Consider the following 72,089-nt stretch of genomic DNA (forward strand, 5'->3'; position numbering starts at 1 on the left):
TTTGATTGACTGTGTTTTCAAGTAAAAATATAGACATTCATGCGACCTCATCCCTGAAAGTTTGTCTTTTTGAGAGAAGTGAGTTATCAAGAATAGGAGTCATTTGACTTAATCCGTCAAACCAAAAAAATCCTTCAAATTTTTCTCAAGAATCAACCGCTTCTTTCATTCATCCTTGCTACAAGGTTATGAAAACAAGACAACGATGGATAGCTCAGAACCCTACACTGGGGAAATGAAAGGCACCATGCATAAACCTCAAGTGAACCTAGGGGCAGATCAGAAATTCTCACCCAATAGGTTCCTTGCTACAAGGTCATGACAAAAGAAACCGATTGATACCTCAAAGCCCTACACTGGGGCAGTGAGGGGTACCGTGCATGAGCCTCAACCAACCTAGGGGCAGATCAAAAGTTCTCACCCGTCGATGTTTTTAAATGAAAAAGAGGGAGACAAACCCTGGGATTTCAATGAATTGATTAAACGGCTCCATTGCCGCCACTCCAAAATTTTCAAGTGACTAAATCAAACAAAACATACGCTCTGAGGGAGTTCCCGAAGAGATTTGCAAAGATAGGATGAGGTTGTAGGAATTATCACCTCTTTCAAAAGGACAGTTAATCTGTGTCTTCCAAAAAATCAAATCAAAATCAAAATCACAAAATAAGGAAAGAATGTCATGAACATTGTACAACTTTCCATTACATTGCATTGTTGCATACGAAGTCTGCATTTACCGCATTTCAAGACAAAAGTTGCATGCATCTGCATCCCTAAATATCATGTTAAGTGCATAGATTTCCTACATCTAATGTCCAATCTTTTGGATTTGGGATGATCAGCCCTCTCGATGAGTTAATCTCTTGCTTTCTCATAAGGGTGGACCCTTGGGTACTAGTACCTATTGCCTTTAAAGGGCTACACGCCCTCGCCTTCAGAGGACTACATGTCCTCGACTTCAGAGGGCTGCACGTCCTCGCCTTTAGAGGACTTCACGTCCTCGCCTTTAAAGGGCATGCACATCCTTGCCTTTAGAGGACAGCACGTCCTCGCCTTTAGAGGGCTTCACGTCCTCGCCTTTGGAGGGCTACAGGTCCTCGCCTTCAGAGGACTACATGTCCTCGACTTCAGAGAGCTGCATGTCCTCGCCTTTAGAGGACTTCACGTCCTCGCCTTTAAAGGGCATGCACATCCTTGCCTTTAGAGGACAGCACGTCCTCGCCTTTAGAGGGCTTCACGTCCTCGCCTTTGGAGGGCTACAGGTCCTCGCCTTTAGAGGGCTGCACGTCCTCGACTTCAGAGGACTGCACATCCTCGCCTTCAGAGGGATACACACCCTCGCCTTCAGAGGGTTGCATGCCCTCAACTTCAGAGGACTACACATCCTCGACATTAGAGGGCTACACGTCCTCGCCTTCAAAGGGCTACACGCCCTCGGCTTCAACGGACTGCACGTCCTTGCCTTCAGAGGATTGCACGTCCTCGCCTTCAGAGGGCTTTACATCCTCACTTTCAGAGGGCTACACGTCCTCACCTTCAGAGGACTACATGTCCTTACCTTGAGAGGGCTCCAGGTCCTCGCCCTCAGAGGGCTACACGTCCTCGCTTTTAGAGGGCTCCACATATGTGCCTTCAGATAACTTAAGGTCCTCTGCCCTTAATGTTTAATCGAGACTTGTGCTCCCGGGTGAGAGGCCGGTAGTTTCCTTTTATCAGTTCCTAGGCCACCCTCCTAATCTCGAAGGAGGGCCAACTGTGCGAGCACAACCAGAGGAGGAGGCAGGTCTCCAGCTTCAATGAGAAGGCTATTGTAGAAGCAAAGCTTCATGATGAATCAAGAATGATTCAAAGATGTTTCGATGATAACAAAGGTGATGACAAAAAGCTTAAAGGTCAATCAAAGAATGAGTTCAAGATGTTCAAGAAAGAATGAATTCAAGATGTTCAAGATAGAATCAAGAACACTTCAAGATTCAAGGATCAAGCTTCCAAGAATCAAGATCAAGATTCAAGACTCAAGATTCAAGAATCAAGAGAAGACTTAATCAAGATAAGTATGAAAAGGTTTTTTCAAAAACTGAGTAGCACATGGATTTTTCTCAAAACATGTTTACCAAAGAGTTTTTACTCTCTGGTAATCGATTACCAGATTATTGTAATCGATTACCAGTAGCAAAATGAATTTGAAAAAATTTTCAAATGAATTTACAACGTTCCAATTGATTTCAAAAAAGCTGTAATTGATTGCAATGTTTTGGTAATCGATTACTAATGCCTTTGAATGTTGAAATTTAAATTCAAATGTGAAGAGTCACATCCTTTCACATAAAAGCTTTGTGTAATCGATTACACTGATTTGGTAATCGATTACCAGTGATTGTTTCTGAATAAATCAAAAGATGTAACTCTTCAAATGGTTTTTGACATTTTCAAATTGGTTTTATGTTTTTCTAAAAGTCATAACTCTTCTAAATGGTCCTCTTGACCAGACATGAAGAGTCTATGAAAGCAAGGCTTTTGTTTTGCATATCAATCAATCAATCTATACATCTATCTTTTCCAATTCATTCTTTACACAAGAAATTTTTCCACATTGATTTCTGAATCTCTTTGAACTTCTTCTTCTTCTTTGTGCCAAAATTTTTCCAAAGTTTTCTGGTTTTCTAAACCTTGAAAACTTGTGCTATTCATTCTTTTTATCTCTTCTCCCTTTGCCAAAAAAAATTCGCCAAGGACTAACCGCCTGAATTCTTTTTGTGTCTCTCTTCTCCCTTTTCCAAAAGAACAAAGGACTAACCGCCTGAATTATTTTGTGTCTCCCTTCTCCCTTGTCAAAGAATTCAAAATGACACAGTCTGATAATTCTTTTGATTCTTTCCTTTCCCTTATACAAAAGTTTTCAAAGGACTAACCGCCTGAGAATTCTTTTGTATCCCCATTCACAAAGTATCAAAGGTTTAACCGCCTGAGATCTTTGTCTTAACACATTGGAGGGTACATCCTTTGTGGTACAAGTAGAGGGTACATCTACCTGGGTTGTTGACTGAGAACAAGAGAGGGTACATCTCTTGTGGATCAGTTCTAGTGGAGGGTACATCCACTAGGTTCAAAGAGAACAAGGGAGGGTACATCCCTTGTGGATCTTTGCTTGTAAAAGGATTTTTACAAGGTTGAAAGAAATCTCAAGGACCGCAGGTCGCTTGGGGACTGGATGTAGGCACGGGTTGTTGCCGAACCAGTATAAAAACTCTTGTGTGTTTGTCTCCTTCTTCCCTACTCTTTTACTTTCCGCTGTGCATTTTAATTTCCGCTTTTACTTTTGGTTAAGTTTCTCTTTTACTCCTTATTCTCTTAACAACATAGTAAAAGTCTTAGAAGAGTAAATTTTTAATTAGTAAAGGTTTAGGAATAATTAATTCAACCCCCCCTTCTTAATTATTCTGAGGCCACTTGATCCAACAGCTATCACACAGCTACTATGCATATCGAGGCAAGATTTCACCCAGACCGCTACAGGGAGACGAGTGCGGATCATGCGCACCACCACAACTTTGATCTCCCTTTGCCGAAGTGTCAGCTGGTTTATGCCATCATGACATAGGTAAGTATGCATGTGGCTCAACTAATTTCTGATGCCATCTACTGTTTGCAGGGATCACGGCCACAAGACACTCAGTGGACCCAGAGAAGCCCAATACGGTCCTGGGGTTTTCAGCTCTGATTATGAGCCTCTGTCAGTTCTACGGAGTGCTCATCACCCCTAGCAAGGTCATCAGGCCCCCTGTTAACAGGACTTTCATCGAGAAGTACTGCGCCCCTAGGCAGGTGCAAGGCGAGGCACCACAGCAGCCTAGGGACGTTCAACAGCAGGCAACAAACGCACCGCCACCACTTCTAGAGTCCACCTTAGCTCATCTACAAAGGCTGAAGCGTCGTTGCCTACGACCCATGGCCGACTAGCGGGCGACCAAGTCCAAAGCCAATGGTAAGCAAAAGTACTAGGCTCGTGACTGACAAGTCATCACGCGTCCAGCTCAAGACGTTAAAGAAGCGCTACTAGGAGGTAGCCTAGTATCTTTTAAATTTCTACTTGTTATTTGATCACCTTTGTTTCTCAAGTCATAGTTGGAAACACCTAGTTGCTCATAATCCTAGGAATTTAAATAAACAAGCACAACCTGGGAAGGTAGCAAAAATACCTCACAAAATATATATATATATATATATATATATATATATGTATATGTTTAGGTAGCAAAAATACCTTAAATATGTATGCATATGTTTAGGTAGCAAAATGCCTCACAAAACTATATATGTGTTTAGGTAGTAGAATACCTCATGGGAAAAAAAAACAAAAACAAAAAAAAATAAAAATAAAAATTGGTTAGCTAAAAGGCCAACGTGCTTTTGAAAGGAAATGAACTGGCCATTCAGGACACAAGGTTTTTGAAAAAAAAATGTGTATGCACCTGAAGGGTGAATGCTGTGAAGAAAGTTCCGGATCAAAGATCGGAAGAAAACAAAAGAAGATATACAGCAAGGACTTTGGACCAGACAATATCTGAACAATACAGAATTATCACAAGAAAATAAGAAAAGAAAGGAAATCATGGCCTATGTGTTTAGGTAGTAGAATACCTCATGGGAAAAAAACAAAAACAAAAAAATAAAATAAAAATAAAATTCGTTAGCTAAAAGGCCAACGTGCTTTTGAAAGGAAATGAACTGGCCATTCAGGACACAAGGTTTTTGAAAAAAAAATGTGTATGCACCTGAAGGGTGAATGCTGTGAAGAAAGTTCCGGATCGAAGATCGGAAGAAAACAAAAGAAGATATACAGCAAGGTCTTTGGACCAGACAATATCTGAACAATACAGAATTATCACAAGAAAATAAGAAAAGAAAGGAAATCACAGCTTGAAGTGGTCCACTCCCTTTGATTACCAACAAAAATCTTGTGCGCCAGCGACTTTTCGCCCCACACTAAACAAAAACAGAAAAGGAAAAGGCCAAAACAGTTAGAGCCAAATTTCCCAACAAAAAAACTATTCCCAAAAAGTCCTATTGATCCATGATCACGCATGTAATCTTTGATTTGATAGGAAATGATTTGCAAAATCAAGTCATGACATATCTATGGTTTAGAATTAAGATAAAACACTTGCCTGTGTGAGATTGATACACTTTTAGTGGTTTTTTTTCTATTTCAGTTGGACCCAGTGTTTCCTCTAAATGGTCATTTAGAAACGAAACGCTAACATTCAAAATCTCATTTGTAGTTATGAGAAAATTTTATCAGCATACTTTCCTTCTCCAATAGACTCATTGTTTTTCTTCAAAAAAAAAATTATATGTTGCCTTGATCGGTTGGAGGTTTGCTTCTTTGCTAAAGCATATTTGCATTTTAGTGAAAGAACACCGAGACTATTTTAGTCTCACAAATTCAAGAACTACGTAGGTCTGAGTTCCTCCTCACAATTTGAGGATACGTATGAGCAAAAGTCTAGCTTTTGTCGACCACCCCCACCTTTTGCTATCTTGACCCGTGAGTCCGGTGGCATGCAGAGACACCTGATGGTTATCCGCGCACATCTTTTGCTATCATGACCTGAGAAATTCGGTAGCATGCGGAGACACCTCACAATTATCCACACCTCATCATTCAGACACCCCAAGTCCAATTGACAAGCAGAGACCATTGTGGTCATTTGCACCTTTTCTGGAGATGTTAGCATCTTCCGATCGAGACTATTTTAGTCTCACAGACAACATCTATTGATCCTGACCCACAGGTTAGGTGGCAGGCAAACATACCCAGCGGTTGTCTGTACAAAGACAACATCTCCTAAGCCATGCGTCAAGTTGCAGGCGAAAATACCCCAAGTGGTTATCCGTACAAAGACAACATCTGCTAATCCTGACCCATGAATCAGGTGGCAGGTGGAAATACCCCAAGTGGTTATCCATACAAAGATAACATCTACTAATCCTGACCCATTCGTCAGGTGGCAGGCAGAAATACCCCAAGTGGTTATCCGTACAAACACAACATTTGTTAATCCTAATCCATACGTCAGGAGGCAAGCAGAAATACCCCAAGTGGTTATTCGTACAAAGACAACATCTGCTAATCCTAACTCATGCGTCAGGTGGAAAGCAGAAATACTCCAAGTGGTTATCCATACAAAGACAACACCTGCTCATCCTGACCCATGCGTCAGGTGGCAGGCGGAAATTCCCAAGTGGTTATCCATACAAAGACAAAATCTGTTAATCCTGACCCATGCGTCAGGTGGCAGGCAGAAATACCTCAAGTGGTTATACGTACAAAGACAACATCTACTAATCATGACCCATGCGTCAGGTGGCAGGTGGAAATACGCCAAGTGGTTATCCGTACAAAGACAACATTTGTTCATCCTGACCCTTGCGTCAGGTGGCAGGCGGAAATACCCCAAGTGGTTATCCGTATAAAGACAACATCTACTGATCCTGACCCATGCGTAAGGTGGCAAGCATAAATACCCCAAGTGGTTATCTGTACAAAGACAACATCTGCTAATCCTGACCCATGCGTCAGGTGGCAGGCGGAAATATCCCAAGTGGTTATCCGTACAAAAACAACATTTATTGATCTCGACCCATGCGTCAGGTGGTAGGTGGACATACCAAGCGGTTGTCCGCACAAAAACAACATCTGTTGATCCCGACCCATGCGTCAGGTGGTAGGCAGACATACCTAGTGGTTGTCCGTACAAACACAACATCTTTTGATCTCGGCTCAGGCGTTAGGTGGCAAGCGAACATACCCAGTGGTTGTTCGTACAAAAACAACATCTGTTGATCTTGACCCATGCGTCAGGTGGCAGGCGAACATACCCAGCAGTTGTCCATATAAACACAACATCTGCTTATCCTGACCCATGAGCCATGTGGCAGGCGGACATACCCAGTAGTTGTCCGTACAAACACACAATTCTGCTACCCCGACCTGTGAGAAGTCAGGTAGCATGCGGAGACACCCATGGGTTATCCGCAACACACATTTCGAAGACAAAAATGTCTTCAGTCAATGCATGCCTTCAAAAGGCGACAATGACCCTCATGCACATTTTGGAGACAAAAATGTCTTTAGTCATTGCATGCCTTCAAAAGGCGACAATGACCCTCATCCACATTTCGAAGACGACAATGTCTTCAGTCATTGCATGCCTTCAAAAAGCGACGATGTCCTCATCTGCATTTTGAGGACGACAATGTCTTCACCTAATATATATATATATATATATATATATATATATATATATATGTATGTATGTATATATAAAAGAAAAAATAAAAAAATATAATAATAATAATAAATAATAATAATGGAAAAGAGAAGAACAAAACGAGAAAAGGAGGAATCTTAGTGTCTTCATGCTTCCACAGGTTTTACTACTTGGACTTTCGCTAGCGTCCGGTCGGATGATTCAGCTTTAACGAAATTAGTGTTTTATCTTTACTTCCCATTTATCTCCAATAAAAGATAAGTAAAGAGGGGCAACTATCATACCCTAATTTTGTCCTAGGACTATTGTTTGTTGGTATGTAGACCACGTTTGACTACTTCAAAAGCTTAACGCCCATCACCATGAAATTCGTAAAGTTCTGTGACATTTCGGAAAGAAACCGGCCAAAAGCATGAAAACATGGGTGTATTTAGCAAAGTGAGGGTGTAAATAGACTATAATTTCATCCGGGGACCATTGTTGATCACTCCAGAATAGTTAAAACTCATCGCCATGGAACCTGTAAAGTTTCAAGAGGTTTCGGAAAGAAATCGGCAGAATAACACAAAACGAGGGGTGTAAATAGATTGTAATTTCGTCTGGGGACCATTGTTGATCACTCCGGAAGACTTAACACACATCAACGTGCAACCTGTAAAGTTTCGAGAGGTTTCGGAAAGAAATCAGCAGAAAAACACAAAGAGGGTGCATTTAGTAAAACTAGGGGGTGTAAATAGAAATTTTCAAATCTGGGCCCTTCCAACACATTTTGAAACTTGGGTTGCTTAAGGTGGAAGCAACCTAGCTCGCTGGGGCGAGCTGCGCGGTAGCTACCTCCCCCGTTTTGTTGAAAAATGGCCTCTGGGCTTCCGTAAAATTTCTGAAAGCCCTGGGTAATTATATTTCACTTAATATTGGTGAAAGGGAAGATAAAATAGTGAAAAATCAAGTCCAAAACGCTTCCATAAGGCTTCCATAACTTTTCCATAAAGTACGAAAAGAGAGGTGAACTTATTAATTTGGGGGGTGCATCAGGAAACTTCCTTAGGAAGCCTGGGCTCGCCCTGGCGAGCTGGGTGGCAACCTCCTCCCTATTTTGGCTATTAATAGGGGAAGGAGGCTGTGTAAATTGATTCCGGACTGTCGCAACCTACCCTTCGGCGGGAGGGCGACGCGAGACTCGCGGGATGCGTGTTCCACGAAAGGAATACGCGCGGAGTCGCCACCAACGTTTATTTGAGGAAAACGTCGGAAAAACCGAAAAAGACGCGATCTACAAACTTTTAAGTGAAAGGTTCGGGAGTTGTATTTACGCACGGGGAAGGTATTAGCACCCCACACGTCTGTCCCAAGGGACGGCAACCTTTAATCGAATGTGCAAACATGACTTTGATTTTTACGTTCCCTTTTATGTCCTTATATCCTTTATACCCTTTTTATATTTTTCCTTTTTTGTGGTCGACAAGGGTGTTTCCCTTTGCTCCTACGTATTCCTCAATTTGCGATGAGGAAATCAAACCTACGTAGTTCTTTCTTATCAAGTGATTCTTTTTTACTTAAGTGGTGATCATTTTAAGGCGTTGGACCTTAAAAATGATCCATTTTACTTAGTGAGAAATTGAAATGACAAACTTCAAAAGCCTATTTTTATGGACGAGCTTGACTAGGCGAGTTGATTTTAGCCTTAGTTTCACTTTAGTTATTAATCAATTCGATTAAGAATGAGAAATCCCAAAGAGAAAACGTCCGATTGATTTTCCGCTTTATTTTGCTAAAATATTTTTTTTGATTATTATATTATTTTTTACCTCCTTTTTTGATTTCCAACGTGGTTACGGCACGACCGAACAGTCGGAATTTATTTTAACCGAAGTTAACGGGTACATAGAATGAATCGAAAAGCTTGGTTCGAGGTACTTACCCGTTGAAGATCGAAGAACGATGAAGAACGAATGAAGAACATCGAAGAACGGTCGAAACCTTCGCAAAATTCTTCACGGAAAACGTTACAAAAACGTTTCGGAAGCACCTCGGCTTAGATTTTCTTCACGGAAACAATTTTTCCAAGCAAATTTGAAAGAGAGAGAACTGCCTAAGGGGTTGAACCCTTTTCTTCTTCACTTCCTCCCCTATTTATAGCAAAATAGGGGAGGTGGTTGCCGCCCAGCTCGCCCAGGCGAGCTCAGCTCGCCCAGGCGAGCCAGGTTGCTTCCTCCAGAAGCAACAGCCTTCTGGAGGAATATTCTGGAGGGCCCAAGTGGGCCTGGGTGCTATTTGCACCCCCATTTTTACTAAGTACACCTCCCTCTGCTTTTTTTGGTGATTCTTTTTTCGTAAAGTTACGGAAACTTACGAATTTCGTAACGATACTTGTTTTCTTTCCGTAATGTTACGGAACCTTGCGGATTACATAATCATCCCCTTTTTGACTTACGGAATGTTACGGAATCTCACTTAATCATGCAACGATGCTTCCATTTGATTTCCGGTGTGTCACGGAAACTTACAGATTGTGCATCAATATTTTTTTGGTTTTCCGGCATGTCCTGGAATTTCACAAATTGCCTAATGATGGGTGCCAAGCACCTCACAAGGACCAAAGAAAGGTCGCATGTCATCAAGCAAAGGTCCCCGGACGAAATTAGGGTATGACACTAATTTCGTTCCTCTCGGTTGACGAGAGTCGCGGGTGACCATAAAATCTCCGCATGTAAATGACTCGTTGTTCCCGGAGGAACAAAAGGTGTAGAAAACTATGTCAATCTCTGCATGTCATCGGGCCCGCCGCCTCTGGATGACAAAAGGGTGCGGATAACCGTAAGGTATCTCCGCGTGTCATCGGGCCCGCCGCCTCTGGATGACACAAGGATGCAGAATGACCAAATTTTGTCTCTGTGTGTCATCGGGCCCGCCGCCTCTGGATGACAAAAGGGTGCGGATAACCGTAAGGTATCTCTGCGTGTCATCGGGCCCGCCGCCTCTGGATGACAAAAGGGTGCGGATAACCGTAAGGTATCTCCGCGTGTCATCGGGCCCGCCGCCTCTGGATGACAAAAGGGTGCGGATAACCGTAAGGTATCTCCGCATGTCATCGGGCCCGCCGCCTCTGGATGACAAAAGGGTGCGGATAACCGTAAGGTATCTCCGCACGTCATCGGGCCCGCCGCCTCTGGATGACACAAGGGTGCAGAATGACCAAATTTTGTCTCTGCGTGTCATCGGGCCCGCCGCCTCTGGATGACAAAAGGGTGCGGATAACCGTAAGGTATCTCCGCGTGTCATCGGGCCCACCGCCTCTGGATGACACAAGGGTGCAGAATGACCAAATTTTGTCTCTGTGTGTCATCGGGCCCGCCGCCTCTGGATGACAAAAGGGTGCGGATAACCGTAAGGTATCTCCGCGTGTCATCGGGCCCGCCGCCTCTGGATGACACAAGGGTGCAGAATGACCAAATTTTTTCTCTGCGTGCCATCGGACACGACTATGTCTGAATGGCAAAGGGGTGCATGTCACATGACCTCAGGGTCAGTATGACAAAGATTATGGGGTGGCCGACAAAAGCAAGGCTCTTGCTCCTACGTATCCTCCAATGAGGAACTCAGACCTACGTAGTTCTAGATAACTTGTGAGACTTGAAAAAGTCTCCACCGGAAGATGTTGACATCCCCGGAAAGGGTGCAAATGACCACACTGGCCTTTGCTCATCAATCACACTTGGGGTCACTGAATGACGAGGTGCGGATAACCGTAAGGTGTCTCCGCGGGCTACCAGCTCTTGGGTCATGGTAACAAAAAGCGGTGCGGTCGACAAAAGCGAGGCTCTTGCTCCTACGTATCCTCCAATGAGGAACTCAGACCTACGTAGTTCTGGATAACTTGTGAGACTTGAGAAAGTCTCGGTGTTTTCTCCACTAAAATGCAAACATGCTTTAGCAAAAAGACAAATATTCCAACTGATTTTAGAGCAGCATATGCCTTTTTTTGAGTGAAAAACAATGCGTCTACCGGGGAAGGAGAGTCTGCTGATGAAATCCCCCATAACCATAAATGAGATTTTGGATGTTAGCATTTCGTTTCTAAATGACCATTTAGAGGAAACACTGGGTTCGACAAAATAGAAGAAAATCACTCAAAGTGTATCAATCTCGCACAGGTAAGTGTTTCATCCTAATTCCGAACCATAGATATGTCATGACTTGATTCTGCAATTTATTTCCTATCAAATCAAAAATTACATGTGTGATCATGGATCAATAGGACTTCTCTTGGGAATGGGTTCTTTTGATGGGTTTTTTGGCTTTTGTGTTTTTGGGTTTTGATTTTTGGTTGGCTTTTTCCTTTTCTGTTTTTGTTTAGTGCGGGGCGAAAAAGTCGCTAGCGCACAGGATTTTGGTTGATAATCAAAGGGAGAAGACCACTTTTAGGTCATGGTTTCCTTTTCTTTCTTTTGTTCATTTGGTGACAATTCTGTATTGTTCAGATATCGTCTGGTCCAAAGACCTCTCCGCACATTTCTTCTGTTTTCTTTCGATCCTTGATCAGGAGCTTTCTTTCCTTCTTCTTCTTCTTTTTTTTTTCTTTTTTCTCCCATTCTTTGATTGGAAATTTTCCTTCTCCTTTTCTTTTTGCTTTCTCTTTGATTGGAAATTTTCCTTCTTTTCTTTTTTGCTTCCGAGGGTAAGGATTGACATTCTCACCCTGGGTCAAGGTTTATGGTGAGTCAAGATTTTGGCTCAAAGCTTGTAGAATGGCTAGAAATAATACATGGCGGGGTTTGGTTTGGTTCAAGGATAAAAGGGATGCTCCACATTATTTCCATGACACAAATGCAAAAATGATGATTTGGAAATTTTATGCAAAACTGGTCATGCATGCACCTATGTGGACACTCAAGTGTCAAATTTTTATGGTCATGTGATGCTAAGGCTCAGGATTCATTTCCTCTATTTTAAATCAACCCAATGTTTCCAAAATATGTTCTTTTATCCATTTGTGCATTCATCCGAGTCCATTTCGGGCGTCCGGGGAAATTTCACAGCATTCACCCTTCAGGTGTAGACACATTTTTCAAAAATTGGTTATGATCAATGAATTTTTTTCAAAGAAAAGTTGGAAATCATCTCTTTTCAAAAGCATGTTGGTTTTTCAGCTAGACAACTTATTTTTCTTTTTTCTCTCTTTTTTTTTTCATTTGTTCATTTCTTTTTCTCGTTTGTTTTTTTGTTTTGTTTTTTTTTTCTTTTTTTTTCATGAGGTATTTTGCTACCTAAACATGTGTATATTTTTTGTGAGGTATTTTTGCTATATACATGCATATCCAAGGTATCTTGCTACCTAAACATACATATATATGTTTTGTAAGGTATTTTTGCTGTATACATGCACATCCAAGGTATCTTGCATATATATATTTTGTGAAGTGTGTTTTTGTTTACATACATGCATATCTAAGGTATCTTTCTACCTAAACATACATATATATATTTTGTGAAGTATTTTTTGTTTACATACATGCATGTCTAAGGTATTTTCACTACCTAAACATACATATATATATTTTGTGAGGTATGACTACCTTCCGAGCTTGCACTTGTTTTATTTAAATTCCCAGGATCATGAGCAACTAGGTGCGTCCTACTATAAAAAGTGATCAAATAACAAGCATAGATTCAAAAGGTACTAGGTTGCCTCCTAGTAGCGCTTCTTTAACGTCTTGAGCTGGACGCCATATGACTTGTCAGTCACTGACCTAGTACTTTGCTTACCTTTGGCTTTGGACTTGGTAGCCTGCTGGTCGGCCAGGTGTCGTAGGCAACGCTCTAACCTTTTTGTGGATGAGCTGAGGTGAACTCTAGAGGTGGTGGCGGTGTGTCTATTGCCCGCTACCGGCCATCCCAATGCTGCTGTGGTGTTTCGCCCTGCGCCTGCCTGGGGGCGCAGTACTTCTTGATGAAAACTCGATTAGTAGGGGGCCTGATGCCCTTGCTGGAGGTGATAGGTACTCCGTAGAACTGACAGAGACCCGTAATTAGAGCTTGACAACTCCAAGACCCTGTTGGACTTCTTCGGGTCCACTAGGTGTCTTGTGGGCACAATCCCTGCAAACAATAGATGACATCAGAAATCAGTTGGGGGAGGTGCATACTTACCTATGCCACGACGACATGAACTTGCTGGGGGGAACGGGCGCCCTGTAGGGCCGACAGAGGCCCGTAACCAGAGCTGGAAACCCTAGGGCCCTATTGGACTTCTTCAGGTCCACTGGGTGTCTTTGTGGGTGCGACCCCTGCAAACAATAGATGGTATCAGAAATCAGTTGAACCATATGCATACTTACCCATGTCGGGACGACACAGACCAACTGATACTTTTGCAGGGGGAGATTGGCATTGCGGTCGCTGGGCAGAATGTTGCTATGTAGCAATGTCATCTATATCTGTGTAAGAGTGGTCATGTTGGTGCGCATGATCTGCACTCGTCTCTTTGCAGCGGCACGGGTGAAATCTTGCCCCGGTATGTATAGTAGCTGTGTGATAGCCTCCCTCTCTGGTTGTGCTCGCACTGTTGGCCCTCCTCCAATATCAGGGGGTGGCCCAGGAACCGTTAAAAGGAAACTACTGGCCCCTTAACCGGGAGTGAAAGTCTCGGTTAAGCATTTAAGGACAGAGGACCTTAAATTCTCTTAAGGTGTGGATGCGGAGCACACTGAAAATGAGGACACGCAGCCCTCTAAAGGTGAGGGCGTGCAGCCCTCTCAAGGTGAGGATGTGTAGTCCTCTCAAGGTGAGGGCGTGCAGCCCTCTGTTGGCGAGGACGTGTAGTCCTCCTCAAGGTGAGGGCGTGCAGCCCTCTATTGGCGAGGACGTGTAGTCCTCTCAAGGTGAGGGTGTGCAGCCCTCTGTTGGCGAGGACGTGTAGTCCTCTCAAGGTGAGGGCGTGTAGTCCTCCTCAAGGTGAGGGCGTGCAGCCCTCTGTTGGCGAGGACGTGTAGTCCTCTCAAGGTGAGGGCGTGCAGCCCTCTGTTGGCGAGGACGTGTAGTCCTCTAAAGGTGAGGGCGTGTAGCCCTACGAAGGTGAGGACATGCAGTCCTCTGAAGGTGAGGACATGCAGTCCTCTGATGGCGAGGGCGTGTAGTCCTCCTCAAGGTGAGGGCGTGCAGTCCTCTGTTGGCGAGGACGTGTAGTCCTCTCAAGGTGAGGGTGTGCAGCCCTCTGTTGGCGAGGACGTGTAGTCCTCTCAAGGTGAGGGCGTGCAGCCCTCTGTTGGCGAGGACGTGTAGTCCTCTAAAGGTGAGGGCGTGTAGCCCTACGAAGGTGAGGACATGCAGTCCTCTGATGGCGAGGGCGTGAAGCCCTCTGAAGGTGAGGGTAACTAGTACCCAAGGCGAGGGCGTGTAGCCCTCTCAAGGCGAGGACGTGTAGTCCTCTGGAGGTGAGGGCGTGCAGCCCTCTGATGGTGAGGACGTGTAGTCCTCTCAAGGCAAGGACGTGCAGTCCTCTGATGGTGAAGGCGTGAAGCCCTCTGAAGGTGAGGGTAACTAGTACCCAAGGGTTCACCCTTATGAGAAAGCAAGAGATCGACTCATCGAGAGGGTCGGTCATCCCAAATCCACACGACTGGATATTAGATGTAGGAAATCTATGCAGTTAACATGATTTTTTCGCAGATGCATGCAACCTTTGTCTTGAAATGCGGTAAATGCAGACTTCATATGAAACAATGCAATGTAATGGAAAATTGTACAACGTTCATGACATTCTTTCCCTATTTTGTGATTTTGATTTTGATTTAATTTTTTGGGAAAACACAGATTGACTGTCTTTTTGAAAGAGGTGATAATTCATGCAACCTCATCCTATCTTTTTGCAAATCTCTCCGGGAACTCCCTCAGAGTGTATGTTCTTTTTGATTTAGTCACTTGACCATTTTGGAGTGACGGCAATGGAGCCATTTGATGTTTAACCAATCCATTGAATTTCCAGGGTTTGTCCCCCCTTTTTTATTATTTTTAAAAACATCGACGGGTGAGAACTTTTGATCTGCCCCTATGTTCACTTGAGGCTCATGCACAATGCCCCTCATTGCCCCAGTGTAAGGCTTTGAGGTACCAATTGTTATCTTTCGTCATGACTTTGTAGCTGGGAACCTACTGGGTGAAAACTTCTAATCTGCCCCTAAGTTCGCTTGAGGTTTTTGCATGGTGCCTTTCGTTGCCCCAGTGTAGGGCTTAGAGGTACCAATTGTCGTCTTGTTTTCACAACCTCGTAGTGAGGAAGAATGAAAGAAGCAGTTGATTCTTGCAAAAAGAATTTTCCAAGGACGAGAAATAGTTGAAGGATTTTTCAGTTGATGGATTTAAGTCAAATGACTCCTATGTAGAAGCAAGATGTTTTGATGTCTTGATGATGCTAAAGGATCAAGTGCTTCTAAGTTTTATTCAAGACAAGAATCCAAGAAAGTCAAGATATATGATCAAGTTTGATCTCTAGAATCTTAGGAAGAAGTTTCCAAATTGAAAAACAAAAGGTTTGACCAAAGAATTCTATCATTTCAAATTGAGATTTGCTCTCTGGTAATCGATTACCAGCAGTTGAAAATGTTTTAATTCAAATTTTTAAAACCTGTAATCGTTTACACAAGTCTTGTAATCGATTACCAGAGGGGATTTTCGGAAAATAATTTCCAAGAGTCACATCTATTCAAATGGTTTATGAATGGGCATCAAAGGTGGCTTGGAAGCACGAATTTAAAGAGAGTTTTCATTGCCCACAAAGTTTATCCTCTCAAAAGATTAAGATTTTTTCTGAACTGAACTGTCTTATCCTCTCAAAAAGATTCCTTGGTCAACCACTTGCATATTCAATAAGGAATTTTGATTGGTCTTCATTGTACAATCTATCCCTTTTAAGAGAGATTTCTTCTTCTCTTCTTCTTACTTCTGAAAAGGGATTAAGAGACTGAGAGTCTCTTATTGTAGAGGATTCTTGAACACAAGGGAAGGGTTGTCCCTGTGTGGTTCAGACTTTGTAAAAGGAGTTTTACAAAGAGAGTGGAAAATCTCAAGTGGGTTTCTTGAGGACTGGACGTAGACGCGGGAAGTGGCCGAACTAGTATAAATCAAGTTTGCATTCCTCTCTTCCTTTAAACTTCTTTTATTGCCATTTATCTTTTGCTTTAAAGAAGTTTACTTTGAATTGTCTTTTGAGTAATTCTTGTTAAGGGTGCATTGTTAATCCAAAAAGAAAGAGTGATAGTTCAATTGGGGAATAGTCTTTGCATCTTAATTCAACCCCCCCTTTCTTAAGATAACTGAGGCCATTTGTCCAACATCCTATTCTTGACAACTCGCTTCTCTAAGAAGACAAACTTTCCAGAATGATATAATGAGGTCACATGAATGTCTTGAAAACACAGTCAATCAAATGCTTTTTTCTTTTTCTTTTGAACCTTTTTTATTTTTATTTTGAAACTTATTTGTTTTGAGCTTTATTTGTTGTTTTACGGCAGCCCCGCCAACGTGCAAGACGAGTAACCTCTGATTGAATGGTCACAGGTCGCTTGAGCAAATAGACCAATGGCTTGCACCCAATTCCGGTGAAAGTTGAAAATCCTGGTGAGTCATTAGAGACATCTAACAACAGCTTTCAAAATTGCCCCATGTGTGGCATCTCTTGTCAATGTCAGGATTTACACGCAATTCTCCTCAAATTTCAGCCAACCCGCATCAACTAGACCTTGCACCTTACACTTCAGAGCCCTACAATGCTCAATGGAACGCCCCGGGGCTTCTCCGTGACAAACACACGTTGCGTTCGAGTCGTATTCTCGGAGAAATGGAGGTTGATGAACCTTGGCTATGGTTATGGCTACCATTGAATTATCAAGTAGATATAGGAGCAAGTCAACATAGGACACTGGAATTGGGGTGAATTCTAAAGGCTTTCTCGCTACAAAATTCATTTCTTGGTTGGTGTTTTTGGTTTGTGCTAAAGGTGGTATTCGTCATTGGAAGTGCGGTAGACAGACTTTGTGGTTGATTTAGGGATGGCCTATGTGGATAAATGGGCGGTAGGTAAGGAGAAGGTTTGTTATTGGCTGAGTAATGACATTGTTGGGTTGGTGGGAAACTTGGCCGTACAGGGATGCCAGTCACAGCATGGGTTTCTCCCTCATCCTCACCCTCTTTATTTGCCCCAGTTTTCTCATTCGTCCAAGCAGGATGATTAAATTTGCCTCTTTTCAGATCCACTTCGATCCTTTCACTGGCGAAGACCAAATCCGCAAAGCTTTGAGGGTGCGTAGCCCACCATCTTTTCATAGTAGAGTATCGATAATGTGTCTACCATCACGATCATCGTCTCCCTTTCCATCATTGGGGGTACCACTTGGGCCGCCAGATCCCTCCACCTTTTGGGCGTGTTCTTTGAAAGATCCGTCCCCCTTTTTGCAAATGTTCTGTAGTTGCATCCTTTCCAGAACCATATCAAAATTGTACTAATACTGCCTAACAAAGGCAACCATTAGGTCCTTCCAAGAATGGACTCGGGAAGATTCCAAGTTAGTGTACCAGGTTACAGCTACCCCAGTAAGACTTTCTTGGAAGGAATGTATCAGCAATTCCTCATCTTTTGCGTATTCCCCCATCTTCTGACAATACATCTTTAGATGGTTCTTGGGACAAGTAGTCCCCTTGTACTTGTCAAAGTCCAGCACCTTGAACTTGGGAAGGGTGATGATATTGGGTACTAAGAACAACTCTTCTAGGTTAGCAAAGGCATAATCTTCACCTCCTTCAATGGCCCTGAGCCTTTCCTCTAGATGATCCAACTTTCTCATTCCTGCCATAGTCATGAGGGTTTTTAACCGCTGTGGAACGTGAGGGTTGTGGTTGTGGATGATACTGAGGGCCCTCCAAAGTGTTTTCTAAGGGTATACCACCAACTGCTTGCCCTTCAGTGGCATATCCGAGCCAAGGCTCGAAGTCAGCTAGATTGTGATGGGGAATTTCATGTGTCTCCCCCATGGTTTGAGAGATATGTGCCTGATCAGATTGAGGTTATTGGTTCTCAATGAGTATCGGAGTGGAGTTATTGAGATTTTCATTGAGAGTGTATGCCACATTGGGTGGTGTATAGTTGGGAGGCAAGCCATATGATGGGAAGGCGTGCTCGTTTTGAATTTGCACATCATGGGGTCGTCCGTACTTCCCAAATCTTTGCCTACCATATTTGAGGTTGGATGATTCATTGAGGCCAGATGGGGGCATCGGGTTCACCTTAGCGACAACGCTAGTAGCGGCAACTATAACCGCATTGGCTTCCATTATCTTCTTCATGCTCATTATGGCCTCCATCATTGTGGCCATTTGCTCTTTCATGGCCTCCATGTCGGCCTTCATCTTCTCTTGTACCTCCTCCGCTTTACCCATTACTCTAGCTCTAGCACGGGTTGGTAAGGGCACCGTAAAACATTTTTTTTTTTATAACAATGATTAAGTTCTTTTTTTTTTCAAGGAAAGAATGCAATGAGCAATGCAACCAATGAACAACATGGATGTATGCGAATGATGCACAATTGAAGTATTGCAAATTTTTACACTAGATATGGGGTTGAATCAATTTAGATTTTCAACATGGTCCATGATATCTCCGTCAAGGTGAAACTGGAAGTAACAGGGACATCGACAACCCTAAATGTGTTTGGCAGTAGACGAAGCAATGATGTAACACGATCCATCTTTTGCCCCAATTTTGCAAGATGGTTACTTCCATACTTCAACTTGACTTGATGAACTTTTTTTTCGAAAAAGCATGAGCTTGGTTCAACCCTATAATCCAGGGAATGGCAATTCTGATCGCCAATACTTCAACAACATCTCATTGGGATGAATGACTCGGGCATACTTTAAGCTTATGCACGGAAAATGTAATTATGAAATTGAGATGCCCGAAGAAACACCATTTCCTAGTTAACCATGCATTAGGTACCATGTTCAATTATTTTGTTTTGTTGTTGTGTGTGTGTGTTTTTTCTTTTTTTTTTTTTTTTTTTTTTTAGAAATGGGTTTGTGATCCCAACATGGTTGGCTCATGGTGCCTAACACATGCAACTAAGAATGTAGTGAGAAGTTTCACGCTTCCCCTTTTTTGTTTTTGTTTTGTAGAGGAAAACGCAAGGATGAGCAAACATGAAAACAAATGGTATGCAATTTTGCAGATCAAAAAGTTTGTTGAATGCATATGCATGATGATACCATGACTCATGCAAAATGTGAGGTTGTAATATGATAACAGATATGTTCATTATGATGTTATGAAGAGATGCTTATGCGATGCATGATATGAATGCATTTTACGGACACGAGAGCCCGGAAAATTATCTCTTCTTACTTGCGCATTTGGGGGCGCAATGCCCCATGTGTACAATTAAGAAGGTGATATGGACCTTCCGGCTTCCCGTGACAAAGGACGAGACCAACATACAATGCATGCTAGAGATAAAATGCGGGAGTGACTTGATTCGCACTGATTTTTGGAGTAAAAACGTGGGATAAACTCATTTTATTCAAAAAGTTATAACTAGTCAAGATCTGAGCGACAATACAAACTTCTTAGCGGTTTCTAACCATATGGTCCCTTAAGTCTATCATATGCTGACAATAGCTGAGAAGTCCGTGGATCTCCTCGGGGGCGGAGTAGGTGTCCACCACTGCTTTAGCCTTGGCTAGCAATCGGGGAAGTTCTTGACTCCTGTTCAAAGTAAGAGCAAATCGGTCCATCCTCATTGTTGCCTCTTGGTGCAATGAATCAATTACCCTTTCCCTTGCCTCCCTTTCTGCTGATATCTTGGCGTACTCATCCTCTAGCCTTTGCTCGTGAGTCGCCGCTAGATTTAGCTTCTCTTTGCACTCATCGATGATGGCCCACATATTCCCTTCAGTCTCACTTTAACTGTTGGGACAAATTTCTTTTCGACCTAAGGCAAGCCTTTAGCTCGTCCTTCCAGATCATGCCTTTGACCCGTGATGATTCCTTTCACCTCTTCGGAGTTTGAGCTCACTATTGCTGCCCTATAAAGCCCCTCAAAACTTGTTTTGGTCGTGTTCTTCCTTTCGGGCCTTTTTGGTTTCTCATTCCAAGGCTTCATCGGTGGCCATATTGACGTCCCTTAGTTCATCATACTCTCTTCAGACTTTGATGGCTATGGACTTGAACTTCTCTTCGACTACCCGGGCTCTTTCAAGCTTTGCCTTTAGGGCTTGTACCTCATCACTTTCTTCCGAAGCTTTAACCTCATTGTCTCTCATAGTCTTTAGATTTGGGAGTCAATCCAATCCTTGTGTCTGGACTCTCAGCCACTTATGATAGCCGCCGATGCTCCCATTACTGCTTCCCCTAAGCTCTCTGTCCTTTCTTCACACCGCATCACATGCCTTGTGAACTCCTTAGAGTACCCTCGCATTGGGGTCACTGAAACCCCGTGCGATGAAAGGCATGATGCTTTCGTCTGATGGCACTCCTCTCATGGGGTAGCCAAGCTGTCTTATGGCGAGGACGGGATTATAATTAATACAACCCCTTGTTCCATCAAGGGAACATTTGTACATCCTTCGCATGAAGATAGAATCCTGATTCTTCCTTCCTTCTAGCGAGGGAACCAATTAACAGACGCCCCTCCATGCTAGCCAAGAGTTGGTCCCAATTCGCCTTTCCTTTTTCGACGCACGAGCGGTGACCTTGTAGCGGATAGACGGGCCTACCTTCTTGGAGAAAAAGGTGTGAAACCAGCCACATATAGAGAGCCAGTGCACAACAAACAATTCTTGCGCTGCTCTTTTCACATCCCCAGTTGAACGTGTTATACATGGCCAAAATGGCGACGACCGGGCTTTCCTTGCCATGATGAAAGGCGAGGAAAGCGTCAATCGCTGCTAGGTCCACTAACCCTTCCATATTCGGAAAGAGGATAACTCCAAAGATCAAAAGCGCCAAGATGTCAATAAAAGAAAGCCCATTCGCCTTGATTTGCCAAGGCCTTTGCCCTTTCCTCCAAACACTTCCTTGGTACTCCGACTACTCCATTTCTGTTTTGCTTTACACGGTCCAACTCTTGTGCTGAGATTTTCACTTTGGCAACTCTTGTCGTGGAGGGATAGAACCCAGAGAAAAGATATGGCTTCCTTCCTCCCAGTGGGCATCCCAGGATTTCTTCAAACTCTTTCACAGTCGGCACTAGCTGGAAGTCCTCAAATGTGAAGCACCTTAGGGGCTGGTCATAATATTGGGAAAGGGATGCAATCGGTTCCATGGAGACTTCTACCCTAGCTAGGTCCCAAATCTTACCATAGGCTTTGCGGAAGGCTTGCCGTTGAAGTTGACCCATTAATTGCCCCAACTCTCGTAAACTAGTGACCTCTAAGCTCTTGATTTTGACTTGATAGAACCTCTTTTTAAGCGAAGGCCCATGTTTTACTAAAGTGAAATAAAATCTAGTGCGAATCAAAATTCCGACATCTATCATGGATGGAATGGATGAATGCATGAAGAAATGCATATGACACAGATGCAATTTACGAATACGGGAGCCCGAGAAATTGTTTCCTTCTTGGATACAACGTTTGGGCAGCGTGGCACCCAACGTATGTTTTTAAGAAGGCGACATGGACCCTCCGTCGGTTTGCTAAAGTGAGGGGATCAAAGATAGAACCCATATGCGATGCATATGCAAAAGACGCAATACGGGAATGTACATAGTATGACAATATTCATTGAACATAAGCAAAAGGGTGTATGATACTTATGCATGGCAGTGTGAAAAATGGCACGCAGCGTGTTCGCTCCGTGCCCCTATTTAAGGGACCTACAAGGGAGAGAACTAACTAGGCATTTAGCAATAACCCCCCCAAGGTAGTCATATCTCTCTTGACGGTTTCTAGAGGTATTATCCTCTTTGAAGAACATATTGCAGCAGTAGGGACTACTAGCAACAATAAGTTTTCAAAGAGAAAAGCTCTAGATGAGGGTTCACTGTAATCAAGCAAGTCGGAGACCTAGCATGATCACAGATTCGCCTCCACTCCTTATGTTCCCATGAACCCGGGTATAGGGCCCCTTTTTCACTCACAGTGTGTGCAAATAGTGTTGGTGTTTGTGTGCATCAAATGAATAAATATTTACTTCATGCATACATTTTAAAACGCACTAAAAGCAACAAAGAGTTTATATACACAAGAACATAATGAATGGAAACTAACAAAGGGGTAAGTCACGGTAAAACATTGCACAAGATTAAATGGCCTAACTCTCTAAAAAAAGTCCCCAGTGGAGTCGCCAACTGTCGCAACCTACCCTTCGGCGGGAGGGCGACGCGAGACTCGCGGGATGCGTGTTCCACGAATGGAATACGCGCGGAGTCGCCACCAACGTTTATTTGAGGAAAACGTCGAAAAAACTGGAAAAGACGCGATCTACGAACTTTTAAGTGAAAGGTTCGGGAGTTGTATTTACGCACGGGGAAGGTATTAGCACCCCACACGTTCGTCCCAAGGGATGGCAGCCTTTAATCGAATGTGCAAACATGACTTTGATTTTTACGTTCCCTTTTATGTCCTTATATCCTTTATACCCTTTTTATATTTTTCCTTTTTTGTGGTCGACAAGGGTGTTTCCCTTTGCTCCTACGTATTCCTCAATTTGCAATGAGGAAATCAGACCTACGTAGTTCTTTCTTATCAAGTGATTCTTTTTTACTTAAGTGGTGATCATTTTAAGGCGTTGGACCTTAAAAATGATCCATTTTACTTAGTGAGAAATTGAAATGACAAACTTCAAAAGCCTATTTTTATGGACGAGCTTGACTAGGCGAGTTGATTTTAGCTTTAGTTTCACTTTAGTTATTAATCAATTCGATTAAGAATGAGAAATCCCAAAGAGAAAACGTCCGATTGATTTTCCGCTTTATTTTGCTAAAAGATTTTTTTTTATTATTATATTGTTTTTTACCTCCTTTTTTTATTTCCAACGTGGTTACGGCACGACCGAACGGTCGGAATTTATTTTAACTGAAGTTAACGGATAATACAATTCAAACGTTCGGTGGAAATTTATTTTATTTTTAAGTTAAGCGAGAAATGACTTAAGTAAAATGGCTTAACCACGTCAAGAGGGGGTATAAAAAGTAAACAAAACGAGAATAAAAATGCACGAAACGCAATGTGGACCACTACGGGTACATAGAATGAATCGAAAAGCTTGGTTCGAGGTACTTACCCGTTGAAGATCGAAGAACGATGAAGAACGAATGAAGAACGTCGAAGAACGGTCGAAACCTTCGCGAAATTCTTCATGGAAAACGTTACGGAAACGTTTCGGAAGCGCCTCGGCTTAGATTTTCTTCACGGAAACAATTTTTCCAAGCAAATTCGAAAGAGAGAGAAGTGCCTAAGGGGCTGAACCCTTTTCTTCTTCACTTCCTCCCCTATTTATAGCAAAATAGGGGAGGTGGTTGCCGCCCAGCTCGCCCAGGCGAGCCAGGTTGCTTCCTCCAGAAGCAACAGCCTTCTAGAGGAATATTCTGGAGGGCCCAAGTGGGCCTGGGTGCTATTTGCACCCCCATTTTTACTAAGTACACCTCCCTCTGCTTTTTTTGGTGATTCTTTTTTCGTAAAGTTACGGAAACTTACGAATTTCGTAACGATACTTGTTTTCTTTCCGTAATGTTACGGAACCTTGCGGATTACATAATCATCCCCTTTTTGACTTACGGAATCTCACTTAATTATGCAACGATGCTTCCATTTGATTTCCGGTGTGTCACGGAAACTTACGGATTGTGCATCAATATTTTTTTGGTTTTCCAGCATGTCCTGGAATTTCACAAATTGCCTAATGATGGGTGTCAAGCACCTCACAAGGACCAAAGAAAGGTCGCATGTCATCAAGCAAAGGTCCCCGGACGAAATTAGGGTATGACACGGACCCCTAGGTGTGGAAGCAATGTCTTCCAAGGTTATTTTGATGATGCCAAAGAATCAAGAGTCAAGCAAATTCCAAAGATTCAAGAATGAAGTTTTCAAGAATCAAGATTCAAGAATAATCAAGATCAAGATTCAAGACTCAAGATTCAAGATTCAAGAATCAAGAGAAGAATCAATCAAGATAAGTATTAAAAAAGTTTTTCAAAGCATTGAGTACCACATGAACTTTTTACAAAATCTTTTACCAAAGAGTTTAACTCTCTGATAATCGATTACCAGAAGGTAGTAATCGATTACCAGTAGCCAGCATTGTTTTTCAAACTGATTTACAAAGCTGTAATTGATTACCATAAACATGTAATCGATTACCAGTGTTTTAAAACGTTAAGATTTTCAAAATTCAAAATGAAGAGTCACATTTGTTGATGTGTAATCGATTACACCTTAATGGTAATTGATTACCAATGACTATTTTTGAAAAATTCATTTCCAAAAGTCACAATTCTTCAAGTGACTTATTTTTGAAGATTCTTTCAAAAGTCTTAACTTTTTAAGTAATTAGTTTTAAAGGAATTGCCAAGAGTTACAAGTTTTGACTTGAGTCATCAAGAAATTATAAATATGTGACCTTGGCATGAAACATATTCATTCATCTCAATCATCTCTTTCAATCAATCTTTCAATATTTTCTTTCATCTCTTTCAATAGATTTTTTCTGATTCATCTTCTCTTCATCTTTCTAAAAGTTTTTGTTCAAAACTTTCTCTTTGAAGAAAATTTCTTTGTTCAAAAACTTGTGCTATTCATCTTTTTCATTCTCTTCTACCTTTGCCAAAAAGAATTCGCCAAGGACTAACCGCCTAAATTCTTTTTGTGTCTCTCTTCTCCCTTTTCCAAAAGAACAAAGGACTAACCGCCTGAATTCTTTTGTGTCTCCCTTCTCCCTTTTCAAAGAATTCAAAACAACACAGTCCGAGAATTCTTTTGATTCTTCCCTTTCCCTTAAACAAAAGATTTCAAAGGACTAACCACCTGAGATATCTTTTGTTTCCCCTTCACAAAGTTTCAAAGGACTAACCGCCTAAGAACTTTGTCTTAACACATTGGAGGGTACATCGTTTGTGGTACAAGTAAAGAGTACATCTGCTTGGGTTGTTATAACTGAGAAAAGAGAGGGTACATCTCTTGTGGATCAATTCAAGTGGAGGGTACATCCACTTGATTGTTCAAAGAGAACAAGGGAGCGTACATCCCTTGTGGATCTTTTCTTGTAAAGGTTTTTACAAGGATGAAAAGAAATCTCAAGGACTGCAGGTCGCTTGGGGACTGGATGTAGGCACGGGTTGTTGTTGAACCAGGATAAAACTCTTGTGTTTGTCTTCTTCTTCCCTACACTTTTAAATTCCGCTGTGCACTTTAATTATCGCTTTTACTTTTGGTTAAGTTTTTATTTTTGTTCTTTACTTTCTTAACATTATAGTAAAAGCCTAATTGATTTTAGTAACATTAAGAAGGATAGATTTTTAATTATTAAAGGTTCATTAATAATTAATTCAACCCCCCCTTCTTAATTATTCCGAGACCACTTGATCCAACACTAGGCTATGCATTTCAGCAGTTTTGGGTGAAAAAATGTGTTTTTATGAAGAAAATCCAAGTCGAGGTGCCTCCGTAACACTTCCGAGACGTTTTTGTGAGCAATTTCATGAATATTTTCCGTCGTTCTTCATCCATTCTTTTCTTCCGGTTTAACGGGCTTTTAACTATTTATTTAAGTCGTTTTCTCACCTAATAAGTGATAAAATGAATTTCAACCGATCATTTGCATTGTAATCTCATTTAATCACTGTTAAAGCAAAATCTAACCGATCGTTCACACTGTAACCTCAGATATTTTTCTTTGAAAGTTTCCTTGAATGAATTGACTAATAACCAAGGTGAAACTAAGGCTAAAATCAACTCACAAATGAAGCCTTTGTCCGCAAAAGTCACTTAAAACCGTTTTAAAGTCCAATGCCTTAAAACAGTCCTCTTTGCTTTTATCGGTTAACATGGACCATTCAAAAGCATAAAATCAACACATAACTTTACTGCTTTTGCAAGAACTACATAGGTCTGAGTTCCTCATCACAAATCAAGGATACCTAGGAGCAAAAACCCCGTTTTTGTCGACCATCCCTTTTCAAAAAAGCAAGAGATCATTAATGGTCGAATGCCTTAACATTTCTCTTCTTTCACAACCAAGAGATCGTTAATGGTCCAATGCTTTAACGTTTCTCTCCTTTCAAAAGAATCAAACGATCGTTTAATGGTCCAACGCCTTAAATGACTTTTGTTCGGTTAAAATTGATTTTGCGGAAAAAGATAAAAACAACTTAACCAACGTTTAGTTCTTACTCAAAGAACTACATAGGTCTGATTTCCTCATCGCACTTGAGGATACGTACGAGCGAAGAAAACACCCTTGTCGACCACAAAAAGACAAAAAATACAAAAGGCCCATAAAAAGCTAAAAACATAAAAAAGGGAAAATACATAAAAACATAAAAAAAAGAAAAACACGTAGTTTTGAAGTCATATTTGCACACTTGATTGAAGGTTGTTGTTTCTTGTGACGGACGCGTGGGGTGCTAATACCTTCCCCATTCATAAAAACAACTCCTGAACCTTTCACGATTAAAGTTCATAGACCACACATTTTTGGTTTTTCTGATGTTTTCCTCGAATAAACGTTGGTGGCAACTCCACGTGCCTTTCTCCCTTGGAAGACACACCCGTGAGCCCCGCGTCGCCCTCCCGCTGAAGGGTAGGTTGCGACATGTTGTAATGGATATTGAAGAGGATTCTTATATTCCTTTTATACTTGGACGCCCATTCATGTCTACCGCAAGCTGCATGGTAGACATGGGAAAGAAGATGCTGCAAATGGGCATAGAAGATCAAAAAATCAGCTTTGATTTATTCCATGAGGATAAAGATCCGCCTGACCAAAATGTTTGTTTGAAGGTTCATCTGATGGATGAAAAGAGACCTGAGAAAAAGGTTCTGGAAGTAGGAACCTTGTTAGACCCTGGATAACAGGAAGATGTGTCAAGCTAATGACATTAAAAGAGTGTTTGCTAGGAGGCAACCCAGTCATTTTTAATTCTATTTTTCTTGCATGTAGCTTAGGATAATTGCTTATCATTGTATATGACTTAAGCTTGTTTAGTATTGAGAAAAAGGGTTTTCAGCTTGTGTTAAGAGATGGACAGAAAAAGAGTTAGAAAATTTTAACAGTTGTCCATCTGCTAAGCGCAACCCCTACGCTAAGCGCAATGTCTTCATGCGCTAAGCCTAATCTTACTCGCACTAAGCGCTTTGACCCTTCATTAGTTGGCTAAATAGTTCAACTAAGCACACATCATTGCGCTAAGCCCCACTTCATCTCTAGAATTGAACTTCAAGCAGTGAGCTTAGCGGAGATGATGCGCTAAGCGCCACTTCTTCACTGGAAACATTTATTATAGTTGCACTAAGCGCATAATCCTAACCTAAGCCCCAGATCCTCTCTGGAAGTGAACTTCATGAGTTGGGCTTAGCGGGTAGGATGCGCTAAGCGCCAATCCCTTACTGTCTTTGAAGTGTTTTTTGAAGTGCGCTTAGCGCGCTTGTTGCGCTAAGCCTGAACTACTCTCTGTAAGTTGAAGCTTGGATTGGCGCTAAACCTAACATCTCAGGCTAAACGAAAATTGTAGGACCAATTAGAGCTGCAGACAGCGCTAAGCGCGTGTCTTCGCACTAAGCCTGGATATGTCTCTGGAATTTGAAACTTGAATTGGGCTTAGCACGAGAGGTGGTGCTAAGCGCATGAGCCTTAAACCCAAACGTCATGTTGTCGCGCTAAGCGCGTGTCGCAACCTACCCTTCGGCGGGAGGGCGCGTGAGGCTCACAGGTGCGTCTTCCATGGGAGGAAAATGCATGGAGTCGCCACCAACGTTTATTCAAGGAAAACGTCGGAAAAACCAGAAAAGGTGTGGTCTATGAACTTTAATCGTGAAAGGTTCGGGAGTTGTTTTTACGCACGGCGAAGGTATTAGCACCTCACGTGTCCGTCACAAAAGACAACAACCTTTAATCAAGTGTGCAAATATGACTTCAAAATTATGTATTTTCCCTTTTTTATGTCTTTTTGTGTTTTTATGCTTTTTATGTTTTTAATTTTGGTGTGGTCGACAAGGGTGTTTCCCTCGCTCCTATGTATCCTTAATTGCGATGAGGAAATCAGACCTACGTAGTTATTTCAGAACTAAACATTGGTTAAGTTGTTTTGATCTTTTTCCACAAGATCGATTTTAATCGAACAAAAGTCGTTTAAGGTGTTGAAACATTAAACGATCTTTTGATTTTTGGAAAGGAGAGAAACGTTAAGGCATTGGACCATTAACAATCTCTTGGGGTGGTCGACAAAAGCAGGGCTTTTGCTCCTACGTATCCTCAATTGCGATGAGGAAATCAGACCTACGTAGTTCTTGCACAAGCGGTAAAGTTATGGGTTGATTTTATGCTTTTGAACTGTCCATGTTAACCGATAAAAGCAAAGAGGATCGTTTAAGGCGTTGGACCTTAAAACGGTTCTAAGTGACTTTTGCGGACAAAACTTGATTTGTGAGTTGATTTTAGCCTTAGTTTCACTTTGGTTATTAGTCAATTCATTCAAGGAAACTTCCAAAGAAAAAACGTTCGATTGATTTTTCTTGATTATTTTATTATTATTATATTTTTACCTTTTTTTGGTTTAACCGTGATTACAGCGTGAACGATCGGTTAAATTTTGTTTTAACATTGATTAAACGAGATTACAACACAAATGATCGGTTGAAATTCATTTTATCATTTATTAGGTGAGAAAACGGCTTAAATAAACAGTAAAAAGCTCGTTAAAGTAGAAGAAAAGAAAACTAAAAGTAAGCGAAATTAAAGTGTAAGTATACAAAACAAGTAGGGACCAGTAAGGGTGCATAGAATGAATTGAAAGATTCGATTTTGGGAACTTACCGGTTGAAGATTGAAGAACGACGAAGAGCGAACGAAGAACGGTGAAGAACGATGAAGAATTTCCACAGAATCGCTTACGCAAGCGTTACAGAAGCATTACGGAAGCACTTCGACTCAATTTTTCTTCACGAAAACGTGTTTTTTGCCCAAAATAGCCGAAATGCATAGCTTAGGGGTCATGAACATTTTCAAAAAGCCCACCCCCTCCCCTATTTATAGGGAAAAAGGGAGGTGCTTACCGCCAAGAGGCTTCTTGAGGAACATTTCTAAGCGCACCCCAATTACTAAGTTCACCCCCCCTTTTCGTACTTTATGGAAAAGTTACGGAAGCCTTACGGAAGTGTTTCAGATTTTATTTTCATCTTTTTTTCTCATCCCTTTCACCAATGTTAAGTGAAATATGTTTACCCAAGCATTTTGGAAATTTTACGGAAGCATTACGGAAGCCATAAAAGCCTCGGAAACCATTTTTCAACAACGTGGAGGAGCTTACCGCCCAGTTGCTTCCTCCTTAAGCAACCCAACTTCCAAAATGTTTTGGAATGGTCTAGATTAAAATTGCTATTTACACCCCTATCTTGATAAGTTTACCCCCCATTTTTGTGTTTTTGGCCGTTTTTTCCGAAATCTCACGAAACTTTACGGATTTCACCGCGATGAGTGTTAAGCCTTCCAAAGATATCAACAATGGTCCTCGGATGAAATTAGAGTGTAACAATTTATTTACACACCTCACTTTGCTAAATACACTCTCGTTTTCATGTTTTTGATCAGTTTCTTCTTGAAACATCTCGGAACTTTACGGATTCCACAACGATGGGTGTTAAACATTTTGAGGTGGTCAAACAAAGGTCGCATGCTGACAAACAATGGTCCCTGGACGAAATTAGGGTATGACAGTTGTCCCTTTTTACTTATTTTTTATTGGAGATAAAAGGGAAGTAAAGATAAGACATTAATTTCGTTTGAGCTGAATCTTTACCCGACCGACCACTAGCGTAAATCCAAACAGTAAAACCCGTGAAGGCTTGAAGATATTGAAATTCCTTCTCTTTTTTTTTATAAAAAAGCAAGGCAATGTGGAATAGAAAATCGAAATAGTGTAGAAAAAAAATGGACATTTACATTACAATTTAAGAATTTTAATTATATTAGTTGTTACAATAAATTTATTTATGCATAATGATTACTATAGTTACTTTTTTAAATTTCTAAAAAGTGACTAAAGTATTGAAAGATATTTTTTTTCATTTGTAAACTTCATTTTTTCTCTTTTTTGTTTGATATTTTTTTAAAAATTAAATGTGCATGAGTAGTAACATAATATTTAATGTTATTATTTAATATCAAAATTAACATTCATTTAAATTTTTGAAATAAAAAACATGTATAAAATATCAAAATTAATTTTAATTGTCAAAATAGAAACTCATTATAACATAAATTGTAGTTTCGATCATACAATAAATTTGTCTATTATTATTATTATTATTTCTTTGATTTTAATTTCATTACATTTACTTTTTAAAATTATTTATCTATAAGAATTATTATATGATTCAGATTTTATATCTTACAATTAAATTACAATAAGGATTATTTGTATATAAAAAATATTAATTATACTTATTGCTAACTTTTAAAATGTTATTACATGCTACTTTTATGTTACTATTTTATCTTATTTCTTTTGTAGTAATTATTTTTTCATTTTTAGTGAATCAGAAATATGATGATATTAATTATAACAACTACACTATTCTTATATGCTTTATAATTATTTTATATTTATGATACTAAATGAGTATTTATTATTCTTTAAGATGTTATATTTATTCTTTAAAATCTTAAAATTATAAAATGTCTTATAATTGAATGTTATGAAAAGACTTACTTTTGTATTATTATTATTGGTATAACATTTAAGAAAATTTAAATATATTTAGTTGAAAACAAATCATTGATAAGAAAAATTAATAGTATTTAAGACTTTTAAAAGTAAAAACTAATAATTTGAAGAAATTAAAATAAATGATAAACATTTATATATGAAAATTGAAATAAAATTAAGGTACATCGTATAAGTTTTTTTCTATCTTATTCGGATATTTGATTCAAAATTAAATATAGATAAGCATGTTGAAGGTTAAGATTAGTGAAGTTGAACATAACTATGTCAATTAAACCATCTTAGCTTCTGTCAACTACTATGCATAAACCTAATTTAAAAATATATATTATTAACTTAATTATAATTATCAAAATTTTATACTAATATAACTAATATGAGGAATTTAATTTTTTATTAAATAAAATAAGGATGAACATATTTTTGACAAATAATATACTTCACTTAATTTCATTTGAACAAAATAACCAAATACTATATAATTGATATTCTTATAAACATTGTTTGGTAATTAATTTTATTAATTTTGATAAGGAAATGTTGATTATAAAATGGAAGAAATATTTAAATATATACTTCACTTAAAAAAATACATTCATAATTTTAAAAGTATACTCACTGGGAGGAAAGTGGTTGAAGCAAAACAAACCAATATATATCTAATGGAAAAGTAGGGTAAAGAAAAAGAAAATTATTAGAAAAAATAAATAGAAAAGAGATTAACTACTAATCTAAGAAAGTGATCTAAAATAATATCACAAAAACTCTATATGAAATTGATAATAAAAGAATACAAATCAATTTATATAGACCTAGGTTTCAAATATTTTGCTTGTATATGCAGTCATCACCTTTTATATCATTTTCCTTTTCTCTTTCATTTAAAAGGTGTATGGTTTATATTCGAAACCCTTATGTCTTTATTGAATGACTTATATTCTGTCAAGACTTGTATGTATAGAGGAATAAAAAGAAAAAAATGCTCATGTTTTCTTAAGGTAAAATGTTTTCACAATTGCGTTAATGAACATTTATTGAAATGAGTTTACATGTAAAGGAAAAGTGCATGTTTATTCATAATAGATTTAGGGTATCACACCTACAAGATTTATGACCTCAATCATTGGGCAACCTGGGGAATTTCATTGGTTCCTTTATGGAATACGATGAGAATAATAACACGGGTTCATGGTGATCATACATGAGAGTTAGGGTTCGAGTGGGTGTTCGTGCTGCCCTTAAGAAGGAGAAAAAGGTGAAGAAGTCAAGTAGTGATTGGATGGTTGTTAAGTTCAAGTATAAGCATCTTGGGGCTTTCTGTTTCTTATGTGGAACCCCTTAGGGCACATTGAGAAATTATGTGATAAAATCTTCACTCTGGTGGATGATGATGGGCAGCAAGAATGAGGGGGCTGATTTGAGGACAAAGAACAGGAGGGGTTGGGGAACTGGTGGTTCACAATGGCTAAGGGACGGTTAGGGTGATTGGGTCTCATATGTCAAGAATTATAGTGGAAATCAAGGGGAGGTTATGACTGGCTTAAATGCCAATAATGGAAGCACACACTATATCCCACAAAATGAAGGGAACATTAATACCCCACAAAAAAGGTGGTGACTAATAATCAAGGAAATCAACAGATACCAAATATCTCTCAACCATTGGAGGGAGCTATAGTGATTAGTGGGACACCATTAGAACCTACAAAGGAGGAGACCATGGAACAAAAAGAGAAGAAAAAAGGAGGGAGAACTTGATAACCAATGATATGGGTTGTTCAAGTGTTGTAGGAATCTCATCAAAAGTTGTTCATTTTTTTATTAGTAGGTCCTAGTTCCCAAGCCTCCTAGGAGCAATGACTGTCCTAAGTTGGAATTATCGAGGCTTAGGTAACCTCCAGGAAATTCCTATTTTGAAGGACCTTGTCCATAGTAGTTGTTCTTATCCAAGACTCTTGTTAACAAGAACAAGATTGAAGAGTTGTGTAGAAGTATGAAGTTTGATCATAATTTTGTTGTTGATAGAAAAGGTAGGGGTGATAATTTGGTGGTTATGTGGAGGAAGAGTACGAGTTGTTAGATTGTCTATTATGCTCAAAACTTCATTGATATTCACATTGCATCGGTGATAAGGGGAAATGGAAGTAGACAGGTTTCTATGGATGTCCGGATAGGAGTCAGAGGAAGGAGTCTTAGGATTGTCTTTGCTATCTTCATACCATGTCGGGTCTTCCATGGTGTGTAATAGGAGATTTTAATGATCTCTTGGTGGATAATGACAAAGCTGGTTGCGTTGAGCATCCATAATGGTTGTTTAATGGTTTTAGAGAGGAGAAGTCAGATTGCCACCTTATTGATATTCCCTTGGAGGGGTATACCTTTACATAGTCCAAAAGTTTAGGTACACTTAATGTGGTGGAAGAGAAACTTTATAGAGCATTTGTCTTAGGAAGCTAGTTGGATTTATTCCTTGAGAGTAAGTTAGTTAATATGGTTTCTTCCATTTCAGATCATAGTCCAATTCACTTCTCTTTGGAATTGTCATTGAGGAGAAGCTATACTAAGAGTACAAAGAGGAGGTTACACTTAGAGAATGTGTGGCTACCAAAGAAGGATGTTGAGGAGGTGGTGAGGGATGGGTGTAATCAAGATGGTATTGGAGAAGTAACCTTAAAAATTAAGATGTGTGTAGAGGGGCTCGAAAGTTAGGGTAAATGCCCTAATAGGAATTTTAAGGAGGAAGTTACAACTACCAAGAAAGACCCAGAATGGTATAGGAAGTTTGATGATAACACTTTAGTGTCTAAAATGAAATCGTTGAAGGAGAAGCTGGCAAAAGTGCTCATGAAGGATGATGTTTATTGGAGGCAGAGAGCGAAAATGCTTTTGCTCCAGAAGGGAGGCTATAACTCGAAGTTCTTCCACTCCATGGCATTAGTGAGGAAAAAGGTTAATGGTATCAAACAACTATTGAATGAGCAGGGAGAAGCAATCTTGAGGTAGGTAGGGCTATGCCAAGTAGCTCAAAACTATGTTTCAAATATTTTCAGTGAATCTATTGGTTCCTATGATGTAGTGGTGGAGGTTTTGGAGCTAGTGGTTACTTCAGAAGTTAATTGTATGTTGAGTGTTCCATTATCTAAAGATGAAGTTCATGATGCATTTTTTCGAATGCACCAAGACTAAGGATGGGTATATGAACCGATTTGGCTCGTTTAAGGCCCGACCCGTGAAACTCGTGTTTTAGACGGTTCGGATAAGTCCAGTTTGCAAAATAAATGAATTTTTTCTCAAGGTCCGTATCCGGCCCACAAAAATCCGTGGATGAACAAATTGGTTCGCAAACCCAAATTAATTTAAAAATTAATAATTTTAAAAAGTGAAAAATGTATATAAAAAAAATTGAGTACATTTTTTAAGCTAAAATATATCACAACAAAATATACTAACATTTTAAAGATCAAATTAACACTAAAAAACTAAATTAAAGATCAAAATCTTTAATACCCAAAGGTGATAACCCAGCCTCTATGAAGGATTACATGCCAATAACTTTGTAATGTTATTTATAAGGTCCTATCCAAATCTTTGGCAAACTGGTTGAAGGGGGTCTTGCCTAATATTATTTCTGAAGAGCAGTTTGTGTTTGTGGCATAATGGATGACTAGAGGGATGATTCTTTGCAAAAGGACTCTCCAAAATCCCAGCAGAGCACTCCCTTGCTCACATTCTTATAATTTCAACTTATTAAGGTATTAGCTCTAGATGAATAATTTTTTTTCAAAACACTCGTTTAAAGAAAATAAAAACGTTACAATTTTTTTCATATTAAATTATGCATAATTAAATTAAAGTATACATAAAAATATTATATATATATATATATATTATTCTGTAAAGAAAAATAACACAAATTATTCTATTTTCTTAAAAAAATCAACATATTTAAACTCATAATAATAATATAAAAAATATTATTATTATTATTATGAAAAAAAAATTAATTGGTTGTAAAAACCTTTTGCCTATTAAACTCTTAAAAAATTGTTGCTTTCTTTTCCTTTTTTTTTTTTTCATTTTAATAGAGTGTTTGCTGATTGAAAATAAAGTTTTTCGATCTCAGCATTGTTCATTTCTGTCTCACTGAGAGAAACTCTCTCTCTCTCTCTCTCTCTCTCTCTAGAAACCCTATTGCACGTTTTGCAATCGAACTCGACAATGGCCAACAGCAACCTCCCTCGAAGAATCATCAAGGTTCGTACTTATTTCCTCGTTGTTATTCCAATTTCAATTTCTCTGATCGATTTCTTTGGTTTCTGAGAAAACGAAAGAAACTCGAAACCCGCTTATGGATTTTCTGCTTCTTCCCGTGCGAATTCCCAAATTGCCCTATGTTTAAATTCAGTTGCCACATGAAGGAAAACTTATAAAAATAAAATAAAAATTGAAGCGTCTTTTGGTGTTACAATTTGGGGATTCAGCTACCCTTTTGCTTTTGATCTTCGTTGGAAATGAACTGCGATTCTGGGTTTTTCAATTGTTTTTTTTTTAATTTTGATCTTTCTGAATGTTTTGAACACTATTTTTTCTCCTACCTCAACAGGAAACGCAGCGTTTGCTCAGTGAGCCAGGTAACTAGTTATTCGAACTTTGCCTTTGTTTATTTATATGAAAAATTTGTTCTCAGTTTATTTCAGTGCGTTATAAGCTTGCTCTAAGTTTAATTGATTGTATTTGTCCATTTTTTTAAGCTTTACATAGTGTCTTGGCTTTGTGTTTTGTTGATATCTTTTCAAATGATCAAAGCGCAGGGTCGATCATAGCATCAAATAAAAATAAAAATAGAATCCTAGTGTCTTCTAGGATATGTTAAATATTTTTACCTTGGTGATTTAATAATCCAAATAATGATGCAAGGGTTGTGACTTTTTATCCTTTTGATTTTATTCTGCTTATTTCTTGATTGTTTCAGTCTCTGATATTATGATGATCTGCTGATGCAGCACCTGGTATTAGTGCCTCCCCCTCTGAAGAGAATATGCGATATTTCAATGTGATGATCCTTGGGCCTACCCAGTCGCCTTATGAAGGTAGTATTGGGTTTGACAGCTTAATTATGCTTCCTTCATCTACTTAAAAGCATGTTGTCTCTGTTTAAACTATACTTACTAGTAATGTAGGGGAAAATTCCTTTTGTTTTGGGTATTTTTAGGAATTAGGAAGTACATGGAGATTTTGTTAGCAATTATGTTCTACAGTCAAATGTATTCTCGGAATGATTTTATGCCACAGAAATTCTGTTCAATTACCTTTTATTTTTTAGTTGTATGCTATTTGTCTTGGTATGTGTTTAGGTGAGCATGTGCAAGGATTACTTTAAATGATTTTGTAAAATTAATTTGGTTTAAATGGATATGAAATGAAGTGACCTGAAAAGTGAGTATAAAATGTAAAGTTAATGTTTTTATCCCTAATAATCCAAATCCCCAATGTAAATGCTAGTAAAGTTTGCTTCTCTCCTAACCCTCATTCATGAACAAACTTGATTCAAATAAAAAGTAGCCAAACAAGATTTGAAACACTATCATGTCCAGCAATGGGTTTTGGTTTGGAAAATTCAAAACCAAACAAACTATTACTCTAGTTGTGGCCTACTTGCCAAACCAAACAAACTATTACTCTATTTGTGGCTACTTACATAGAAGTTTGCTGGTAGTTTTTTGGGTCTATTGTTTGTGAGATGAAGCGAGGTATTATTTTGTATTTATCAGTTCTCATTATTTTTCCTTATCAATGACCCAATAATATTTTTGACTGTTGACATTATTTTTCTTACCATCTAGATGATCAATTTCAATAGTGTGCTCTTCTCATGTGTAAAGGAACTGCTTTATAGTTCATTTTTAGTTTAGGGTCATCTGCATTAGATTAAATAGAAAAGCCAATTTTTCTTTTTTACTAAAGCATGTTTTGATAACCAAACTAGATTCAATGTTGTTCATGCTTACATACAGTGTTTGTGTTATCTATTCAGTTAAACAGTTTTAACTAAAGCAACATTGAAGTAAAGCAGTAAGTTTTTCTTAGATCAGATGTTAGTTCCTTCTTTCTTGATTCTGCATTTGGGAATAATGGATGGTTATCGTCTTGTTTACTTTTAATGTCTGTGATGGCAATGATATTTATAATTCCATTATTTTCTTAAATATGTCTATCCTTCATGTTTTTGCTGATTTATTATTATTTGTATTACTAGGAGGCGTTTTCAAGTTAGAACTATTTTTGCCAGAAGAATATCCAATGGCTGCTCCAAAGGTACATATTTACTATTATTCTTTCTAATGGCACCATGGCATTCTTTTGGTGTTAAGTTTCTACCGAATTCTTATACACCAAAAAGAAATGAAACTAAGTTGTAAAAGTGTTTGCTGGATAATTGCTTAGAGTAAACTACACAAACCTCCCCCGGGGTTTAAGGAAATTAGAGATGTCTCCCCTCAATTTTTAAAAGCTACACAAACCTCCCTTGAGGTTTAAGGAAATTATAGATGTCTCCCCTCGGTTTTTAAAATATATACAAATCCCTCTAAATGTTGTCCAAACATTTGACAGTAGTAAGTGATGTGTATGACATTTAATGAGTATTTTTTCTGAAAATGTCCTTGTCTTCCTCCTTCAAGTATGGGACAATTTTGATGGAAAAAAAAAAGGTTGCAGAAAACTCAATCAAACTATCATACCAGTAAAACCTATAAGCCAAATGAACACCACCGTGAGCAACAAAACCATTGAACCAACCCCATTCCAGGAAACCCATAAGCCAAATGAACAATTATAGTTTTCAGAAAGCAAATAAAATTATGCTAACCAAGCCATCAATTATCCATCTCACAAAATCACCTGAACCAACTTCATACCAGCAATAAGGTTTGTGCAAGTTTTAATAAAGGAGGAGAGGCGTGTGTAATTTACTCAATTGCTTATGGTTTAAGGTATTGTATTTGTGATAAGAATGTTGGGAGAACCACACCACCAAAGATAACCATTGTAGTTGGAGAGCCCAAGGCCTTATAAACCTGACACCAGAATTCTGTACATTTATTGTGGAACTCAAATCCCATACCTTGTAATTAGATCCTAACTCTACCCACCATGCTTCACAGCCCAGTGCGGGTGTGGGATGTGGCTGTGCCCCAGCCCTTTTGATTAGTCCTGGATGAACACTACAATGCCAACATCACCACTTGCACCACTCCTTTGCTATTGGGAGACTTGGTGGAAAGTTTTGATACCATTTGATAAGAATCTTGAGATGACACCACAGAAGCTAGCTATTGTTAGAGTCCGAGGCCTTGTAACCCCCCACTAGAATCACATACTTCCAATTTGGAACTCAAGTCCCTAGCCTTGCCATTGACAGAAGCTAACAAACTCTGTTTTAGTTTTTGCTATTTAAGATCTAATAGGATCTCTTTGCTAGTTAAAGAACAGTATTTTTCTCTATTATGTCTTTTTATTCACACCTTCCCTTATTGACAATGGCACAATAATTACTTTGAACTGATATTAATTAATAATAATGGGTGAGTTTGTTTAAACTTATTTCTTAAAAAAAACACTTATTTAATAAAATAAGTAGCTTTCTATTTTCTTAGTGTGTTTGTCTAAATTGTTTCTGCTTAAAAAAAAAACTGTTTTCTGCTTATTTTGAGAAGCAAATCCTATCTGCTTATCTAAAAACGCTTATTTTAAAATTGCTTTTTTAAAGTTTAAACAAACCAGCTCAATGTCTTTTTTATTTCCTTTAAATTTAAATCTTTCCTCCTTAAGTTGGGGTCTCATAATGTTTTGTTTTCCCATCTGGTTTGATCCTCTGAGCTACTCTTAAAAGTTGCACGGTTCTTAGAATGGGTTTGGGCCTAACTCAACACCAAAAGCTAACTTATAGGGTGAGGGTTGTCCTCCATTAATATACTCTATCTTGGCACTATCTCTAGCCAATGTGAAACTTGGATTTTTTTCAATGCACCCCCTCACATCCAGCACTTTTGGGCTTGATGCATGAATAACATGGTAGGTGGCCCTTTGAATGGATCTAGGATAGACTCTAATATCATCTTAGAATGTGAGGGTTTGGACCTAACTTAATCCCAAAAGCTAGCTCATATGGTGAGGGTTGCTCTCCACTTATAATGAATTAGGGAAGTGGTGTACCTACAGCTCTCCTAGGTATCTGATTGGGACTTGAGTTGTCCATGGTGGCTCTCTCAAGTCTCTTTTCATCCCTTTTCAAGAATCTTTTATTATCTCAAATCCTGTGTGATTGTATGGTTTCCTCTTATTCTGTTGACTTTGATACCTTTTTGATGGTTTTAAATGTGCATTGCTTTTCACAGGTTAGGTTTCTAACAAAAATATATCATCCGAACATTGATAAGGTGCATTTTGCTTTCCCTAACTTCTCATTTCTTTTTTAGTAGTTATTTTTCTCTTACAAGTTCTTGTTTAATTTAGCTTGGCAGGATATGTCTTGATATTCTGAAAGATAAGTGGAGTCCTGCACTTCAGATACGCACTGTTCTATTAAGGTATCTTGTTTTCTTTTAGGCTACTAAATGTTGCTGGTATGGAATGGAAGAATAGTTTTTCTTTATTGTTTGATAAAACTGTTTTTGAGAAACTATAATAATTGTTTGTGCCTTTCAGACTTTGCCTTATTTTTTGTATCTTTGATAAAATGTTTTCTATATTAATTTTATTTTCTGTTTTCAAGTTTGTATAAAAATATAAAAACAATGAAAACATTCAGAAAGTGAAAATAGAAAATGTTTTCTGAAACTAAAGGACCCTTTAGTTTTTTTAATCATCGGGTGCTTGGCTCTTGACATGACCAACTAGAATGTTCACAATGAGGAGAATGTTGTGGGGCAAGTCAATGGAAACTATTTTATTAACCTGCTATCAATCGGAAAGAGTATTATGTACTAATAATATGAGTTTGTTGGCATCTTCTAGCATTCAAGCTCTATTGAGTGCACCAAACCCAGATGATCCACTTTCTGAGAACATTGCCAAGCATTGGAAATCTAATGAGGCCGAGGCTGTCGAAACAGGTATGTTTTTGTGTGATTTGTATATAAACAATGATAATGATGGAAAATATCCCCTTATTAAAATGTGGCATTGAACTATGCAGCGAAGGAATGGACCCAATTATATGCTAGTGGCGCCTGATGATAGGCTTCAAACTTATGGCTCCAAAATAACAATTGTAACCATTTTATATTGGAAATCTACAGGAATTTATGTATGAACTATTCGAATTAATATTCCTAGCAGCTTCCAGTTACCTGTTAATTTCTTCTCTTGGAAGCTGCCTTATGTTGGAACTTGTATGAATATATGTGTTGATCATTTACCTATCTAACAATTTAGAACGTGCTTCAGTCGTTGACTGAAGTAATTTGGTATTCTCAACATCAAAGGCCAAAATTTGTGATTTAGTTTCTGTTCTCTTTATCTCAATGAATCAGTCAAAGATTTGATTGGTTATGGCATGGTTGGATAAATTTCTCCATAAGTACTTATTAGAGAAAAAGTAATTATATTTTTTTACAATGTTCTGAGAGCTTTTTGTTGTGTCCGAAGTGTGAATAATAGTGGTTCCAATCCAGTGGCCAGGTAGTCTGGATTATTTTGAGGGAAAAATGGCTAATTTTGTTCCTGAAATTTGTATTCATTTAAGTCCTTGAAACCAACCCTTTTTTTCTCATTTTGGTTTCATTTAAGTTCCTGAAACTAACCTTTTTTCCTCATTTTGGTCCCTAAACTTTTGTTATTATTATCACCCAAGTCCTAGACTAGGGACTAAAATGAGAAGGAAAAAAAAGGGTTAATTTAGGGACTTGCATGAAACCTTGAAGAATTTTAGGGATTTATTTGAGTTTTCCTTAGTTTTAGGTATTAAAATGACAATGAGATTCTATTTACTTTATTTTGGAGGTAAAGACCCGAATTCTGGAACTCAGTAATCTGGGCAGGTGGGCGAATATTTTCAAATGGTAACACCTCAAGCCACGCTTGCACAAGTGATAGTAGAGGTATACATGCAAAGACACTCCCCGTGTGTGCTCATGTTACCGATGAAAATTAATCAGATCTTTTTATGACAGTTATTTCATATTAATATCATTATAGAAAAAATATATATTTACAAAAACACTTAGTGTGTTTATGATTTCCGATGAAAATTAATCAGATTTTTCTATGACAGTTATTTTATATTACTATCATCGTCAGAAAAAATATATATTTAGAAAGACACTTTGATACATAAGTAGCAAAAGTTTCACTCTTAAGTCTCAATATTGTAATAAAGTATGTACCTGTAATAATGACGTTAGGAGTATATGTGTCAGACTCGGGCTGAAACTATTGTCCATGAGCCCATGACTCTCTCTCTGGGTAGAGTTATCCCTTTGCTGTAGCATCTATCCGTACATCATTATTACTAGTCGTTATCTTCAATTAGTTTCTACATATAGGTTTTGAGATTTCCAAAGATATAATGTAAATTAGGCTTAGGCCCAGTTAATAACACTTAAAAATAAGCAGAGTTATCTTGAAATAACATCTCCGAAACACGGCTTTAAATCGGTAATGGGTGTACTTTTTTTTTTAGGACTTTTTATTCACAAGTGGCTAAGCATGTACACGTACGGTTACCGTTATACGTATCTTTTTCCTCTCTTTAAAGTCTTATCAATGCGAACTTAGAAAGCAACGTACAGGCTTTTGAAGACCATAATTGCTGTGGTCCAAAAGAAGTACATGCAAGAAATGCAGTAAGGTAGATAGTGCATATTAAATTATTAATATTGAATGGATTCTAATTTATTTACAAACCCATGCACATGGGCTTTAAGCAAAATCTGCAACCAATTGTAGAGCAAATTTCACAGTAATGGTGAGATTTTTTTTAAAACATGATATGGGTATGAAGTAGTCCTTATTGGAATGATTAATCTTTTTCGGAATCATGAGCACCAAGATTTGAATCTTAAATCATTTGAAATGTTGTTATTGTTGTTAGTAGCATTGGTGAGACCAGTTCTTATAATGGTGAGATTTGTAAGCCTTGTTGGATTTGCTCTTCCACATATGGGATGAACCTTGAAGGTACCTAACGGTTATGCTAACGGTTACTCGTTTAAAGCTGTTGTTCACCCTGTATTAATAGTTGTACTGGTATCAAATACTTCTCCACTTCCATACTTAATGTGTGGTAAGAGAAAGAGGTAAAAAATGATTGCACAATTTAAAACTGGAGAGAAATGAATTGCATAGTACGAAAATATAACGTTTTTTTATAATAAAAAAGAGAGAGAGAGAGAAGAAAAGATAACGTTAAACAGTACAGGTAAACGATATTGTTTTTTCTTTTTTTCATTTTACAAACAAGTGGTTAGGACTTAGGAGTTTTTTTATGCGGATTTTTTTTTATGCTGAGGAGTTTGAATATTGACTTCTGTGTTTGGGAAAAACTTAGTTGGGAGGGGCCAGATCTATGTCTTTCGATTTTTCAAAAGATATTAATCTTGATGAACAACCGAATAATAAAAAATGTTTAAATATGTTTTTATCTCTATTTTATAGTCATATTTTACTTTTTGTTCCTAAATTTTTTTTGCTTGACTTTTGGTCCTATAGAATTCTTTTTATTTGTCATTGCTATTTTGTTTTCTTCCAATTTTTTATTTTAGTCCTTATAATTTTTATTCATTTTGAATTAATCCTTTTAAAAACATTTGATAGGACTAAACACAAATGATTTACATATTGTAGGGATTAAAATGAAAAAAATATATTAAATGATTAAAATAAAATAATAAAAATTAAAACCCAAAAAGAATTTTGTAAAGACCAAAAGTTAAGAATTCTTTTTTCAGGAATCAAAAGAAAAAAAAAACATATTTAAGAAAAAAAATGAGACATTTTTTTATTAGATTTAGGAGGTAAATGAGAATTGTACTTCCATGTATTTATTTACTAATGGGCCTCTTCGTTATCGTACTCCTTGCCAAGGTTCAGCAAAACGAAGTTCTTTTTTTGTTTTCCTAACTACATGGCATTTTATAGACAAAAGTCCAACCAGCTACGACAAATTAACATCATCAAAAGATTCAAACCATTGCATCAAATTGGACGAGGAGACTCACGTCATGCATGTAATAAGAGAAATAAAGAAGAAACACTCAAGAAAATGACCCTCAATACATCTCGTTCACAAACGACATGGCCCTATCTCTCAAAAGCCTGTAATATCGTATCTAAATTGAGTTTCAGCCTCAACGGCTATATTTTCTTACGGTTTTGTTATACAGTACTTAAAGTATAAAATAATAGAAGACTTTTTTTATTTATTAAAAATCACAATAGAAATACATTTATAATAATTTTAGATTTTTTATAAAAAATATATTTATAATAATAGATATAATTATATTATAAATCAAGGTTTTTTTTTGTATATAAATACATTTTCACAACACTGAAAAACTCATCTTAAAGATGTCTTTTCTTTATATAGATATAGAATAATCAACAAGATCTAACATAGTTGTTAGATAGTTGAGTTTTTTTAAACAATATTACAAATGATTGTGTGCATGAAGAAAAATATATTGGAAGAAACAAAACTCATTTTGATAATTTCTATGCATGGTGGGATTAATCTTATGATATCCGGCTGAGAAAATACATTGTTCTCAACTAAACTAAAAGAAAAATATGGAATATAAACCAGTTTTATCAACGATTAATATCGGTCGAAAAATATGTTTAACAGTTACTTGTAAATAATTTTTCTCTCCCAATTGTTTTTTTCATTTATGAGCCTTAAAGTCAATATCTTATTTAAGATATTTGAGTTCAAATTAACATAATGCTAATTTAAAGAAGTACATTTATATGATTAAGATCAAATTACGCATACTTCCCTAGTATTTAGGATTTATTACACATACTTCCTTAGTATTTAGGACTTATTACACTCACCTCCCCTACCTTAAAATACATTACCTTGACACCCCTGATCCAATACCGTTATCTAACAATGTTAATTTTTAGTGAAAGGTCAAGAAAACCCTTCCATGTAACCCTACTCTACTCTTAAAAATGCCATAGTAGCTTTCTCAACGTTGTGGTGGCACTTGCTCACCACCGAGTGGAGCACGTTCGTCAACAACAAGAAGCTCATCACTGGGGACTCCGTCGTGTTCATGAAGAACTCCACTGGGGTTTGTTCGTCGTGGTTCGCGCTTTGCTCTTGGGGGGTCTCACCTCCACCATTGTTTTCCCATGAAAAAGAGACTATTACTTTTGAAAATATATTGTGTCTGTTGGCTTTACAATTAAAGGCAGTGATTTGGTAGATCAGGGTTGGGATTGGTTGTACATCGTGTTTGTACTATATTTTTATGTTTTTTTGTCAATTTTGGGTACGAATTTGCTATTGGATTGATAGTTTTTTTTTAATGTTTTTTTGCGTTAAATTCCATCATCGACAACAAAGAATTTTGGATGTTGTTTTCATCTTGTGGTTGTTATTAGTTCTGAGTTTTGAGGAATTTATGCTTGCTAATTTCTTGATTGTGTTGTTCCATTTCTGGTGTTTGAGATTTCCTGGTGTTGGTGTTCTATTTCTTGTGTTCCATTAGTGCATAAACATCAAGTGTGAGGAAGAAGATAAAGACAATTTGGTCTAAGTTTTTTTATTAATCGCGCATGTGCATGATACATGACCCCTTGAGGATAACAAAAAAAAAATTAGTAAAAACTAGGAGAAGTTTTTGTAGGGATCCAACAACAAGAGGTGTATAAGGGGTGCAAGTGTAACAAAATTACAAAAATTAGGAGAGATTTCTGTGGGAATTTAACAATAAGGGGGTGTCAATGTAATAAGTCATAAACTTAGGAGAGACAAATATAATTTGTTGAATAATTAAATATAACACTTTATAGTAAAAACTAAAACTTCAGATTTTTTAACCTTTGAGAAAACTGTTATTCTCATGCAAGCTTCACCATGCCAATTCGTGATGATACAGGCTAGAAAGTACATAGTTGGGACTCACCTTTGTGGGCAAATTTCTCAAACTAGGTTACTTTTAGAAACTAATTTCCAAAATGGGGCTGTTTTGAAACTTTTTCCAGGGGGGGTCTGTTTTTGAAGGGGACTCGCCAGTGGGATTGGCGAGTTGGACACGTGGCAGCGCCTGGTGGACTCGCCAGTGGAGTTGGCGAGTTGCTGTCCACGTGGCGGCCACGTGCCAACCGCCAACTGGCGAGTCCCCTTCAAAAACAGACCCCCCTGGAAAAAGTTTCAAAACAGCCCCATTTTGGGAATTAGTTTCTAAAAGTAACCTAGTTTGAGAAATTTGCCCACCTTTGTGTGTGCATTGAGCCTAAGACATTAGCCATAACATAACCAGTCCTTTTCTGTTCCCTTTGTTTCTCTTTCATAATTTTGGCTTTACAACGCACATTGTGGGCCATTAACCATTTCCTAGTGAATGCCGGTGGTTTTGACGGTTAGACGCTCCCACGCGTATTATCTGACTTGAGAGACACAACTAGTGTCCACACATTTCGTATCTCTCCTATCTTAATCACTAGTCACTTACTACCACCCCATTGACCATGCAATGCAATTCCCCACTTCAGGGAATGGGAATTTCTCATATTCTAAGTTTTAATTTTTCATTTTTTATCATATATTTTTTCATTCTCTTTCAGCTAAACCAACAATTGAGCAATGCTGTATATTTTTTTTCCAAACATGAAGTATTTTCTAACAGAAGGTAAAGAGTCTTACTCACTTCAACTGAAATTCATTTTAAAAAAAATATTATTTTGTATTGATGGACTTCACGATCAAATCCTTAGCCATATGCTTAAAATATGATTATCTTTATATGATGTTCTGATAAGAAAAATGAACAAGACACCCAATACTATTGAGCAAGATGTCAATGACATTAAGAATGTTGGACTCACTCAAAAGATTACTACATAGGCATTTTTAATCTTTTTAAACATTTTCTTTATTACTCTCTTCATTTCTTTTTAATTGTCGGATTATTGTTTTCATTTATTTTTGGTTTGCAAAGTTTAATTACTCTTTTATTAATTATATTCTTGTTTTCTAATTTTTAATTATTTTACACATGTATTTATTGTGGAGTAAAAATAAAAGGGAGTAAAATAGAAAATTCTACAATTATTTTATTAGAATTAAATAAAATTTCTAGTATAATATTTATTGAGTTCTATGTAAAAATATTAAAAGAAAGATGAAAAGAAATGAAGTTAATGTTAATTAAAATTCATAAAATCGTGTTTAAAAATGGTCATATAAGAAATGAAACTTAATGTGATTTCAATATTTTTTTTTAAAAAAAAACTTATGTGTTTTCATGAGTATCAGTGAATTTCATTAAATAATAAAGAATACTCTCCTCATTCTTATATATAGATCTAATTATCTAATTCGTTAAGATTAAAAAATTGGTTGGTTTAGTTAATAATAATAAAATTTTCTTAAATTTATATATTTTTTTAAAATTATCTTTGTCATTAATATTTATCTCTCTTCTAATGGTTTGTCAATACATTTTTTTTCTTCTTTTAACGAAGAGTATTTTTAGTTTAAAAATAATTAATGTAAAGAATAATATAGAATGAGTCTTATAAAAATAAACAAATATTATTTTAAACTTAAGGTCTTATAAATAAGAACGAAATGAGTATCTTAAAGTGTTAACATACTAACATTTTTCAATCAAGGTTGAATTCCTATTACCGTTGGTGAACATGACCAAGCCTTCTTTATTTTGATATACTCATGACAAGTCATATGGCTACCTCGACATGCATATTCTAACTTTGAAATTTATGTAAGGTAGGTTAAAAGCACCTACCTTGAACACAAGTTAATTCTATACATTGGTCACTTGGAACTATAATTCTCTTGTTGTCATGATATTTATGAAGGGTAAATAAAAAGACAATCATGGTTATTAGTTAAGGGACGCTTCTACAAGGAATCCAACCATTATGTAACATCAATTTTTGTTTAAAATTGGTTGACTATTCATTTCTTTATAATTGTCGTATAAGAAGAAAAAAATTATCTTAAAATAATAATAATTATTTTAGTTTTTAATATAACATAAATTATTTTTTTTACTTATATTTCTTATGATATTAATAATAGGCACCATGGCTTTTTTTCGTTTCCTATAATTTTCACAATAAATATTTTTTTTCTTTTAGTTCCTTAATCAATGCCCTGAGGATATCGGGTACAAAAACAAAAAAAAATGAATTTATGATAATAAGGTTTATTTTGTAAAATTATTATTCTCTTTCATCTATATATAATTTTTCTTAATCTATGTAAATTAACCTATAAAGACAATTATAATGAAATGGGAGAGTAGTAGTTTTTGTTCTCCTTTTTCATTTTAACTCCAATGATATTGGCATAGTCACTACACAGCCATGCATGATTAAACTTAAAGCATTTTAAAATCACAAATCACTTTAAAAATTATCTTTAAAAAATCACTAAAATTATATAACTTTTTGAAAATTTCATATGACTATTATTTAATCTTAACTATTTATGATAAGATTCAATAATCAATATTTATATTTTTCATTTTCACATAAATATTATTTTTATTTCTTATTTTAAGAAAATTAAACAAATAATATTTTATTTTCTTTTTAAAATTTTATATAAGTATTGTAAATGAAGTAGTACTATTTACAAACGAAAGGTTGAACATTAAATAAAAAACAAACGTGAAATAAGAAATGAGCCTATTAGACCTCTTTTTTATGTTTCACATACATTTTAGTTACTTTTCATATTTATTTTTATTAGCTAAAAATCTCATTTGCATGTTAGGTAAAACAAGTTTTTTTTTATAGCTTCTAACGTTTTTTAAAACGTTATTTCAAGTAGCGTTTTTTAAAACACTAGCTTATAGTTTTTCATATATTCTTCCACTTTTATCCTCGATATATTTATTTATTTTCCTTGTTATTTTTTTAAATAAATCATGATTTTTTTATTTTTTTGTCATTTTACACTTTTCAGCTACTCCAACAATTAATTTTACTAAACATTTCTAATTTAATAAGTTAGTTTTTCAACTTTCAGCTACCTGCTAGTTTTCCAGCTAATTTTGTCGAGCGTATCCTTTATCAAAATGGTAATTTTGCAAAACTATTTATCAATATTCACACATATAAGCATATGACCAGCTTAAGGTTAAAACAACTAAAGTCTATGCTTTAGGCCACCAAACAAAAAAAAAATTGTCATTAGTGTCAATTTTTTTCTTTTGAAGAGTTGACACACAAGGTGATGCCTTGTGTATTGACTATATATTTAAAAAGGAGTATATCAAAGTGCGCCTCTTGCTACTGGACACATGAAAAACACAAGGCGCCACACTCCTAAATCCTAGTTGACGAAAATACTTTTACTGGTAAAAGTTTTCTAGAACACCCATACTAATAAATAATTTTGTGAAATTATCTATTTTGGTAAAAAAAAATTAAAAGTCAACATATGGAATCATTGTTATATTATTTTTATAGACTAATGTTAATTTGTTAGTTTCATTAAAAATGTCACGTGTAGAAATTCAAATATGTGACCTCTCCCTCTCTTCCTATCTTCTCCCTTCACCTTTCCCTGTCCAGTAATTCAACCTTATGTCTCTCAATATCATTGATATATGATAGAATGCAAAGACAAATATTCCAAATGCAGGGTCTTTAGGGATGGATTTGGACTTATCAAAGATCAAATCCATCATATCAACAAAGCACCAATGTGTACAAAAAGTTGATAGCTTTTGCATCTACTTCTTTTGAAAATTTCTCATATTTTGATTTTCAATCGATAAGGGTATCTTCTTTTTGGTTAAATAAAAAAAATGATTATTTTTCATGCAAATCTATATGTGAACAGCAAGTGGTGGTAGAAGATTTAATTTTGTAAAAATGGATTTAACTTGTTAGATTCGGCAAATTAGTTGAAAAACTAACTGAATGCTTAAAAATTAATTGAAAGTCTGAAAACGAGCTAATAGCTAAAAACCTTTAAGTTATCTTGTTAAATTATAAGTGTTTGATAAAACTATTTGTTGAAGATTCTAAAAAAGGTAAAATGACAAAAAATAGATATATTTATATGATATTTTTAATATAACTTCAATTTTATTTTATAGATAAAAATATCTTTTGAGGTGTTATACTTTTATTTTTTTAATTAATTTTAAACTATTTTAATTTTTTATTTATAGATGAATTATTTTCACTACATTTTTAGTTTCAATTTTTTTCATATTATATCCTACTATTAATCTTACTATATATCTTAAAATATTTTTAATTAAATTTAAAATAAAGTATAAAAATACACGCTTAAGTAGATTTTATAATTTTATTATATTAATTTTCATAATAGTTAAAAAATTATCTAATATAAAATTATTCAAAAATAATGTAAAAATAAAATAAATATAATGTTTATCATTGTCAATTATGTGAAATATAACATTGAAATAATAAATTAAATATTATAAATAGTAAAATAGTTAAAAGTGTGATATAAAACTATGTAGAAGGAATGAGTGAAAAAATAAATAATAAAATACTATTTTATTTAAAAAGAGTAGTAATAAATTTAATAAATATTTTAAAAATAAATAAATAATAAAATATAAAAAGTTAAAAAGCTGACATCTTAAAAAATATTCTTTAAGTAGTATTTTTTAAAAAGAGAAAAAAATTATACACCAACATTATAAAACTTTTTACACACTCATTGAATCACAATCCACCATATATAATAATTTGCTAACATTTAAAAATAATTATCTTAAAATAATTTAAAATAATAATTTGTCATTAAATAACAATACAAAACAGTTTTACACCTTAAACTCTTTCAAAAAGATATTAAAAATTACTAAAAAAAATTGTTTATCATTCAACCACTTATCCCTCACTCCTCTACGCTTTCTTTTGTCACAGAAGAGATATCGGAGACTATTTGGCAAGTTACTTGAAAACTTGTTTTAACTTTTTTGCTATGTTTGAAATTTGTTGAACTTTCGATCAGGTAAGCAATCTCATCCCATGAACTTTTATTCATAATATATCAAATCTAAAGCACTTAACGTGGGAGACGATAATGACGTGTTAGTAACTTTATGTTTTATTTTTTATATCAGTACTTTATGTTTTATTTAATTGTTAGTTCAAGCCTTAGTGATTGTCTTCTTTCGAGTTTCATATTTGTTTTTTTCTAGTTATATATTTTGTAAGTTGAAACACAATTGTCATATTAAACGTTGCCATAACTCATGCGTTTGAAATAAAATTACCTTACATGACTTTTATATTTCTGGTTTCAAATGTAAAGTGTATATATATATTTTTTTTATCTAAGAAGTATACAGTAAAAGTTATTAGCTCTGTGTGCCTAACATCGAAGCTTTTCCGAGAAGAAGCCATGGTATTTTTGTCTTCCCTCTATCCAGTTTCGTTCTTGAATTTCCTTTTAAATGAAATCATCTTTAATTTGTACTTTTCTTATTTAAGAAAAGCTTGAAAGAACTTTCCACAGAGCTTATTTAAACTTATAATAACAACTTATTGAATAAGTATTTGAACTTATGACAACTTATTGAAACATCTGTGATAATGCTTATTTCAGTAAATTTCATGATCAAATATGAAACAGAAACTATCTTGTGACAACTTATTGAATAAATATTTAATTAAACAGTTCACACAAATGCTACATTAATAGAAAAATAGTGTATAAATTAATTTATCATAAATTAAAGACTCCTTGTTTTGTACTTTCTAATAATTTGTTGAATTAAATCTACTTTTAATTATTTAAGATTAAAATATACTTTTAGTCTCTTCATCTTTGTTTTTTTTATTTAAGTTTTGCCGTTATATATTGATTGATATGTATATTTATATGCACTTTCATGAGATCGACACAGGTTATGAGATCGGTTTGTTATTCACAAATCGATTGAAAATTAAATCAACGATTTTTTTTTGTTTTTTTAAATATTTTTCGTAGATTTTTTAAGTTAAAAGTTTTTTATTTTATTTTAATTCTTTAAAGTGACGGTTAGATTTATTTGTATTTCATCCATCTACCATATTAACTTTATTTTTTTGGGGGGAAAAATGTAAATTATATTAAACCCAAAATGATACAATAATAAACGAAAATAAAAAACCTCCATAATAAAAAAGACCTATATCAAGATGCTAAAACAAATATAACATGTGCGCTTATTAACTTCATCACATATGACAAACTACTAGAGATGTCAAATTAAATGAGCATTTTTTCACATTAGCCAAAATTAATACTCATTATTGTTGAAAATGAATGGAAAGACCAATTTTATTAAAGATATGTTAAAAAAGTGTATTGTAAAAGTGTGAGCCATTGATAAATTGGTCCATAAAAAATGAAAAATTCAAATTCAATTTCTAAATGTGAAAAAATGTAACAAATTAGTCCTCTAGACAATGAACGTTACGTCTTAATGATAAAATAATCTTATAAATTTAATAACATGATTAATTTATTGTACTTTTTGCATTTGAAAATTCAGTCCTTCACACTTTTTCAGAAATAAACTACTAGAGATGTCAAATTAAATGAACATTTTTTCACATTAGCCAAAATTAATACTCATTATTGTTGAAAATGAATGGAAAGACCAATTTTATTAAAGATATGTTAAAAAATTGTATTGTAAAAGTGTGAGCCATTCATAAATTGGTCCATAAAAAATAAAAAATTCAAATTCAATTTCTGAATGTGAAAAAATGTAACAAATTAGTCCTCTAGACAATAAACGTTACAATTTAATGATAAAATAATTTTACAAATTTAATGACATGATTAATTTATCGCATTTTTTGCATTTGAAAATTCAGTCCTTCACACTTTTTTAGAGATAAATTTGACTATTTTTTCTTTAAAAAAAATACTAAAATGAAACTTTTTGAAGATGGCTCCCTCGTTAAGGCCCACCAACGTAGGGTTGAGGAGTTGTCATTTCCTCCTATACTACAGGTAACATACAGAGCAGCACATCAAACGAAATTTGCTGTCTTTTGGGAAGGTTGAGTGCTCCATTTGAGAGCAGCATCTTAAATGCCCACGTGAACATAACGCCCCCTTGTGCTTAGGCCCTCTCTCTCTCTCTCTCTCTCACACACACACACACATTAGTTTTATTCTTGTGCTTCCCATGTTTCATCTTAGTATATATTTTATCATCAAGATTTATAAGTTAAATATGATTTGGTGGTCCACCTTCCATAATAAAGGGTTGTGATAAAAGCTAGGATCTCTGAATTGCATCAACCACCCAAGTCCACTCCACTCTAAACAACCAACCTTCACTTAAAAACACATGCACCCTGCCCTTTAGTGTCAAACTTAAACATATAAAGCCAGCAAACTTAAATGCCATAACCACTTGCTTCCCAATCTCAAGATCATGCCATCTTTTCCTACTTCTCCCCAATTGAATAAATGACAATTCATTCTCAAGACTGTTATCATTGTAAGTAATGTTTGGATAAACTTCTCTATAACTCTAAATATTTATAGGAAAAAATTAAAAGAAAATGAAAAATTGAAACTCTCACATAAACTTAAAATCAACTTATGCACTTGACTAGAATAACTTCTCCTAAAAATTAAGGCATATAAGTTAATTTTAGCTTATAAAAAAAACCTCATTGCATTTTACTTTTCTTATTGTACTTTCCTACAAGTGTTTAGGAAGATGTTTATCCAAACAAAACCTATTAACCTAATTAATTCAGTGTGCGTAGGAAACAAAAAAGGCTATGACAATATGGGAATAACAGAAAAAATGGGAAATTTTATTGATTAAATGGCTAAGACATAATAATAATAATAATAACAACAACATATTCATCCTCAATTCACCAACCATTAGGTACCCACCACTCATCCTATCTCCCTCTAAGGCTTTCCAGTGTTAGGTATATAATCAACACATATATACATGTACAGAATCCTCCTCTAGCAGCAGACCAACCCCTCCTCTCCCTTTTGTCTATCTATCTTAAAGGTAAATATAAACTGACAATTTAATCAATTGTACAGACATAAAAATCTCCCTTTTTTTCACCCATAAGGAAACTGGGGATACAAGAAAAGCTGGTCTACATGAACTGAAAAGGAGAAGACTAAAGAAAATTGACAGAGGGAAAGTTGGAGGAACATGGAACCAGAAAGTAATTAGGAATGAATGAATAAATAACAACTGCAAAAGGAACTAGATTATGTCCTGGTTCCACGGGCACTGGCTGCTAACAAGATTATTATGTGGTTTCTGAATGTCACAAGTATCAAAAGACCATTTTGTGAGGGGATCATAAGACTGGATGAACTGTGGAGAGTTGCGCAGCTTGTTCAAGCGGCGGGGTAGAAATGGAGTATACATCAGAAGCAGTACAAGGTCAAGAGTTCTACAAGCTGTAATGCCTAATGGAGTGTTCCAACATATCATGACTAGGACATATAATTTCCTTCACTTGACTGCCATTTTTATAGATCTTGAAGGTTGGTACAACCCTAACATTCTCAGCAGCAGCGACTGCGGGGCTTGTTTGAATATTCACCTTTGATCAAATCAAACACAAAATTGAAAGCATAAGAAAACCACCACAATGATTTGTTTTATCTCTAATTATCAAAATATCATGGAGGCAAGTCAAAAACACAATATGAAAGAACTACCTTGAGGAAGTTAATAGATGGATTACGACTGCATAGTGTATTCACCAATGGCGATATCTGCTTACATTGCAAGTTTGACGCAGTTTCAAAATGGACAACAGAAACACCTGAAGAATTAGAGTTTAATATCAGAAGATTTGCAAAATAACCAATCAGTAAAATGAGTTGCAGAAACTTTTCCATTTTGATTACCTGGTAAAGATATTGCCGCTCTAAACTGCTCAAGACCTGATATGTCCTCCACTTCACCACCAAACTTTAAATTATGCACTTCTTCCCCACGTGATTTCTTTAATGCTACTTGCGCATGAAACAGATTTTCGGCAACTTCATTGTCATCTGGTAGTTCTCTCCGCAAAAGCTCATAATCTGTTACTGCTTCTTCCCACCTTTCTAACTGCATAACAAGACAAGGGATGACACCATTTACCTGTATGGCAACATACTGTATCAAAAGGAATAGGAAGTCAATTTACCTTGCTATTTGAGGCAGCCCTTCGAAGAATGGCTTTAGTGTAATCAGGTTGGATGTGTAAAGCTTGATTGCAGTCTTCAATTGATCTTTCCCATTGCCCAAGCTTAAACCAACATGCTGCTCTATTGCAATAGAGGACAGAGTTTGAAGGGTCGAGCCTCAAACCCTCCCCATATGCCGAGCATGCCTCAGTGAACCTTTCTGATTTAAAAAGATCATTACCACGCAATCGAGCTCTAGCAACCATCCTCACATTGTTGAGCAAAACAGCAACTTCAACGTTTCGGGGGTCAATCTGACTAGCTTTCTCAGCAGTTGTAACTGCGTTCTCAAACCTGCAACATATCCATCATCCATTCTCACTGCAACGGATACCTTTTCCAGATTAGATTTCTGACAAAGCTTACAGTATATGAACTCACCTTCCAAAAGCCATCTCAATCTGAGCTCTAACGAAGAAGCAATAAGCCTCAGAAAACATCCCAAAAAATCTTGCCTGTGATAAGGAACCAGGATGTGGCTTGCTTTTGGGAATCCATGATATACATGATTCAGCATCATCAATCTGGTGTAGCTTGAGAAGGGCTTCTGCTCTACACATAAAGAGCTGTAAATTCAATTTCCAACCAGTTCAGACATCTTTCACACTTTCCACACCTCAATAACATAGTCAATTCAACTCTCACGATCAAAATGTACCTGAACACAAGAGTCTGCTCCAGCAGCAACAGCAGCATCAACCTCCCTCAGTACACCTTTCCAATCTCGTATCCTCCGTACATCACCACATTTGTTAATATGCTTTTCCACAATTTGCAACTTCTGCAACTCAGCAGGATCCAGCTGCAGGCCAGGATAACAAAGGTGCTTCCTAGCATCCTCAACCTGTCCTAACCTGTCACATTTCAGATATTATTCACCACACAACTTTCACATCACTAACACACCACATACAATGTAAAAAGCAACAAATCCTAAATACATTACAACAAAAAGACATCTAATCCAACATTGTGGTAACTAACTAACTAACTAAGAAACATTCATTAATTTCAAATCAACTCTTATTACTCAATTAATAAATTCACATAAGAAAAAGTGTTTCCAGACTTGTTTTCCTACATCATTCACTTCCCTTCAACTCATTTTCAACCAAGGTTACAAATTTCAGTTGCAATCCTGGTATTGCAGAAAGTTGCTGACAAATATGGCCTCCGAAACCCCAAAAAACCTTGTCATTGATAGAAATTACGGTCGTTTTCTGAAAATCTGGTATCAACTAAACTCAATTTTGTCACATCAAAAGCAACAACTTTGTCATCAAAATTGTTGATTTCCAACCAAGGTTTTAAATTGTTGTCAATAAATCCTTGATAATATCGCAGACAAATGCAGCAATAGAAACCCCAAAAACCTTGACATTGCAGCCAGAATCACACACAGGCCAAAATCAGGGTTTTTATTTAAAACCTTGCTACCATCAAACGCTCATCCATAACACACACACTAGGATTCACCTGAGAAACAACATTGCCAAGCGCTGATGCGCCCTCCCATAATTAGGATCCAACCCCACAGCCTCCTCACACGCCTTCACCGCCTCCGGCAACCGTCCTAAACCGGTCAACGCCGCCGCACGGTTGCTCCGGTAAGCGGCATTGCCGGGAGACATTGCAATTGCTCGATCATACAAACACAACGCCTCAACAAAGTGCCCTCTCTTATACTCTTCATTCCCAATCCTCTTCACCTCCTCCGGATCCACGCCCTTCGCCGATTCGCCAGCGATCCTCACATCACCACCACCACCGCCGCCGCCGCCGCCACCTTTTCCACCTCGCATTATGCTCCCGTGGCCGTAATTCCCCGTGCCGGAGCCCAGAACATCCGACCTGGAGCTCCGGCTTGGCGCCACGGCCGCGGTCGCCGCCTTGAGAACCCTTCCGGACGGGCAGATGTTCCCGGCCGGGAGAACGTTCAGCGGCGGAGAATTGACAGCGGAGGAGGACGACGAAGGAGATCTCTGGCTTTGACCCGAATTGGATCTCCGGTGACCCGGTTTCGAAACCCGGGTCGGACTATTGGTCTCGCTCGACCCAGACAACTCACCAGAATGAGATCTCTTCGAAACCGCGTTATTGTTTCCGTTCCGACCCGAACCGGACCCGGTCGAGCCGCTGCTAGTGCTCGTGCTACTGCTACTCGTTGTGGTGGGCGCACTGTGGTGCTGACGTGGCCGCAATGTTGAAACCGGCGAACTCAAATCGAGTTCTCGGAAATCGGGTTTGTTGTCGTCGGAGCAACTCAGTGAGTCGCGGAACCGCTCGGTGAGCCCTAACTCGGACGACACGGGTTTCTTCCCGGAATGTGACATGTTTTATTCTTTTTCTTCTTCTCACTCACTCGCTCGCTCACTAACCGAAACAACAAGAAGGGTATCTTAAAAAACTTTTTTTTTCCTTTCTCTCTCAGTGAATTTGCAGCAGCAATGCCACAAGCGGTGATGGGGATCTCGTGAAACTGAAGAATGAATTGTTAGAGAGAGAAAATGGGGTGCGTTGTGTTGTGAAGTGTGGAAAGATATGCAGAGAGAGAGAGAGAGAATGGAGAAGAAGGAAGAAAGAAAGAAAGAAGAAAGAGAGAAGGGAAGAAAGAGGTGAGCTTTTATTTTCTTTTGCTTGAGCTTCACCTGCTGCTTCACGAGACAGCTTTCTCTCTCTCACTCTCTCTCTCTTCTATCTTCTTTCTTTCTTTCTCTTTCTCTCTCTATTTTTTCGTCTTTCTTATACACTGTTCCTCAATTATCATTACTTCCTTTTTCTTTTTCTTTTTTTGTTTTTGTTTTCTTGCCATTTTTTTTTCTGTCAGTGCCAGCAATTATTCTGGAATTCTGAAAGGAATAATATATTAGATTAAATTAATCTTTTATTTTATAATAAATATAAAACAATTTAATTTTTTTTACCAAATATTAAATTTATTTATATAATTATTTTTACAAAATTGTTTTTAATTTTTAAAATTAAAAAAATAAAGATAAAGAATAATATTTGATATTTTAAAAAATATTAAGGATCAAGTTAATGGATATTTAATATTGACATTTACTAATGTACATTAATTTTTTTTTAAAAAATATTAGTAAGTATATTTTAAGAAAATTAAAGTTATAATTTATTAATATATTTCTTTAAAAAGGTGAGAATATGTTAATAATTATGGGTTTATATATATATACTAGTTTCCTTTTAAAAAAGGTTCAAAATATGTTATTTTTATTTTTAGTCATTTTTTTTAATTTGGTCTTTTACTTAAATTTATTATTTTTATAGCCATAAAAACTGTTATAATTGGTAAAAATTTCATAATCGGCAAAAATATAGCTTAATTTATAATAGTAAAATATGCTACAATTAATAAAAAATAAAATTTAAAGCAAAAAAGGGATACAAACTCGTATTCAGAAAAAATTGAAACAAAAAATTATTTGTTATTTTATTTTTGAGAAAAAAAACAAATTACCTACTGTCAATTGGGATAAGTGAGAATCAATCTACTCCCCCTCTCTCTCATGGGTGCTTGGAGCCAAAGCCAAATCCTCCATTCATCTGTCATTTTTACCTTTCATTTGACACTTGTCGTACATATTAATTAATTACATTAAATTAAAGAGGTTAAGTCAAATTTTTTAATTGAGATTAATAATTATCAGAATAACTTAAAAAAAAGTTAAAATCTTTCTCTAAAACTAAAATTTATTTTTCCGACTGCCTAAATTTGTTCAGAGGATTTTTTTTTCATTACAAATTCTAGTAAGTCACAAGAACACTAAACATATTTTTTAGATTATACTTTTAATAAATTTAATATATTTTATTAAATTAGCCGTGACATAAGATTTTTTTTAGTAAGTCCAACGTATTTTTCAGCTTCTCTAAAAATAAAGGTATTTTTTAGCGTAAAATATTAAAATTTATTTAAGAAACAAATGTTAATATTTGAGAGACAAATAATTTTCAGCCTAAAATATTAATATCTTCTAACAAATATTTTTCATTTAATAAAATTAAAAATTAAATTTTAAATCATATATTTAAAAAATAAAATTATTTATTAATTATGTCACATCATATTATCATCATGATCATAAGATTTGATCAACTATTGAAAATTTTACATTAAAATTAGGTATAAAATAAGTTACACAACGCATGAGAACATTGGATTATTTACTAAATACTTAAAGTCAAAGTTTTTTAAAATCCTGTTTAATGAAAAAGAATAAATTTTGATCATTTATATTTTTTTAAAAAATTACTTAAATATCATATTTAAATTATTATAAATAATATAATATATTATTATAATACTATGATTATATACTTATTAATGTATTAAAAACTTAAATTTATTAACCTGTTTAAAACTAATTTTATTAACTTATTTAAAACATTGCATAAAAAATATTTAAAACATCATATAAAATTTACCAAATCTAAATTAGACTACACTAATTTTTTTAAATAGTTAGATTTGTCCTTCCCAATAAAATCCTGATTTAGATAAGTCAAAGACAGTTATACTCAAACTTTATATTCAGAAAATAAGTCATTTAAAACAAAATCAATTCTGACTTCACTTATTTTTACCCTTATTAATAACATATTAAAATCAACTTCAAGATTTTTAATTTTACGAGTGTGATAAGTTGTTAACCATTTAAAACAGTTATCTTAAAAAAAATCTTTATTTTTTGACAAAAAAAAACATTTGAAATGGTTCAAAAATAACATAAAAAAAAACTTTGATGAAAATAAAGGCTACACTTTTCACAATGGCATGTAAAAAGAACTGAAATTAAAGAACATGCTTAATGAAAAGATACATGTCACATAAATTTTAATTTTTTATTTAAAGAATGAAATATCAAATATCACATTAGAGGGAAATTCAATAATGTATTAAACTAAATATTAGCCTTTTTGAAAATGGATGGTGTTTTCATAAAAAGTTTTGAATAAGAAGCTCAAAGCAATGTTTCTAATTAATCGTCCAATAACTATGAAAACAATTTTAATAAATATAGGACTATCACCCAATCTTTTATAAACAATTTTCATGAAGGTTTTCTAAAAGAACAATTGTGTGTCCAAGTATGTAAAATATGCTCAAGAGAATATACTAAATAGCGTAGAAGAAAAGTAGAAATACTTAGTTTATACTCTTGCATTCAATTTGGAATACGTCCAATTCTCCTTTACTTATAGTAAAAGATCCACTAATCAAACTTGATTACAAACAAGTATTATGATGTGTCACTCTTGGCCACAACACTATTCTCAAGGCCACTTCTGACATACTCTTAAACTCCCTCTAAGTTTAACAATACTCAAGTATTGTTTAACACTAAGTTATTATTGGTTTTCACAAACAACAAAGGTTTGAATGAATATAAAGATTCAACTCTCACAAAGAAGATATAACAATGTAAAACATATTACACAAATAAACTTTGCAAAGCAAAGGATGACAAATTAAGCTTGTGTAGACTTCTCGTCTAATGAATTTCACAGAGTAACAACACTTGAGAGAATATGATAGCTTCTAATAACTCTTTGTGTTCCTCTCTTAGGCTTGAGGGTCTTTAAATAGGCTTAAAAAATATCTATTGTGGGATTTGAGCCTTCCTCAAAAGTTTCTATTATCAACATCTTGTCGTATATTCTATGTGATTGCTTGTTGAGGAGAGAGAGGGGGGAAGGGGGGACAATAGTACATTGCGTTTGCGGCTCTCTCTCTCTCTCCATATTCATGAAATTTAGGTAGTGTTTATTATTTATTTACAAGATCTCAACATATAGGCAAATGTACCTAGTCTAAGTTGTAGCAAGAAATAAAAAAGTATAAAAGAGTATCATCCTTAGAGACTTGTATAATACCTAAGAAATTAGAAATATTTTGTTATCTAAGTAAAAAGAAACACTGCAATAGAGGGGCAATTTCGCTGTAGCACGCTGTTGATTCATTCGGGTGAAATGGCTACAAAGTACAGTTAAAAAGATGGAAAAAAAGTATTGATGCTGAGAAGTAATTTCGGTGCAATAAGTTGTCAATTCATTGTGATGAAATTAACAAATCAATACCAATATGCATTTGTTGTAGCAAGGCGTCAAGATTTGTTGTGGTGTGGGATGATCAACTCTATTTTTGAATTTTCCTTGAAAATGCCTTATAACCTACAAAGTATTCACACCAAAATAAAAAGACTATCTTTTTAGTTTCTAAAATGATTTTCTACAATTTATTTACAAACACTAGAAATTATTAACACTTATCCTATAGAAAAACTAGGATAATTGCTAACAAAACAAGGTGTGCAAACTGATTATCAAGCCACTGATGATTGTTCCAAGCCAAACCCCATTATTTTGGTTCTCTACCAAAAATGTGTATTATGCTAAGCTACTACTAGTGGCCAAGCCAAAACCCAATCTTGAGCTTCCTGATATACTTTCAAATTTCCTTCTCACATAAATTCTTTCTCTGCCCAATAACTTTTCTACCCCCTTTTCCCATCACACTTTTGACACAAATTTTCCCTCTTGCTTTTATTATTCTATTTCGCCACATCACTTATCAACCAATCACATTCATTTCAATTTTCCACTACAATGTATTTTTTTCCTATGCTACCTCCACTTTTATTACCCCCTTCTTTTTACTTTTCCTTACCCATTATTCTTCTCTTACTCTCTATTTGTCCATTTCATCTCATGAAGAATCAAAGAGAAAGTGACCCAACTTTTTTTCCCTACACCTACTCTAAGCCAAAAGCATAGGGTTTTGTTGCTTTGTTGTGTTCTAAGTTTCAAAGAGGGAACACCATGGTTGTCATTGTTGAAATTATGAGGTTTGTTTTCAAATGTTACATGTTTGGGTGTCTTTCATGCTTAAAATTTTTGCATTTCGTATGATCCTTTGTTGTTTGGACATGCAAAAATGGTGTATTTTTGTTGATCTATTGTTTTCACCTAAGGGTTTTGACATTGCATGCTAGGACTCGTGTTCACATCCCTTTCGATTGTCAAACTTCTCTTGAATCTAAACCTTCATCTAAAAGGCCAACCATTAAGATCAAACATCCTTAACCCCAACCTCGACCTACTTTCATTTCGCCTCCCAAGCCACAATAACCTGTACCTGAGATTCTTGTAACCTCTCCACCCAAGCCAGCCTCTCCCCTCACGGGCCAAAAGGAAGTTGTTGCATTGGCTAAGGCTAAATGTACTAGATTTTGACGATTCTTGTAACCTGTACATGAGATTCTTGTAACCTGTACTCGATTTTGATGATAAATGCATGAGCCATGGTCAAATGACCACGACGGTGGTCAATTCTAATATTGAGATGCATCGACCTTGGTAAAATGATTGTGGCTCATATACTGACAGGTAGTTTGACATAGTAAATAAAATACAATTATGTGAAAAAGCGTTAGTAAATGGATAAAAGTCATGAGTTGCCTCCAAAATAGCGCTTGTTTAACGTCACGAGCTTGACGGATGAAAAAAGAGAAGAGAATCAACCAACCTCGAACATGTTTTTCATTGATCCTCTACTATAATCATCTACTCCATAACCAAGAGCTTCAATGGTGATGTCATCTCCCTTTTTCTTGCTACATCTTGTGTTTTTTGGAATGACTTTGTTCCTAGGAGGGTCTTTCATTCCCACACTTGGGTGAGGCTTAACCACAGTGACTTCCATCTTGTTAGTGACTTGCACAAAATTGTAGAAAGGGGGAGAGAATGAGCTCTCTGTAGTACCAAACACCTTAAATACTTCTTCCTCATCACCTAGCCACCAAGTCAATTTCCCTTCTTTGACATCAATCAATGCTCCTCCTGTGTTGAGGAAGGGTGATCCCAAAATGATTGGTATGTCTTCATCCTCCTATATATCCAAAATCATAAAGTTTGCAAGGAAAATGAATTTTCCAACCTTGACCAATAAGTCTTCCACTATCCCTCGTGAGTAAGTGAGAGTTATATCTACAAGTTGAATAGAATTGTTAGTAGGTTAAGGTTCTTGCAACCCCAACTTCTTATAAACAGAGTAAGGCCTCAAATTAATGCTAGCACCTACGTCACACAATGATCTATCAAAGGACAAGTTGCTAATGGCACAAAGGACTAAAAAACTCCTTGGGTCTTTAAGATTAAGAGGCATTTTCTTTAGAACAACAATAGAACATTCCTCGTTGAGACTAACTATCGTAAAGTCTTCCATTTTCTTTTTATTTGAAGTAATTTCCTTTAAAAACTTATCATACTTTGGCATTTCAACAATTTCCTCATCAAAAGGAATGTTAACATGTAATTTCTTATACATCTCAACAAACTTAGAAAACTATCTATCCTTTTGCTCATCTTTTACTCTTCTATGAACAAGAACACTTACTAAGGAGGTGTCAGTACTTCCTTCTCTCCCACTTTTTGTGTCTCATGACTCTCCTCAGTGAGAGCCTCTCTATAGTGTTGAAGTGACCTTCTCATTCTTCTTCGATTCTGGCATAAACTTTCTACTTTTGGTTTTCACAACATTCATGTCCTCATTCTTAGGATTAGCTTTAGTTTGGGAAGGAAGTGTGTCAGGAGTTCTTTGAGACACAAGAGTGACAAGGTTTGATGTTGGATTCCAAGGATTTGAACTTTTCATCACTCTTAGTTACGTGCTCCATCACCATATCTTGCAAGGTTGGTCTCCTCTCCTCTTGCTTAGGCCTCTAATCATGATACTGAGAGCCTTTGTACATGTTCTGATTTTGATTTTGCAGGTGAGGAGGCATGTACACATTCTGGTTCTAACTCAGACCTTGCCTTTGATCTCTCCACTCTTTCCAAGAGAAGTGTGGGTGATCTCTCCACCCTTGGTTGTAGGTATTAGAGTAGAGATCATAACCAATACTCTTTCCACTAGCATAGTTCACTTCCTTCAGGGCCTGGGTGTATGGGCAGTCTCCAACCACATGTCTTGTCTCCCTACACTCCTTACAGACAGTAGGTGGGGGTGTGTGTGTCATCATCTACACCTAAGCCGTCATCCTGATCTCCATCTGTTTGGCCAACATATCTATCTTTTGTTCAAGAGAAGAACTAGATGAATTAGCTTCCACTTGATGAACCCCAGAGGATCTCCTAAGAATTATTCTGTCACCCACACCATTGTAAGCATTAGAGGCCATAGCCTCAATAATCTCCATTACTGCATCAGTCAGCTTGTGCATGAGGTTTCCCCTTGTTGCAGCATCCAAGCATAATCATTTGTTCTATGATAGTCCTCCATAAAATATGTGGGCTAGCCTCTGTGGTGGGTAGCCATGATGTGAGTAGCTTCTTTGTAGCCCTTTGAATTGTTCCTAGGCTTTAGAGAATGATTCCTGCTCAAATTGGGCAAAGTCCCCAATATCTCGGATCAATTGCTCAAACTTTGCTACAGGAAATAATTTCTTCAAGAATGCTAGTGAGCACTAATCCCAAGAGGTAATGCTCCTACTTGGAAAATCACTAAGCCAATCTTCATCCCTCCCCCTAATGAAAACATGGAAGCAACCAATCTAATGTAGTCAGGAGCATTGATAGGACTTTTTACCGATCTGTAAGGCTCGGGAACTTCTTTAAATGGACCACCGGGTCTTTTGATGGTAGGTCATGGAATTGTATCCTGCCAATCATGTTGATAAGTCCATACCTCAACTCACAGTGTTGATCTCCCAAGTTGGGGAGTTGTATGGCTGTAGTGATCCCCACATTAGGGGTGAGCTACTCCTGCAAAGTGCGTTCTTGGTTTCCACCAACAACCATTCTTCTTCTTCTTGTTTCAATGTTATTCCTCTTATAGGATCTTTCAATCTTGTTGGATCAAGTGGCCTCAGAATAATTAAGAATGGGGGGTTGAATTAATTATTAATGTGTCTTGACTAATTTAAAAATGTATCCTTCTTAATGTTACTAGATTCAACTAGGCTTTTACTACTAAGTTAAGAAAGTAAATAACAGAAACAGAAACTTAACCAAAAGTAAAAGTGGCAATTAAAAGTACACAACGGAAATTAAAGTGTAGGGAAGAAGAAGATAAACACAAGATTTATACTGGTTCGGCCACAACCTGTGCCTACATCCAGTCCTCAAGCAACCAACGGTTCTTGAGATTTCTTTTCAACCTTGTAAAATCCTTTACAAGCCAAAGATCCATAAGGGAAGTACCCTTCCTTGTTCACTTTGAACAACCAAGTGGATGTACCCTCCACTTGAACTGATCCACAAGAGATGTACCCTCTCATGTTCTCAGTATTACAACCCAAGTAGATGTACCCTCTACTTGTACCATAAAGGATGTACCCTCCAATGTGTTAAGACAAAAAATTCTTAGGTGGTTAGTCCTTTGAATCTTTGTAAGGGGAAACAAAAGATATCTCAGGCGGTTAGTCCTTTGAAATCTTTTGCTTAAGGGGAAGGGAAGAATCAAAAGAATTCTTAGGTGGTTAGTCCTTTGAATTCTCTTGGAAGAGAGAAGGGAGACACAAAAGAATTCAGGCGGTTAGTCCTTTTATTCTTTTGGCAAAGAGAGAAGTGAATGAAGAAGAAGAATAACACAAGTTTTTAAACAATGAACTTTTCTTGGAAGAGAAAGTATTGAACAAAAACTCTTAGAAAGAAGTTGAGAAATGAATCAGAAATTTCTATAAAAACTTGTTATTAAATTCATGTCATGGTCACATATTTATAATCATTTAATGACTCAAGTTAAAGTTTGTGACTCTTAGCAATTTCTTTAAAACTAGTCACCTTTTAAAAATTGTGACTCTTTTGAAAACAAGTCATTTAAAAAGTTGTGACTTTTGAAAAAATCTTCAAAAACAAGTCACTTTAAGAATTGTGACTTTTGGAAATTTATTTTTCAAAATCAGTCACTGGTAATCAATTACACATCAACAGATGTGACTCTTCATGTTTAAATTTTGAAAATCAAAGTGTTTAAAAACTTTGGTAATCAATTACAAGTATTGTGTAATCGATTACACAAGTTAAAAATGATTTGAAAATGTTTTATCACTAGTTGTGACTCTTGAAATTTGAAATCTAATGTTTTAAAACATTGATAATCGATTACATGATTATGGTAATCGATTACAACTTTGTAAATCAGTTTTGAAAACAATGCTGACTACTAGTAATTGATTACTCCCTTCTGGTAATCGATTACCAGAGAGTAAAACTCTTTGGTAAAAGATTTTGTGAAAAATTCTTGTGCTACTTAATGTTTTGAAAAACTTTTTTAGTACTTATCTTGATTGAGTCTTCTCTTAATTCTTGAATCTTGAGTCTTGAATCTTGAATCTTGATTTTGATTATTCTTGAATCTTGATTCTTGAAACTTGATTGATTCTTGAAACTTAATTATTCTTGAATCTTGATTCTTGAAGCTTTTTGACTCATGATTCTTTGGAACTTGCTTAACTCTTGATTCTTTGGCATCATCAAAATAATCTTGGAAGTCATTGCTTCCACAAATCTGAGGGTCACACTTAGCAATTTCACCACACTGAGATCGAGTTAGCATAAATTGTCAAACACAAGAAAAAGAATCAAAACACAATCGGCAGAAAAAATAAAATAAAATTGCAATAAAAGTTATGAATTTAAACTAAAAAATAAAACAAAAAAATATGAACAAAAAAATTATTTAATTTACTTAAATTAAATTATCTAGGAGCTCCCCAACCAGTCCTCGACAATGGTGCCAGAAATTTTGATGCGAAAAATATCTACTATCTAAAGGCAAGTGTACCCTACACAGTAGCAACAATGGACTTAAAAGTCCAGATATCGTATTCTAGAGACTAGTTGTGTTCCTAAATAATCTAAATTGAAACACTATAGATAGATAGATAATTACTTTCATTAGGCTCTTTCGATCACAAGGTCACCCTTAGCAATTTCACCACGCTAAGATCGAGTTAACATAAATTGTCAAACACAAGAAAAAGAATCAAAACGCAACTGGCAGAAAAATTAAAATTAAATTGCAATACAAGTTCCAAATTTAAACTAAAAAAATAAAACAAAATCAAATAGAAAAATAAAATAAGAGAATATGAACAAAAAATTTATTTAATTTACTTAAATTAAATTATTTGGGAACTCCCCAACTGGTCCCTGACAATGGTGCTAGAAATTTGATGAAAAAATATGTACTTGCTAAAGGCAAGTGTACCCTACATTGCAACAACAATGAACTTAAAAGTCCGGATATCGTACTCTAGAGATTTGTTGTGTTCCCAAATAATATAAATCAAATAAAGTAAATAATTTTGGATTTTTATCTTGAGTTTGAGATTATTTATGTTTGCGACCAAGAATATAAAAAATAAAGACAAGTAATAATTTCAAAGAAGAGATATGTATGAATAAAAGTAACTTGGATTATGATTTTACATGTATCATTTCCCCCCTAATTCCTATTTTAATTAAGAACTCTCAGTTGCCAATTAATTGCCTAATACCTCTTATTTATCAGCCTATGGTCAAGGTCTGAGAATAGTCATGATGTAGCTCCATGTAGAGCTTGTAGGCCTTGGATATTCTTCATCAATGGATTCCTTTGCTTCTTGAAGATCAATGGCAGTGGAATGAAGAAGGAGGAAAGGTGATTGGAGACACCACTTCAAGGAGAAGATGAGTCAAGAACAAGTTCACCACCATAGGAAGTCATGGATAAGAGCTTGAAGGTTGGAGAAGATGAGTGGAGGGAGAGGGAGAGAAGGGGCACAAAATTTATGCCTCAAATGAGGTTTAAACTTTGAAGTGTAATTTCTCAAATGATCAAAGTTGCAAAAATGCACACACAAGACCTTTATTTATAACCTAAGTATCATGAAAATTGGAGGAAAATTTGAATTTATATTCATATTTCACTTGAATTTGAATTTGTAGAGCCAAATTTGGAGCCAAAATTTCACTAATTATGATTAGTAAATTTCAGCTATGGTTCAACCACTAATCCAAGATCAAGTCCAAGATTCTCCACTAAGTGTGCTTAGGTGTCATGAGACATGTAAAACATGAAGGACATGCACAAAGTGTGACTATATGATATGACAATGGGGTGTAACAAGCAAATGTTGACCTCCCTCTTAGGCTGGTCAAAAATTTAATTGGATTGGGCTTCTCCCAATTCAATTAAATTTCTCTCCCAACATACACATCAAATAGTGCACTTAATGCATGTGAAATTACAAAACTACCCCTAATACAAAAACTAGTCTAGGTGCCCTAAAATACAAGGGCTAAAAAATCCTACATTATTAGGGTATCCTCCCTTCACTATGAAACCCTAATTTAATATGTACAAAGATAAGTTGACTCATACTTAGCCCACAAACCCAAAATCTGTAGAAGCAAAGCTTCATGATGAATCAAGATTGATTCAAAGATGTTTTGATGATAACAAAGATGATGACAAAGGTGATGACAAAAAGCTCAAAGGTCAATCAAAGAATGAGTTCAAGATTCAAGAGGAAAGTTGAAGAACACTTCAAGATTCAAGAGGAAAGTTGATTTCAAGGATCAAGAATCAAGATTCAAGGATCAAGCTTTCAAGAATCAAGATCAAGATTCAAGAATCAAGAGAAGACTTAATCAAGATAAGTATGAAAAGGTTTTTTCAAAAACTGAGTAGCACATGAATTTTTCTCAAAACATGTTTACCAAAGAGTTTTTACTCTCTGGTACTCGATTACCAGATTATTGTAATCGATTACCAGTCGCAAAATGGATTTGAAAAAGTTTTCAACTGAATTTACAATGTTCCAATTGATTTCAAAAAGCTGTAATCGATTACAATGTTTTGGTAATCGATTACCAGTGCCTTTGAACGTTAAAATTCAAATTCAAATGTGAAGAGTCACATCCTTTCACATAAAAGCTTTGTGTAATCGATTACACTGATTTGGTAATCGATTACCAGCGATTGTTTCTGAGTAAATCAAAAGATGTAACTCTTCAAATGGTTTTTGACTTTTTCAAATTGGTTTTAAGTTTTTCTAAAAGTCATAACTCTTCTAAATGGTTCTCTTGACTAGACTTGAAGAGTCTATAAAAGCAAGGCTTTGTTTTGCATTTGAAAATGAATCTTTCTATCAATCCAATTAATCTTATACAATCCTTTACAAGCCTTGAATCTATTTGAACTTCTTCTTCTTCTTTGTGCCAAAAGCTTTCCAAAGTTTTCTGGTTTTCTAAACCTTGAAAACTTGTGCTATTCATTCTTTTCATCTCTTCTCCCTTTGCCAAAAAGAATTCGCCAAGGACTAACCGACTGAATTCTTTTTGTGTCTCTTTTCTCCTTCTCCCTTTTCCAAAAGAACAAAGGACTAACCACCTGAATTCTTTTGTGTCTCCCTTCTCCCTTGTCAAAGAATTCAGAATAACACAGTCTGAGAATTCTTTTGATTCTTCCATTTCCCTTATACAAAAGTGTTCAAAGGACTAATAGCCTGAGAATTCTTTTGTATCCCCATTCACAAAGTATCAAAGGTTTAACCGCCTGAGATCTTTGTCTTAACACATTGGAGGGTACATCCTTTGTGGTACAAGTAGAGGGTACATCTACTTGGGTTTGACTGCGAACAAGAGAGGGTACATTTCTTGTGGATCAGTTCTAGTGGAGGGTACATCCACTAGGTTCAAAGAGAACAAGGGAGGGTACATCCCTTGTGGATCTTTTCTTGTAAAAGGATTTTTACAAGGTTGAAAGAAATCTCAAGGACCGCAGGTCGCTTGGGGACTGGATGTAGGCACGGGTTGTTGCCGAACCAGTATAAAAACTCTTGTGTGTTTGTCTCCTTCTTCCCTACTCTTTTACTTTCCGTTGTGCATTTTAATTTCCGCTTTTACTTTTGGTTAAGTTTCTCTTCTACTCCTTATTCTCTTAACAACATAAGTAAAAGCCTTAGAAGAGTAAATTTTTAATTAGTAAAGGTTTAGGAATAATTAATTCAACCCCCTTCTTAATTATTCTGAGGCCACTTGACCCAACAAAATCTACCCTAAGGCTCATGAGAACCCTAGGGCCTTCTCCGGTCCAATCTTCTTGGAGTCTTCTATCCAATGCTCTTGGGAGGTAGGATTGCATCAAGTCTTCCCCCTAAATCAATCCTATAACGACCCGCCTCGTCGCTACAATATCACCACTCTAATAACTCAAGAAATTAAATTCTTTTTCTTTCTTTTATGAAAACTCCATAAACTTGCTTATGAAAATCGTAGTAAATTTGAATTTCACAAATATATATATATATATATGTCCCCAAACACGCACCAATGTTTAACCGAATACATGAATATTAATATAGTAGTTCAGTACACATCATACACATAATGAAGATTAAATGAGTTCGAACATATAATTAAATCTGTGATTTACATCTTTAATCCAAGAAAAGAAATCATGAACCAACTATGGAGGAGTTGATTAACAAAACACAACTCTCTTCCAAAATAATCCCAACGTCATCATGTTGGCTTGGCGGCTCCTCAATAGAATCTCACTTCCTGCACCCTACTGCTGTCATTCTGCTCCTACGAACAAGGTTCGCAATCATCACAGGTATCAACCACACGATACAAAATTGCAAGGGTGAGTTCATTATAAAAAGAACCAATGCTAAAACCAAATAATCACATTTAGCAAGAAAACATAAGCAAACATCATGAGCTTACATAACATTCATTATTCAACAATCACATTCAACAATTATTCATCAGACACATTCAATAATTATTCATCATCCATCCATGGATCCAATCAAGAATGCTCAGAATGATGCATGCACCTGACCTCAACTCTCAGATGCAATGCGGTACGTACCGTATCCAATACCAAGGAAATAGCCCTAAGCGTGTCTACACGACACCTCACTTAGGAAACCATGTAGTATTTGTCGAGGCCACCCAGTCGTGCACCGTAACTCCCCCCTAGGTGATCAACCTGGGGGCACAAGGAGTTCCCTACCAGGTGACACACCCCCTAGTACAAAGTACATACTGCCACAGTTTATACTATTTCCCATGTCATATGAGGTATGAAACATGAGCACCATCAAGTACAATGACCATGGATGAATTAAAGCTCCTAAGCATCCCCTCAAAAATGCTTAGATTCTTTAACCACTTTAGTTTCCCACACAAGGGACGTCCGACAAGGTCAATGCACCCCTCATGGACATACACAACATACGACGTATGAACGTGGGCACCATCAAGTACAATGACCATGGATGAATTAAAGCTCCTAAGAATCCCCTTGGAAATGCTTAGATTCTTTAACCACTTTATTTTCCCACAAAAAGAACATCCGACAAGGCCAATGCACCCCCCCATGAACATACCCAACATGCACCTGTCAATGCATTTCCAATATCATCAACATTCCATTTCAATGTCTTTCTCAACATAAACATCATTCCATTTCAATGACATCACCAATAACCACAACAACCTCATTCCATATTGACATAACCATCAATAATAACATCAATTCATGTTGACATGATCACCATTAACAACGTCATCTCAAATCAATATCATTGTAAATATCAACATCACCACATATCAATTAAAGTCACCAATAGCAACATCAACAATAAGTCGCATTCCGCATATAAATATATTTTTCATGCATGAGGTTCATACTCCTCAGGTTTTCAAACAACACAAGCTTAATAAACAATAATGTTATTCATCAACAATAAATATATCGCATCCTATTCGTTAAAAACATAGTTTTTCTTGAAAACCAACATTCACATCAATACCAAATGTATCACATCCCATTAGTTAAAAATGTAGTTTTCTTGAAAGAAAATCAGCATGCAGCAGGGACAGACAGATATTCTCATAGTTAGGTTCCTTGACCCTAACTATGGTGTCAAAACGGTAAATTTTATAATAACTCCCCCCACCTATCGTGAGCTCCCCGTCAGTTCCTCTTTGCATCACTTAGAGGTCCCTCTCTCGTTCGCGCTTGTTGATCCAACGCAAGTCTCTATTATGCCAAAATGAAAGGAATTTAATATGGATTTCAAAAACAAGGTCAAAGGTAACATTCGGGGTCAAATACCCCTGTCAAAACATAAAGGGCTGAGGGGTGTTTCGGATTCTACAAATGGAAACATCATTTTGAAATTCCAATCATGCCAATGTAACCAAGGTTCAATGAATGTCGCAAAAATAACCTCAATGTTATAAAAAGATAACTTTTACAATGTCTCATTCTCTAGGGTTTTTCAAAGGAAGTGTAAAAACACCCTATTACAATACCCAACACATAAGAGACACTAAGAGGAACTCAAACTAGCTAGGAGAAGGCTTAGAAGTCAAGATTACCTCAGAGAAACTTTGAAATGAAGGATTGAGGGATTTTCTCCATCGAATCTTTGAGGAGGATTCTGA

The 72,089-nt window shown here is 36.3% G+C and overlaps 2 protein-coding genes across 2 annotated transcripts; one reads left to right on the plus strand and one right to left on the minus strand.

The window, feature by feature from the left end:
* The first annotated feature begins 35,325 nt into the window (after positions 1-35,325).
* Positions 35,326-40,493, plus strand: LOC100500231 (uncharacterized). Its single transcript, NM_001248126.2, has 8 exons — positions 35,326-35,452; positions 35,802-35,829; positions 36,202-36,288; positions 37,455-37,513; positions 39,595-39,636; positions 39,713-39,786; positions 40,214-40,311; positions 40,395-40,493. Exons 1-8 carry the CDS (start codon positions 35,417-35,419, stop codon positions 40,430-40,432), a joined length of 462 nt encoding a protein of 153 aa, NP_001235055.1. The 5' UTR covers positions 35,326-35,416; the 3' UTR covers positions 40,433-40,493.
* A 12,704-nt stretch (positions 40,494-53,197) lies between these two features.
* On the minus strand, positions 53,198-57,347 carry LOC100799577 (TPR repeat-containing thioredoxin TTL1). Its single transcript, XM_003525937.5, has 7 exons — positions 56,094-57,347; positions 55,276-55,471; positions 54,999-55,183; positions 54,578-54,911; positions 54,294-54,498; positions 54,102-54,208; positions 53,198-53,983 (listed from the first exon to the last, which is right to left on the minus strand). Exons 1-7 carry the CDS (start codon positions 56,948-56,950, stop codon positions 53,831-53,833), a joined length of 2,037 nt encoding a protein of 678 aa, XP_003525985.1. The 5' UTR covers positions 56,951-57,347; the 3' UTR covers positions 53,198-53,830.
* Between the last annotated feature and the right edge of the window lie 14,742 nt (positions 57,348-72,089).

This window comes from Glycine max, chromosome 6, assembly GCF_000004515.6.
Source record: "Glycine max cultivar Williams 82 chromosome 6, Glycine_max_v4.0, whole genome shotgun sequence".
NCBI classification, from domain to species: Eukaryota; Viridiplantae; Streptophyta; class Magnoliopsida; order Fabales; family Fabaceae; genus Glycine; species Glycine max.

Coding starts and splice junctions, on each gene's coding strand:
- LOC100500231 (NM_001248126.2), top strand. CDS start 35,417: ATGGCCAACAGCAACCTCCCTCGAAGAATCATCAAG. Junction 39,787..40,213: donor ATACGCACTGTTCTATTAAG/GTATCTTGTTTT, acceptor GGCATCTTCTAG/CATTCAAGCTCTATTGAGTG. Junction 40,312..40,394: donor GGCCGAGGCTGTCGAAACAG/GTATGTTTTTGT, acceptor TGAACTATGCAG/CGAAGGAATGGACCCAATTA.
- LOC100799577 (XM_003525937.5), bottom strand. CDS start 56,950: ATGTCACATTCCGGGAAGAAACCCGTGTCGTCCGAGTTAGGGCTCACC. Junction 55,184..55,275: donor GAGCAGACTCTTGTGTTCAG/GTACATTTTGAT, acceptor TTGAATTTACAG/CTCTTTATGTGTAGAGCAGA. Junction 54,912..54,998: donor ATTGAGATGGCTTTTGGAAG/GTGAGTTCATAT, acceptor GATATGTTGCAG/GTTTGAGAACGCAGTTACAA.